Consider the following 72,089-nt stretch of genomic DNA (forward strand, 5'->3'; position numbering starts at 1 on the left):
AGCTCTAATAGCTGATTGGAGGTAATAAACACACACCCTTCACCAGAGTTGCATTTACCACAAGGCAAAAAAGGCATTTGCCTAGGACGGCATTTTTTCGAGGGGGCAGCGGCATTTCTCAGGGCAGGGGCATTTCTCTAGAGGGCAGAGCCGCCCCACAAAAGAAGGGATGGAAGAAAGGACACACACAACATGGGGACCAGCTGGGATCTGAGAGAGGCTGTGGGCTGCTTGGTGGTGTATGCGGAGCCCGACTCTTCCCGTGGATTTCCGGAGCTGTGAAGGTGAGTGTCTTCTCTCTCTTCAGGTTGGGGTGGGTTGCCAATGTATGGGGGGCGGTGGTAGTGGAAGGCTCTCTTTGGTGGGGGGAATAGGGTGGGTTGTTGGTCAATGTCAAGCTCTTATCATGGGGAAGGGGGGTGTTCATCAGTGTCAGGATTTCTCCATGGTGGGGGGAGCCGATTTTTGTGTTGCCTAGGGCAGCATGAAACCTAAATACACCACTGCCCTTCACACAACACACAGGAACAGAGCTGAGGTTGTCACTCTGCTGGAGGTTCCTCCCATGTCACCATTTTTAACTTGGTGTCAGGAAAACTTGTCAGAATTGGTCCTTGCTGATAGCAGAGGAACGAAGCAGCAGACAGAAATGACACTTAGTGTTCTTTATTGAGACAACTACACACTATAGAGGGATATGCTTTGCTTATATTTCAAGTCTGAGGTTTACGACAACTTTAAATATATTTAACAATTAATTATTTTAGAGTTTTAGCTCTGGAAGAGCTGATAATACTGTATGTGTATTAGCAACCCTCTAATACTACCCAAGAATATACTGTAACTATAGGGCTCTAAAAGAATGTAAAATTCTGTGTATATTCAACTAAGAATACAAAAATTACAAAATGATCAGTAAACCTGATTATTTTAGAGAAACTTAACAACAGTATGGAAGATAATTGCTATCAACAATAGATATTTATTTATATATTAGTGAATGATTGCAGAGAAGGAGAGTATGGGGGTTGCAATGACATCTATGCAAAATCGGTTGCATCAGTGGCACAAATAAATGGTACCATGGACAATTGTAAGAAAAATTGTTCAAATCTGGAACAGTTCTGGCACAAGTTCAGGTATGTGTGCTGCAGAATGGCCTTATGGGTTTCCATAGTGCTAATTATGGGTTTCCATAGTGCTAATTATGGGTTTCCATAGTGCTAATTTTGGGGTTCATAGAGTGAATTTAATTGATATGTGTAGGCAAGACAAGGCACTTGCATTTTAGTTCTGCAGCTAATTTATAATGTTTAGATCACTGACAGACATAATCTTAGGCTGGAGTCACACTATCATGTTGGGGTAAAATGGGGTAGTTATTGCAACATGCAGCAACAGGTTACATACAGTTTCCAATGCAGCTGAGCAGTACAGCACAAATACTTACACTGTAGAGTACCACAACACACAGATATGACCCATCTGTGTATTGGGGTGTGCTGCTTGAAAAAAGTATTACAGAAATACTGTTTGTAGTGGGTTAGGGTCCTGTGTGAATAGGGCTTTGTAAATAAGTAGGCCTAGACCTAAAGTAGAACTATTGGAAAACTTTTTTTTTTCCTTTTGGCTAGAGTAAGATGTTAGATGTTCCCATTGTGGAGATTTCCCTTCACTTCCTGTCCCATAGCCAAACAGGAAGTGAGAGGAATTCCTTGGGGACCCCCAGGTCACCAGAACTAGTATCCCCATTGGAAGATTTCCCCTCTCTTACTGTTCTAGCGTCAACCCAAAATTTGGGATTTTCTTTTACCTTCCCTTTTAACCACTTGCCCGCCGCCCTATAGCAGAAATACTGCTACAGGGCGGCAGGGCTGCGCAAAATCACGTATATATATATATATATATATGATTTGCATTACCAGGTAGGGAGCGCGCAAGCTGCCCTGTCTGTGCCACTATTAGCGGTTAGGCATGTCCATCGCCGGGTCCCGGCCTGAGATTCCCCGTTGGCTCCCGGTGATCGCAAAAGCTGACAGGGGAGAGACCTGTGTGTAAACAACACAGGTCTCTCTCCTGCAAGCAAGGACATGCAGTTTGTAAGCAACACAGGTGTCTCTCCTGCAAGCAAGGACATGCTGTTTGTAAGCAACACAGGTGTGTCTCCTGCAAGCAAGGACATGCTGTTTGTAAGCAACACAGGTGTCTCTCCTGCAAACAAGGACATGGTGTTTGTAAGCAACACAGGTCTCTCTCCTGCAAGCAAGCACATGCTGTTTGTAAGCAACACAGGTCTCTCTCCTGCAAGCAAGCACATGCTGTTTGTAAGCAACACAGGTCTCTCTCCTGCAAGCAAGCACATGCTGTTTGTAAGCAACACAGGTCTCTCTCCTGCAAGCAAGCACAGTGTCAGGAATGGACTGGCCAGCAATAGTGGAACTCAGCTGCCTTATGAGCTGCAGTACCAGGGCTGGCCAGCGGGTGCTCCCAGCAATCAGAGACTCAACCTTGCAGCCAGTCAAACACCTGGAACTAATTATACTGGTGTATTTAAGGGACATTCAGACCTGCAGACTCTGCCTTGGTGTTGTGTTTCTCTTGGGCCCTGTATCCTGTTCCTGCTCTCTGTTCTTGTCTGATTCTCTGCTGACCCTGCTCTGATCCCTGGCTTGTCTGACCATTCTCCTCTGCCTGACCCTCTGTACCACGCTGCCCGCTACCTGCTGAACCTGGCCTGTGACCCCGACCATTCTCCGCTTGCTCCCCCTGTACCTACCTGCCCGACTGATATTGACCTGGCCTGCCTGACGACGCTTGCATTGTATGTACTGTTATCTGTGGGTGGTTGGTTTGGTTTGTTTGCACTGTGTTATGTTTTAGTATTGCACTGCGTTTATGTTTGTATGGTTAGTGTTAATAAATTACATTGTTTATAACATATCTGAAGTCTGCGTTTCCCTGCGTCAGTCACACACCTCTGGTCATACCCGGGAGCCTGACACACAGGCTGTTTGTAAGCAACACAGGTGTCTCTTCTGCAAGCAAGGACAGGCTGTTTGTAAGCAACACAGGTGTCTCTCCTGCAAGCAAGCACATGCTGTTTGTAAGCAACACAGGTGTCTCCTGCAAGCAAGGACATGCTGTTTGTAAACAACACAGGTGTCGGAGACCGTCGCGCCGCTGGGCTCGGCGCAGTACACCTCCCTGTACGCGAGCGCCGGGACTTGGCCGACCGCGGCAATCAGGTTCGCGCATGCGCAATAGTGACCGCGGGCGCGCGCCTGGCACCAATGACAGCGCAGGGCGGGATATTTAAACGGCCCTGAGCTGTCATTCAGTGCCTTTTGGTCTTTTGTATCCTGTGAACCTGTGAACCTGTTTGAAGTAAGTTGCTGACCCGGATTGTGCCCTGACCTTGCTGTTTTCTCCTGTTTTGACCCTTGCTTGCCTGACCTCTCTCCTGAATGCCCCCTATTGGATCTGACCTGCTGTTGCTGACCTGGCGCGTGACCCGACTATTCTCTGCCCGCTGCTCTGTACCGCACCGTCCCCATAGTTACCGACCCGGCTTGTATGACCCTGCTCCTGCTCAGCCATCCATCCATCCATCCGTCCCTCTCTACGGGGTCTCCAGACCTCCTCATACCTGGCTCTCTCCCGTGGGAGCCCCTGGCGAATACCCCTACCACTGACGGGTGTCCTCAGTAGTCACGACCTGGTCCTGGGGTACTCCAAGTCCATCCCCACCATCAGGGGCCCTGGTGAACAAGTACCCTGGGGCTTAGACTCCGTGCGCTGGGAACATCCGATCAGTGGAGTGCTAGTGGTACCGCCGGGCGGTCCCTTACAGTACCAAAAGGCCATGACTGAGCCTAGAGGAGGGCCCTCCCCGCTAGAGGAAATTTGCAGGCACCTAGCTAATTTGACGCAGGCCGTAACAGTCCTGCAGGACAGATGCATGCAGCTGGAGAATCGCATCCAGACTGGCTCTATTTCTGACCCTGCCCCACAGGCCCCGGCCCTGGTAGCTCAGGAGCCAGTCTCAGGGGCTTCCGCCCCGCTCCCTATGGCAGAACCCCGAGTACCCCTACCGGAGCGTTTTCACGGGGACCGCACACGCTTCCGGTCATTCCGCGATTCCTGTCTCTTGTTCTTTGAGCTACAACCCCGTACCTTCCTGACCGAAAACGTGAAGGTAGGATTCATTATTTCACTACTACAGAGGGAACCCCAGGATTGGGCCCACCGGCTAAGGGGAAACAATGATCCTCACCTGGGATCGGTCAATAGTTTCTTTGAAGCAATGGCCATCTTGTATGATGACCCACAGCGGGCAGCCTCTGCCGAAGCGACCTTATATGCGCTCCGACAGGGCCGGCGGGCGGCAGAGGAATACGCCTCTGATTTCAGGCGGTGGATGGGGGACACACGCTGGAATGAGTTCGCTCTATTGCACCAGTTCCGTATGGGGCTCTCCGATCCCTTGAAAGATGAGCTGGCCCGGGTGGAGGTTCCCGAGTCTCTAGAAGACCTTATTGCCCTGACAATTAAGATTGACCGAAGACTGCGGGAACGCAGGCTTGAGAGGTCCGGCCAGGGTCGCGGAAATACCTGGGGTCCATTCCTAGGCCCCAGCCCACCAACCTGACAAAGCATCTAGAACCCACCACCAGGAGATGTTCCGGAACCTATGCAGCTAGGTCTGGCACGGCCTAAATTATCCCCGGAGGAACGCCAGCGCAGACGAGCCCAGAACCTCTGCCTTTACTGCGGTGAAGCTGGTCATATGGTGCGATCCTGCCCTCAGAAAATGAGTAAGTGCACCCGTTTTTCTTCCTTGTCTATTAGCAATACCTGCCCTTCGCAATACTTAGTAGTGCCCCTCTCCTTTCAGCTTCCAGGAAAGATCGTGGAGGTGACAGCCATAGTTGATTCGGGGGCATGCAGCTGTTTCCTGGATCTAGAGTTTGCTCACCAACAGGGTATCCCTCTCCAACACAGACAGAAGGGCTTCAACATCTTCTTGGCTGATGGTTCCCAGATAAAATCGGGGGTAGTTAATCAGGAAACTCCCCCCATTGCCACTATCATTGCCAACCAGCACCAGGAGTTCCTCCGCCTGGACGCTATTGCATCACCTCTTTTCCCAGTCATTCTGGGGCTCCCATGGTTACGGGCCCATAACCCCCAGATTGACTGGGAGACCGGGTCAATCTCGTTCCCTTCCCCATACTGTCGGGAACATTGTCGCACTTCGGGCCCCGCAGGGCCCCGAGTTCTCCTTTGCTCCGAAGGAGACTCCGACTTGAAACAGGTTATTCCCGCAGCCTATCATGGGTTCCTGGACGTGTTCAGTAAGCGGGGAGCCGACACTCTGCCCCCCCACCGCCCGTATGACTGTCCAATCGACCTGTTACCAGGCTCTGAAATCCCTTTTGGGCGTATTTTCCCCCTATCTGAGCTTGAATTGGGGGCCCTGAAGGAATATATCGAGGACAGCCTCCAGAAGGGATTCATCCGCCCCTCCACTTCTCCAGCAGGAGCGGGAATCTTCTTCGTGGAGAAAAAAGACAAAACCCTGAGACCTTGTATTGACTACCGGGAGCTGAACAGGGTCACGATCAAAAATCGTTACCCATTGCCATTGGTACCAGAACTGTTTCAGAGCCTAAAGGCTGCGGTTATTTTCACAAAGCTTGATTTAAGGGGGGCCTATAACCTGGTACGCATAAGAGAGGGGGACGAGTGGAAAACAGCTTTCCGTACCCGGTTTGGCCACTTTGAATACTTGGTCATGCCATTTGGGCTGTGCAATGCACCAGCCACCTTCCAACACTTTGTGAACGACATCTTCAGGGATTTTTTGGATGTCTTCGTTATCGTCTACTTGGACGACATACTAATTTTTTCACCCTCTCTAGAGGATCATAGGATACATGTGGCAAAAGTTTTGGGGCGATTGCGGCAGCATGGGTTATATGCTAAGGCGGAGAAATGTTGCTTTGAGCAATCTAGCATCACGTTTCTAGGCCTGATTATCTCCACTGCGGGGGTCGCGATGGACCCCCAGAAGGTCTCTGCAATTTTAGATTGGCCTGAACCCACGGACAAAAAAGGTGTCCAACGGTTTATAGGGTTCACGAACTTTTATCGGAAGTTCATCAAAAACTTCTCGGGTCTGGTCTCCCCCATTACCCAACTAACCAAACTTGGAACCCGGTTCAAATGGACACCAGAGGCTCAAAGAGCTTTCGAAGCTCTGAAAAAGCTGTTTACCTCGGCACCCATCCTGGGCCACCCGGACGCGGCCCTGCCCTACATCTTGGAGGTAGATGCATCGGAGAATGCGGTAGGATCCATCCTGTCTCAGCGGAAAGGCACCAAAGAGTTACTCCATCCCGTAGCATTCTTCTCGAGGAAACTCACCCCAGCAGAGAAGAATTACGATATCGGGGATTGAGAGCTGCTGGCTATCAATGCAGCGCTAGAAGAATGGAGATACCTGCTGGAAGGTGCCTCACACCCTATATTGATTTTCACAGACCACAAGAATCTGGAATATCTGAGGACTGCCAAGCGTCTACGCCCACGGCAGGCAAGATGGGCCCTATTCTTTTCCAGATTCAATTTTCATATTACTTACAGGCCCGGATCTAAAAATATGAAGCCTGACGCGCTATCTCGTATGTTTGAGGACTCCGAAGAAGAACTGGTACCCGACACTATCTTGTCCTCAGGGAACTTCTTGGCTCTCCAGACGGACCTTCGCTCCAAGTTAATAGAAGCATCTACGGCCACACCAACCCCAGTTGGGGTATCCCTCCAGAACAAAGGGGGACTCCTGTGGGAGGAGGATTCTATCGTGGTACCTGAGGAAGTCCGGACCCTGGTTTTGGGGCATTGCCACGATCACCCGCTGGCAGGTCACTTTGGCCCAGTCAAGACTGGAGCTTCTCCGGCGCTCGTTTTGGTGGCCAAACATGGCTAAGGATTGCAAGCGCTACGTGAGATCCTGTACCATCTGCCAGAAGAGCAAACCGTCAAGGAGCAAAGCCTGGGGGCTGTTGCGACCTTTGCCGATTCCCGAACGGCCTTGGCAGAAGATCGCGATGGACTTCATAGTCGAGCTCCCACCGTCACAAGACCACACAGCAATTCTGGTGGTCATTGATCGCCGATCCAAGATGGCTCACTTCGTGCCACTAAGGAAGACTCCGTCAGCAACCGAGACGGCGCGAATATTTATCCGGGAGATCGTTAGACTTCATGGAGTACCCGAGGACATCGTCTCTGATCGAGGGGTCCAGTTTACATCTAAGTTTTGGAGGGCTCTGTGCAAGGCCCTGGACATCAAGTTGTCCCTCTCCTCCGCGTTCCACCCTCAGACCAACGGTCAGACCGAGAGGACGAACCAGACCCTGGAGCAATACTTGCGTTGCTACACGTCTTTCCTGCAGGATGATTGGCTGTCTCTTTTACCCTTGGCGGAGTTCGTTTATAACAACGCAAGCCATTCGGCAACGGGGCAGTCCCCATTCTTTTCGAATTATGGGTTTCACCCTGTCTTTCTCCCTGATTTGGTCTCTGAATGCCCAGTTCCAGCAACGCAGGATGCGTTGACCTTCTTCTCCGTCAATAACAAATTACTCCAGGAAGCCATCGCTCGGGCCCAAGAGGACAATAAGAAGGGGTTTAACAAGAAACGAAGAGGGGATTTGGCGTTGTGGCCTGGGCAGAAGGTGTGGTTGGCCACAACCAACTTAAAGATGCTTTGTCCCTCGAAAAAATTGGGACCTAAATTTGTGGGGCCTTTTCAGGTAAAGCGGATGGTCAACGAAGTGGCATATGAGCTGATCCTTCCGGCCACGTTCAGAATTCATCCAGTCTTCCATGTATCTCTGCTGAAGCCGGTGATCCCAGATGCCTTCCCAGAACGAGAATCCAGACCCCCAGAGGCCATAACGGTCGAAGGACAAGAGGAATTTGAGGTGGAAACAATCCTTAAGTGCCGAAGAAGGGGGGGCCAGACCCAATTCCTAATTAAGTGGAAGGGCTATGGTCCTGAGGATAATTCTTGGGAACCGGCTCATAATGTCCACGCACCTAGACTAGTCCGGGAGTTTCTTCGTGATCACCCGTGGTGGAGAGATCGGGTGGGCATCCGGAGGTTGCCCGTAGGGGGGGGGGCAATGTCGGAGACCGTCGCGCCGCTGGGCTCGGCGCAGGCGCAGTACACCTCCCTGTACGCGAGCGCCGGGACTTGGCCGACCGCGGCAATCAGGTTCGCGCATGCGCAATAGTGACCGCGGGCGCGCGCCTGGCACCAATGACAGCGCAGGGCGGGATATTTAAACGGCCCTGAGCTGTCATTCAGTGCCTTTTGGTCTTTTGTATCCTGTGAACCTGTTTGAAGTAAGTTGCTGACCCGGATTGTGCCCTGACCTTGCTGTTTTCTCCTGTTTTGACCCTTGCTTGCCTGACCTCTCTCCTGAATGCCCCCTATTGGATCTGACCTGCTGTTGCTGACCTGGCGCGTGACCCGACTATTCTCTGCCCGCTGCTCTGTACCGCACCGTCCCCATAGTTACCGACCCGGCTTGTATGACCCTGCTCCTGCTCAGCCATCCATCCATCCATCCGTCCCTCTCTACGGGGTCTCCAGACCTCCTCATACCTGGCTCTCTCCCGTGGGAGCCCCTGGCGAATACCCCTACCACTGACGGGTGTCCTCAGTAGTCACGACCTGGTCCTGGGGTACTCCAAGTCCATCCCCACCATCAGGGGCCCTGGTGAACAAGTACCCTGGGGCTTAGACTCCGTGCGCTGGGAACATCCGATCAGTGGAGTGCTAGTGGTACCGCCGGGCGGTCCCTTACAACAGGTCTCTCTCCTGCAAGCAAGCACATGCTGTTTGTAAGCAACACAGGTTTCTCTCCTGCAAGCAAGCACATGCTGTTTGTAAGCAACACAGGTGTCTCCTGCAAGCAAGGACATGCTGTTTGTAAACAACACAGGTCTCTCTCCTGCAAGCAAAGACATGCTGTTTTGGATTTCTCTGCACAGCAGAGAAATCCAAAACAGCATGTCTCCCAAGTAAAACAGCACACATAGTAAAACACACACAACACACAGTTAACCCTTTGATCACCCTAAATGTTAACCCTTCCTGCCCAGTGTCAGTAGTACAGAGTCAGTGCTTTTTATTAGCACTGATCACTGTATTAGTGTCACTGGAGATGTCAGTGGCAGTTAGCCAGTTCCCACCCAGTGTCAGAATGCCCACCGTAGTCCCGCTATAAGTTGCAGATCGCCGCCATTACTAGTATATATAAAAAAAAATTCCAGTAATTATACTGCCTTTTTTAGAAGCTATAACTTTCACGTAAACCAATTAATTTACACGTATTGGGATTTTTGTTGGCCAAGACATGTAGTAGAATACATTTTGGCCTACATTTATGACGAAATTTGATTTTTTACATTTTTTTATTGAACATGTCTAATAGCAAAAAGTCAAAAATATAGTTTTTTTTTCGAAACTGTACGTGTTTTATTGTTTATGGCGCAAAAAATAAAAAACACAGAGGTGATCAAATACCACCAAAAGAAAACTATATTTGTGGGAAAAAAAGGACATAAATTTAATTTGGGTGCAGCGTTGCATGACCACTCAATTTTCAGTTAAAGTAATGCAGCGCCGTATCGCAAGAGATGATCTGGTCAGGAAGGGGGGTAGATCCTCAGGAGGGCAAGTGGTTAATGATGATGGTAAACAGGAAAAAATAGAGAATGAATTGCATTAACGGGGGGGGGGGGGGGGCACAGTCAGCAATAAAAGCTGACAGTTCTAATCCATCTCCACTCTGTCCAAAGCTAAAGAAAGTTTTGCCTATACTTTAAAGTAGTATCAAATGCTCAACCTTTGTTACAATTAACACATTAAAACATCCCGTTAAACATTTCCCTGTACATAATTAGCTTTATATGTGTGTACAAACACTTACTGAGCTATCTGCACATCACCGCTGAAGCCAGGTCTCAGAGAGCCACTTCCCAGAACTTACCAGGTAGAGGAGTGCATGCCCTGGGTCTCTCACATGCATTATTTAGAAGTTCAGGGAAGAGCAGAAGAATAATTTTTCACCCAGCTATAACTTTCTATAGATGCATGTAGCATCTGTAGGTGCTAGTCGGGAGATTCATAGGATCATGTAAGGTAGAGGAGCCACCCTTATTCTGGATATCCTGGCCAGCTCTAGGGGGCCATCTGGTAGAGTGGAAAACTTGACAAGATCAAGGAGCATTATACCCTGTAAGGTATGTCAGCAGCATTTGAAAAAGAAGAAATGAAAATGTATCCTTTAAAGTGTTACTAAACCCAGGACCCTGCATTCACTATATCTGGTCTCCCATAGTACATACAACATGGAAATGAAATGATTTTAGTAAATATAAACTGCTAAATACCTTTTCTCATCAGCAGTTAGAGCAGTCTTGTGACTTAAGCAGAGCACTAGTTAAAGTTTGTAGTATGAGATTTCTTTCTGCTCTAGGAGGATGCAAAATCCCTGACCTTCTGTCTGGACAGTGCTGATTGGCCCTTTGCTGATCACATGCATTCTCCCAAGGAAACAAAAACCTCTCTAGCAATACACACTAAACTGAGCATGTGCATGTGGCTATAGGTTCAGTCTGTCTTATAAGGTGGACATCTGAACAAGAGGAGGGGCAGATAAAAAAGGATCAAACGGCCTTTTTACACAATGCAAAGGATTAACTCCTTAGGTTCTACAGTGAGTATATCAAGCATGTTTTACTGCATATATAGACTGATTTCACTGTTGTGGGTCTAGTAACACTTTAAAGTATTATCTATGGCCAAGTGTAAAATCACATATTAATTTTTACATTGAGTTTCAATTATTTATGTTGCTACTCCTATTATTTCTAAGCCTACTCTAAATGATCTTGACATTTGTAAAATGTACTTTGTGAAGGTCCCCAATCATTTACTTCCTAGAATTCTGTGACACGTATTCACTATGCCCTATGCAAAGGCACTGCTGTGTCACACATTTCACAGAGCCAGCCTTCTGAACTGAAGAGGCGCTGAGAGGAGGAGTTTGATGAGGCGGAGTCAGTACAGCAATCACTGCTTGCAAGGAGCAAGGTACCATGGGATATGTAGTCCTTAGAATTTTTGAATGTAAATAGCAGCGGAGACGCTGCAAAGCATGCTGGGAATCCAGGAAGTTGTGGAAAGAGATGGCCAGCAGGCAGGCAACACTCATAACATGAAAGGAGAATTTTCAAGTAAGCTTATTTGTGTTGTCGAATATAACTATTGTTTGGAATGTTATTACAATGCTGATTTCATAAAATAAATGTGTTTGCTGTGATTATAGTTTTCTTTTAAAGTGGAAGTTGGACTAAACCTATTTAATCCTAAATCTGCTCCCACCCCCGTTCTAACTCCTATTCTAATTACCCTGTAGAAGAAAGGTGCATATACTTATCTATTCTCAGGGTGCTCCAGTCTGGTCACGTGATCGGCTCCCAGTGTTGTCAGCTTTGCCACTCTGCGTCTCCCCATTCAGCACTTATGTGACGCAAGCATGTCAGCATTTCCCTTACAAGAGCGTTATCAGCCAGGTACCAAAAGTCAACAATAGCTACTGTGCCTCAGAAGTTTCTCTATTCACCATGTACATTGGAGAAGTATGAGCGGTGCTAGTCCCCACCCACCGCCTAGGAGGGATGAAACTGTGATTAGGCTTTGGTGCTCATGTGATTACAATTAAGAATGAAAAATAAAGATATTTATATTTATACAGTGCATCCAGAAAGTATTCACAGCAATTAAGTTTTGCCACATTTTGTTATGTTACAGCCTCATTCCAAAATGGAGTAAATTCATTATTTTCCTCAATATCCTACAAACAATACCCCATAATGACAATGTGAAAGAAGTTCATTTTGAAATCTTTGCAATTTATTAAAAATAAAAAATTAATAAACCACGTAAGTATTCACAGCCTTTGCCATGGCACTCAACATTGAGCTCTGGTGTATCCTGTTCCCACTGATTATCCTTGAGATGTTTCCACAACTTGATTGAGTCCACCTGTGGGAAATTCAGTTGATTGGACATGATTAGGAAAGGCATAAACCTGTCTATATACGGTCCCATAGTTAACAGTGCATGTCAGAGCACAAACCAAGCCATGAAGTCCAAGGAATTGTCCTTAGACCTCAGAGACAGGATTTTATCAAGGCACAGATCTAGGGAAGGGAACAGAAAAAATTTCTGAGCACAGTGAGCAGAATGAGCAGAGTGGCCTCTATCATCCGTAAATGAAAGAAGTTTGGAACCACCAGGAGCGGACTGCCTGGCCAAAATGAGCGATCGAGGGAGAAGGGCCTTAGCCAGCGAGGTAACCAAGCACCTGATGGTCACTCTTAAGAGCTCCAGCGTTTATCTGTGGAGAGAGGAGAACCTTCCAGAACAACCATCTCTACAGCTCTCCACCAATCAGACCTGTATGGTAGAGTGGCCAGACAGATGTCACTCCTCAGTAAAAGGCAAATGGCAGCCCGCTTTGCCAAAATACACCTGAGGGACTCTCAGACCATGAGAAAAAAACTCTTTGGTCTGATGAAACAAAGATTGAACTCCTTGGCCTGAATGCTAAGCGTCATGTCTGGAGGAAACCAGGCACTGCTCACTACCTCGGCAATACCATCCCTACAGTGAAGCATGGTGGCAGCAGCATCATGCTGTGGGGATGTTTTTCAGTGGCAGGAACTGGGAGACTAGTCAGGATCAAAGCAAAGATGAATGCAGAAATGTACAGAGACATCCTTGATGAAAACGTGTTCCAGAGCACTCAGGACCTTAGACTGGGGCGACAGTTCATCATTCACCAGGACAACGACCCTAAGCACATAGCCCACATAGCAAAGGAGTGGCTTCGGGCCAAATCTGTGAATGTCCTGGAGTGGCCCAGCCAGAGCCCAGACTTGAACCCAATTGAACATCTCTGGAGAGATCTGAAAATGGCTGTGCACCGACGCTCCCCATCAAACCTGATGAAGCTTGAGAGGTACTGCAAAGAAGAATGGGAGAAATTGCCCAAAAATAGGTGTGCCAAGCTTTAGCATCATACTCAAAACAAATTGAGGCTGGAATTGGTGCTAAAGGTGCTTCAACAAAGTATTGAGCAAAGGCTGTGACTACTTATGTACATGTGTTTTTTTTATTTTTAATAAATTGCAAAGATTCAAAACGAACTTCTTTCACGTTGTCATTATGGGGAATTGTTTGTAGAATGTTGAGGGGAAAAAATTAATTTAATCCATTTTGGAATAAGGCTGTAACATAACAAAATGTGGCAAAAGTTAAGCGATGTGAATACTTTCTGGATGAACTGTATAGTTAATACAAGCTTAAATAACTGAGTAGTATTATCTTTTGATAAATACATTTATCGAACAGATAGAACAAAACACTTTCAATGGTAAAATTAACAGACCAACTGGGATTTACATGAACATCAAATTGTCATCTTCTTAAGGTGATATGCAATCTCCTCTTTTCCTGTAAAAGGCGAGTATAATTCCACCCCTTTTATTTGTCAATCCTTATCAGCCCTTTGATAGGTGGTCTCTCTGATTAAAAGAGACACTCAGGAGACTCGACCTACACAACAAATGTTAACATCATCTCTGGATCTATTGATTATTCCTTCTTATGTTTTAAATATATGTATTTTAATTCACCTAAGGATATTTAGGATCACATTGATCATTTACATTAAAGATGAATTCCAGGTAGGGATATTTTATATATTGTTACATGTAACGATGTAACAATTTATAAAATATGTAACTATGAATATATCATACCTGGCCGATCCCCCTGGAAGCTGGTAATCATTGAAGTAGACACTGCTACGTGTGTGTAACAGTGTGAATGTGGCTTAACACATTGATAAGATTGTTTATATCATGCTGATTTATTTTAATTGTTTACTACAATACATTAAAAATAATATATTATTTTATAATTATATGTTTGTGTATTATACCTGGTTTATGCCCCTGGAAGCTGGTAATCACTGATGTTTTTTTTTCTAATAACTGAAATCTTTTCCCTTTAACTTCTAGCTTGTGGTGATTACAGTGCATTCGACTAATTAGTGCAGACAGTCTGTTCAAAGCTGCCTTTTTCAGCATCTCCTTGCAACATTAAAGTGATTCTAAAGGTTAATTTTTTTTGAGAAAATAACATTATATGATGTCTATACTTACCTGCTGTGTGGAGTGGTTTTGCACAGAGCAGCCTGGAACCTCCTCTGCTCAGGTCCCCCGCTGGCTCTCCTGGCCCCTCCCTCCTGTCGGGTGCCCCCACAGCAAGCAGCTTGCTATGGAGCACCCTCTGTTCCATGTGTCCATTCACACACGGAGCCCTGGCATGTCCCCACCCCCTCTATCTCCTCATTGGCTGACTGGTTGTGATTGACAGCAGCAGGAGCCAATGACTCCTGCTTGCTGTCTCAGCCAATGAAGAAGCAGAGACCTGGGACAGCCGAGGCTGCCGTGCACATCGTTGGATTGCGATGGGGCTCAGGCAAGTATTGAGGGGGCTGGGGGCTTTGCTGCACACAGAAGTTTTTTTACCTTCATGCATAGAATGCATGAAGGAAAAAACCTACAGCTTTTACAACCACTTTAAATTAAAAAAAACTATATATACTGTGTCCTCCATACACTGCACACCCTCGCCTCAAGTGTATTGCAACTCCTTGCTGCATCCCTATACACCAAATATGTCAAAATCATCAGAGCTATAGCCCTTAGACATGGTTTGGTAAAGATTTGACCAGTACCAAGACAGTATATAAATATGACCTGGTAGAATAGGCTGAAATGTGACAACACAAACAAGGCAGGTATTTAGCTAATTTTAAATTCAGGTGTATCATCTCGGACACTTCAAGCAGAACTTAACTGTATCTGAGCACCACAAAGTGAAACCGCTATTTAAATTCAATAATTTATTTTCCTGAGAAATCATGGACATCTTGAATAAGGGCAGATGATTCATGTAGCAATTACTTCCTGGAAACTTTCTGCCCTTAACTAAGGCATGAAAGCTCATGGGATGTACAATATGAGCCTAGGCCAGAAACCAGAAAGCAACTGAAGAAAAATAAAAAAAATGTTTAAAATAAGTAAATGTAATATACCTTCCTATCTGTTTACTAAGGCTAGTAGCATAAGGATTAAAAATAGTTAAAGCTGATTGAGAGAGATTAGTTCCACTTTAAAGTGAATGCATCTGCAGCTAACATGATTGAATTTAAGGATTCAAGCCTTTCAGTAATCATTATTTATATTATTATCATTTTTATTACTCAATATTATTATTATTTTCAACAATTTTTTTTGTGCAAATGACTTCAGGGGTCATGGTGCTCGAAAGACAGCTCTTAGAGCTAGAGGAGAGTGTGGGATTTTTCATCTGCAAAATAAAAGATGTTAATTAACACCCTCCTGCCACATGGAACTTTTTGGGAAGATGTCAGCCTGCAGACTGGAAATGTGAAGGGTTACATTTTGTCAGTCTCACACACCGCTGAGGACTCCTATTGGATGTAATATTTCTCTGCATCATCAATGTGGTGCTTTATAGCAGCCAAGAGTTTACCAACAAATTTAGGAAATACAGATCACACCAAATGGTAGTAATTTTATATTGTCTGAAGACTAGAGTTTATGAATCAGAATTCCTTTTTAAATAATAAAAAAAAACAAAACTGTTGTTAGCTAGGCTAAGATGCTTGACAGAAAAATGAGGCGTAAACATTGGTATTATTTAAAGGCACTTTCATAAAAATATCTATGTGTTAGACTTCTTGTTAAACCGGCATAACATAACATTAGATGCATCCTTTCACCGTACGGAACGAGCCTGTAACAGAGAGGGAAGAAATGTATTAGATTGAATGGGACATTGTCAGTCAATATTGCCTGGGAGAGTGCTGACAAACAAGGCTGCACCTGTATGCTGGCGGAGTCGCACAGATTTTGTCCAGATAGTCCCTTGAGTGCTTTGTTCACCCAGCTGTCACGGTGCTTTGGATACAGGTGGAAGAATGGACTTTGCCATCTATAAAAGAAAAGTGTAATAGCAGAAACCAGCTTCCTCTTTAACTCCCTGGGGATGAGTGTTATTGTATTGCTATATAATAGAGTGCATGAGTGGCAGATTAATGAATACTATATATGAGCCTGGACTATCAGTATACATGTGATTAAGCAGCATACTACAGTACTTAATGGCATTTATGCCTTTTTCATTGGGAGGATTAAAGCCAACATTTTCAGTTAATCTGCACAAAAGCAGGAACTCAATTTAAGATGTTTTAAAATCAAACACAGTATGTATAGAATGTTTTAATAAATGCAAATACAGAATTTGCATATAAAGAGTAGCACTGGAAAAAGGCAAAAATATACAGTATAGACCAGGGCTCAAAATTTCAAGTCCTGAGCTACTAGCCAGGCCTTAAGAGTTATTCGCTATCAGTTGCCCCAGCCAACCTCTACCCTGCTACACCCCTAATTCAGTACCTAAACACGCCCTTGTAAATGATCTCATGAAATGACACTGTTAAATGTTTATGCAGAATAAAGTTACAAAAATAAATATTAACAACTTTAACCACTTCGCTTCGGCGCCTCCCGGTCCTTTAAGAATTTCAGAAGCCGGGAGGCAGGCGGGGTTTTAGGGTCATGTGACCGCCATGATTTGCCGTCACGGCAGTCATATGATCGGAAAAGGTCCTGATCGAAAGGGGAGATCAGAACCTTTCTGTGAGTCACGGACATATATGCTGGGAGTGCGCAGGGCGCAAAACTGTTGTATCAATTACAGATATAAAAATAAGGTAACATTAATGGACATATGTTAAGAAATATATGGCTACTCCACCTGCTGCATTTATTAGAAATCTAGAGTTAATGCAGTCTAACTTTTTAATGAGAGATTGTAGAATTTTTTTTAAATCAACACTACATATCTGATCTGCTTTACAGTGAAAGGGAATAGTGAGGAATTGTTTTTCCATGGGCAAGAGGTGGGAAATCATTACAATAGCCAAGGTCAGTGGTCAGGATTATGCAGTGTATAGCACAGTTTACAAGGTGCAGCAACCATAAGTATGTAATATTTAGGGAGACTTTTTGGTTGTAGGAGGCAAGATTTGTTTGTTGATCTTTTTTCCCTTGGAACTCGGTACACAGAGGGGTTGATTTACTAAAGGCGAATAGACTGTGCTCTTTGCAAATTGCAGTTGCTCCAGAACTTAGTAAATGGGCAGAAGATCTGCTGACTTCCATCAACCAATCATGTACAAGCAAAAAATGCTTTTATTTTCCTTGCATGTGATTGGATATTCTTTGCAAAGTGAAGCCTCACTGCATTTACTAAGCTCTGGAGCAACTGCACTTTGCAATGCGCACAGTCTAATTGCCTTTACTAAATCAACTCCAGAGCGTACACATTTCGGAGCAAAACACTCAGTGCAAGGCTAATAGGCAAGCTACAGTATATAAAAAAGGGCCTGGGGATTTGGGAACTGCCATGTGCGATATTTAACAAAGCAAAAAAGTTTTTAAAATTAATAAATATATATACAATGCAGAAGGGAGTGGGTCCTTCTAATGCAACCTTAAGGACAACATAGTAAAACAAATTACAAATAAACAAATACATTACAAAACTTCATTTATTTTTGCTAATATCCAGTTCAGCTCCAGAACAAGTTTTTTTAGTTTTTGCATACATGGAGTAATCTAAATTTTTGGCAATAAAATTACCTAAACCCCAAGAACATTATATATTTTCTGAAAGCAGAGGCCCTGTAGAATAAAAAAGGTAATAGTTGTACATTTTTATGTCACAAGATATTTTGCAACTGTTTATTAAACGCAAAATTTCAGGAAAAACTATAACAAAATGAATTTTAGTGCAAAAGTACACAATAGAATATCCATTTTTGGTTAAAATATAAAAGATGAGGTTGCATTGATTAAACAGATACCCACTATTCCATGTCTTAAAATTGTGTGCGCCCACGATATCGCCAAAAACGATGGTGCCCAAAAATCACCATAGGTGACGCTTTTAAAAACATTTACAGCTCATCAGTTTTACAGCTTATCAATCAACTAGGAGTTCTAGAATTATTGTTCTCACGCTGACGTTCACGGCAATACAGTATGTCGCACGTGTGGTGTAACTGCTGTTTACATACTTGTGCACTCTCTTTGCTTGCATTTGCGCAGGTGTTTGGAGCAATGGGGGTAATGACAACTTAAAAAAAAAAAATTAATATACTTTATTACAATATTAATTTTTTTAACCTTTTTCTTTTTTTTTACTTATTGTTACTTGATTGCTATCACAAGGGGTAAATAAACCCCTATGTGATAGCATTGGGCAGGTGACAGGTACTCTTTATGGAGACTTTAGGGGTCTAATAGACCCAAATGTCTCCCCTGCCCTTCATACCATTTAACCAAGCACAGATCGGTTTGGTACTGGGTCTATGACTTAGTAGTAGGTAGTAGTAACAACAGATGTAAAATTATTTTAAAAGCACTTAAAGTGTATGTAAACCCAAGAACAAAAATATAATAATAATATTCAGTTCTTAGATATGCTGACTGCATTTGTTTTGTTCACACTTCTCTTAATTTTCATCTTGCCATTAATACGCTTTCTGTCCTATGGTATTAACCGTAACCAGTAACATTGTCACCCTAGGACAGAGAATTTGTTAGGGCTACATGGCACCTCCTTCTCTTCTCTATAAAAAAGGAGGTGTACTGTAGTCCACCAAGAAATCATGGAACAATGCTAACTGGTAACAGGCCAGAGGTAGAGAGGACAGGAAGTTATAAGCTCACAAGATTTCTGGCTGGATGAACTGCTATTTTTTTTATTGCACTCATCAAACATATATAATAAAATGCTTTCAGTGGCATATTTAAAGGACAAACCTGTTACATGTTCCACTCGTACTTAGGGTGGAACATGTAACACATGCCATTGCCAGCTCCTGCCTCCTTTCCACCTGAACCCCCATTCCCAGTGACAAGGGGTGGGGGATCCTCTCCCTGCATCCACTGTCAGAATTTAAGAACAGAGTGGCCATGCATGGCTCCGCCCACACGACCACATCATTCTTTCACAGAGTTCCATGAATGAATGAACTACAAGTACCTTTGGCCACAGCAGCTGATGGCTTGTAGTTCTCAGGGAACTGTGAGGGCGTTGGTGAGCGCTGTCATAGTTCATTGATTCTTCCTGCAATTCCTGCAAATCCATGGCATTGCACCCACAATCTACTGATCACAGGTGCACTGCCTTACAGGCTGCAGAGTAAAAAATAATATATGCCCATTTTTTAACCTGCAGAAAGATGTGTGTTTATTATTTTTTTTTATTAGTGAAGTTAACCTTTAACAGACCAAAAGGGAGAAAATAAGAAACATTTCGTTTATAAACACTTAAAAAAACAAAAGGGAACTTTATGATGAACCATTGCACCACCAGGTTGAGGACATGTCTACATTTTCTGTAGCAAAGGACAGCAAGCAGGTTAGTGCCATTGTCACACACAATCATGCCCGGCTGAAAATGATGTGGGTTTATCTGACTCTCTGGGCATTGATAACAGCAACCATCTCTGGCATAGTATGGCTCTGTCCCCCAATCTTATGAGCTGCAAAACAGCATGGCAGTGATAGACTGAACATGCATACGCTCTGGCCAATTGGGGAGACTGCTGGTTCTGAAGAGTCAGACGTTGCCCTGTCACTAACTTACAAGACACATGGTGGCATCACCAACTTCAACAATGTGCCCTGTCCTACATTTTTCCCAGCCACCAGCAGATTGACCCAGTGTGCTGTGAAGGATATGTAGCATCTCTGCCCATGCTTACTGCATATGTTCGTGATTATGTGTACATTTCCGCTGATAGCATGGTCAAGCCACAAAGACACGGTACATTTCACATGCTTGTGTAGGGCAGATATGGTCTTTTGGGCAAAATAATGGCTGCTGGTAACCTGCCACTGTGGTGTAGCACAGGCCATAAACTCATGGAAGGGGGTGATTTCATGAGCTGAAATCAGCTGGAAGCAGTTTCCCCAGGCTGGCATTAAGACACTAGCCATGGGGGGTGATTTACGGGCATTGGTACAGGCCCCTTGATGACGTTGGTGTGACGAAACCGGTTGGGTGTAGCCTACTTGATGTGGACGTTAGAGAGCCTTGCTGGTCTGTGCTGTATGGGAGAGATCTGCGGTGAGCGTTAACTGTATCTCAACCCCTTTTTTGCGATTGAAGCTGGTGTCTGTTGGACACCTTGTTTAGTGTACTGCATGCTCTCATGGAGGTATGAGAAAGAGTGGAGACGTTCATCATAAGAGCTTGGGCTGCAAAGTTGTTTGGCTGTGATTATTATTAGAGATGAGCGAATCGAAGTATCCGAAGTGGAATTCGAGTCGAATATCGGAAAAATTTCGATTCGTGCCGAATCCGAAAAACAGCCTAATTCGGACGCGCGAATCGAAATTTTTCCGAAAATGGCGGCTGACATGTGCGGCGACGGAGCGGGGATGTCGGGGAAGGCGCGCAGACAAGGCGCGCTGCCCCATAATGCATTCCTCAACGACATGTGATCGCATCAGCCAATCAGCAGCCAGCCAGCCAGCACTGTGTAATGGTCGAGGTATATATAGCGGCCATTTTGGAAATCTTCATTTGCCTGCAGTCATTGAACAGAGGCAGACCGCTCTGTACTAGGGACAGGGACAGAGTTAGGGCCACAGAAACGAGAATTGGGGACAGAGAGAAGTTACTTAGGGACAGAGAACCATTACTCAGGGACACAGACTTGTTAATGAGGGCCACAGAATCGTTATTTAGGGACAAAGAAACGCTAGTTAGGGCCACAGAATTCATACTCAGGGACAGACAGAATTGTTACTCAGTGCCAGAGAATTGTTACTTAGGGCCACAGAAACGTTATTAGGGCCACAGAATTTTTACTCAGGGACAGACAGAATTGTTACTGAGTGCCAGAGAATTGTTACTCAGGGACAGACAGAATTGTTACTGAGTGCCAGAGAATTCTTAGGGCCACAGAATTCATTCTCAGGGACAGACAGAATTGTTACTCAGGGACAGACAGAATTGTTACTGAGTGCCAGAGAATTGTTACTCAGGGACAGACAGAATTGTTACTGAGTGCCAGAGAATTGTTACTCAGGGACAGACAGAATTGTTACTGAGTGCCAGAGAATTGTTACTCGCACAGACACAAAATTGTTACTTGCACAGACACAGAATTGTTACTCGCACAGACACAGAATTGTTACTCAGGGCCACAGAATTCATACTCAGGGATAGACAGAATTGTTACTGAGTGCCAGAGAATTGTTACTCAGGGACAGACAGAATTGTTACTGAGTGCCAGAGAATTGTTACTCAGGGACAGACAGAATTGTTACTGAGTGCCAGAGAATTGTTACTCGCACAGACACAAAATTGTTACTTGCACAGACACAGAATTGTTACTCGCACAGACACAGAATTGTTACTCAGGGCCACAGAATTCATACTCAGGGATAGACAGAATTGTTACTGAGTGCCAGAGAATTGTTACTCAGGGACAGACAGAATTGTTACTGAGTGCCAGAGAATTGTTACTCAGGGACAGACAGAATTGTTACTGAGTGCCAGAGAATTGTTACTCGCACAGACACAAAATTGTTACTTGCACAGACACAGAATTGTTACTCGCACAGACACAGAATTGTTACTCAGGGCCACAGAATTCATACTCAGGGACAGACAGAATTGTTACTGAGTGCCAGAGAATTGTTACTCAGGGACAGACAGAATTGTTACTGAGTGCCAGAGAATTGTTACTCAGGGACAGACAGAATTGTTACTGAGTGCCAGAGAATTGTTACTCGCACAGACACAAAATTGTTACTTGCACAGACACAGAATTGTTACTCGCACAGACACAGAATTGTTACTCAGGGCCACAGAATTCATACTCAGGGATAGACAGAATTGTTACTGAGTGCCAGAGAATTGTTACTCAGGGACAGACAGAATTGTTACTGAGTGCCAGAGAATTGTTACTCAGGGACAGACAGAATTGTTACTGAGTGCCAGAGAATTGTTACTCGCACAGACACAAAATTGTTACTTGCACAGACACAGAATTGTTACTCGCACAGACACAGAATTGTTACTCAGGGCCACAGAATTCATACTCAGGGACAGACAGAATTGTTACTGAGTGCCAGAGAATTGTTACTCAGGGACAGACAGAATTGTTACTGAGTGCCAGAGAATTGTTACTCGCACAGACACAAAATTGTTACTTGCACAGACACAGAATTGTTACTCGCACAGACACAGAATTGTTACTCAGGGCCACAGAATTCATACTCAGGGACAGACAGAATTGTTACTGAGTGCCAGAGAATTGTTACTCAGGGACAGACAGAATTGTTACTGAGTGCCAGAGAATTGTTACTCGCACAGACACAAAATTGTTACTTGCACAGACACAGAATTGTTACTCGCACAGACACAGAATTGTTACTCGCACAGACACATAATTGTTACTCAGGGCCACAGAATTCATACTCAGGGACAGACAGAATTGTTACTGAGTGCCAGAGAATTGTTACTCAGGGACACCTAATCGTTGAATTAAATAGTATGTCAGACAACATGCAGAGGAGTGGCAGAGGAGGCAATGTTTTAGGAGCGAGCAGACGTGGCAGCAGAGGAAGGGGTCGAGGCAGCAGTATTCGCAGCCAGAGGCCAGTGCTCCCGGTGTCATCCAGCGGTCGTGTCTCCACCGACAACCCTGCCGTCATTGATTGGTTGGCTCGGTCGTCTTCCTCTTCCCAGGTCACCTCTGACACCTACAGCCAACGGTCGGTGGGTACGTCAGACACAACCGTTAGTTGGCATGGCCCGGGACCAAGCCCACTGAAATCACGTGTCCTCTACCTGCCCCTGTCCTTTGCTGTTCCCTCACCAAGCGAAGTATCGCATGCTGTGGGCTCAGCCCCACTGTACAGTGAGGAAGAGCTAACAGAGGGCGGTCAGGAACGGGGGGAGACATCGGCCTTTTCAGCAGCCAAGCGAACAAGTACTGGCGAGGAGAGTGGCTCGGTAGCCGGTCTAGAGACAGGTCTGTCTCCTGACCCAGACGCAGCCGAGGGGGCTAGTAGTGAGGCGGAGACCCTACTTGATGATGAGGAGGTTGATCGCACTTGGCAGCCTCGTCGTCATCAGGCAATTTCTTCCGCATCATCAGGAGAAGAGGGTGGCAGCTTGGCAGCGAGCAAAACAGTCGGTGGGTTGCCCAGGAGACAGCAGCAGGGTCGCATCAGTGTCAGTGGAGCCAAACGTCCACGGAGTAGAGCACCAGCTCCACTGCAGCCTACCACCACGGCCAGTAGTGGTGCCGTTGCGCACGGAGGAAGTAGCAGTCAGCCAGTGAAGAGTAGCGGGGGCAAAGTTTCCTACTCGGTGGTGTGGCAATTTTTCCTCAAGCCGCCCGAGGAAGTAAACGTAGCCGTATGTCGACTATGTGGCCAGAAATGCAAGCGTGGCCAGGGGGCCCATGTTGGGACTACAGCGTTGCGTCAGCATATGCAGCGTCACCATTCGGTGGCCTGGGAAAACCGTGATAAACATACGGCGGTTCTGCCTGCCCCAGCCCCCGCTCCATCACCCGCTCCGTTACTTGCTCCGTCACCCGACGTCGTCAATCGCCCTCTATCAGCCAGTCAAGGCTCCAACACCTCTGCTGAGGGGAGTTGTCGCTCGTTGGCATCTTCCGCTCGTTCAGATGCTCCTTCTCCTGCTACTCCTCTTCTCGGATTCCGTCAACAGTCTTTCTTGGAATCCGTATCCAAGAGACAACAGTTTGCGAGCACGCACCCGACGGTGCAAAAGCTGAACGTCCTCCTGTCCAAGTTGCTGGTGCTGCAGTCCCTCCCTTTCCAACTGGTGGACTCAGCACCTTTCCGAGAAATGATGGCTTGTGCCGCGCCGCGGTGGAGAGTGCCAAGCCGTCATTTCTTTGCCCAAAAGGCAGTGCCAGCCCTGCATTCACATGTAGAAGAGATGGTGGGCCAGTCTTTGAGCATGTCGGTCTCTGCCAAAGTGCACGGCAGCGCCGACGTGTGGAGCTGTAACTACGGTCAGGGACAGTACATGTCATTTACGGCCCACTGGGTGAACGTGGTGCCGGCACAGCCGCACCAGCAACTTGGACAGGTCACGACGCTTTTGCCTCCACGTTTGCACGTCCTTGGTCCAGCAAGCATGTCCGCCTCTACCACCTCTTTTTCCGCCGTGTCCTCAGCCGCCACCCCCGTGCCAAGTCCCATTACCCGACCGGCATATCACATGTGCAGGGCGCAACGGTGTCACGCTGTGCTGCACCTGGTATGCCTTGGCGAACGTAGTCACACAGGGGAGGAACTGCTGAGTGTAATGAACAGAGAAATCGACAGATGGCTGTCTCCGCGCAAACTAAAAATCGGAACCATGTTGACTGACAACGGAAAGAACATGGTGTCTGCTCTGCGTCAAGGAAGGTTGTGCCATGCGCCATGCATGGCTCACGTGTTCAATCTGGTTGTCAAGCGGTTCCTAAAATCCACCATCCCACTGCAAGACATCCTTAAAATGTCACGTAAACTGTGCATGCATTTCAGCCATTCCTACACCGCAAAGAACACCCTCATTGAGCTGCAGCGGCAGAACGGAATTCCACAGCATCGCCTGATCTGCGACGTTGCAACAAGGTGGAATTCAACCCTACACATGTTAGACCGCCTTTACGAGCAGCGAAAGGCCATCACCGATTTCCTGATGTTACAAGCGGATAAAGGTACTCCCCTGTGTAACTTAGATGTCAGCCATTGGCAGCTCATGCGTGACACCTGCCGCTTGCTCAGGCCCTTTGAGGAGGCCACGCTATTCGTGAGTCGGCAGGACTATGGGATGAACGACGTCATTCCTCTGTTGCACGTCCTGGAACAAATGCTGTTAACAATGGCTGGTCAGGGTGCGGTAGACGTGGCGCACAGATCTCAACGCCACATGACCCCTGTGGGGGCAGGACAGGAAGAAGAGGAGGAGGTAGAGGAGGACATTTGTGCTCAGGAATTATTGAGTGAAATGGGTGGTTTTTCCACTCAGCGGACAGGAGTGGAGGAGCAGGAGCATCTGGTAGAGGAGGAGGAGGAGGAGACAGAGGACCCAGACGCACCGTGGCAGTATGCTGTGGAGATGGAGGCAGGGAGTCCCTCGCATTCCTTGGCACAAATGGCCCATAGCATGCTCGGTTGCTTGCGTAGCGACAGCCGAATAATAACCATCAGACAGAGGGATGACTTTTGGCTGTCCACCTTGTTGGACCCTCGCTACCGGTCCAAAATGGTGGCCTTTTTCACACCTGCTGAGAGGGAGGCCAAAATTACGTACTATAAAAACCACCTATGTAGTCAGTTGGTCTCTGCCTTTGTGCGCCAACGTCCATCCTCAGACACTGTGGGCCCTGTGCGCTCGCGTTCCGCTGGCATGGCAGCAGGGGAGGGGTGGGGTGGTAGGAGCAGTGGCAGCTCCACCAGCAGTGGCTGCCTCAGTCTGCAGTCGATGATGAGTAGCTTTCTTCACCAGCGCAGTGAGGAAACTACTAACCAGCCGCAGCAGCAGCAGCAGCATCAGGTGGACCTGGAGCAGGAGCTCAAACAACAGGCTTGGGCCTACTTGGACAGCACCCTGCCAACCGAGGTAGACAATCCCCTTGACTACTGGGCAACGAAACTTGACCTTTGGCCCCAACTAGCTGAATTTGCCCTTGAAAGGCTGTCATGCCCGGCCAGTAGCGTGGCATCGGAGCGCGTGTTTAGTGCGGCAGGAGGTATTGTAACTCCGCGGAGGACACGACTGTCCACCCAAAGTGTGGAGAGACTCACGTTTGTGAAAATGAATCAGGCGTGGATTAGTCTGGATTTCAAACCACCAGTTCCTGACACAACTGACTAAATCCGCCATGAATCATGCCTCAAACATGTGCCACTTTCAGGTCTCCTCACACTGCTGGTGTGTTTAATTTTTTGACATAGGGTGCTGGCAGATTACGGGCCTCCTATAGCTGCTGCCAGGCCCCTAATCTGCCATGGGCCCCTATATACCGCCTCCTCATGCTGCTGCCAAGTCCAGAGTCTGTCATGGGTCCCTGTATGGCCTCCCATTGCTGCTGTCTCCATCGCCACACTCTGCTGCCATGTGCCACTTTCAGGTCTCTTCACACTGCTGGTGTGTTTAATTTTTTGACATAGGGTGCAGGCAGATTACGGGCCTCACATAGCTGCTGCCAGGCCCCTAATCTGCCATGGGCCCCTATATACCGCCTCCTCATGCTGCTGCCAAGTCTAGAGTCTGTCATGGGTCCCTGTACGGCCTCCCATTGCTGCTGTCTCCATCGCCACACTCTGCTGCCATGTGCCACTTTCAGGTCTCTTCACACTGCTGGTGTGTTAAATTTTTTGACATAGGGTGCAGGCAGATTACGGGCCTCACATAGCTGCTGCCAGGCCCCTAATCTGCCATGGGCCCCTATATACCGCCTCCTCATGCTGCTGCCAAGTCCAGAGTCTCTCATGGGTCCCTGTACGGCCTCCCATTGCTGCTGTCTCCATCGCCACACTCTGCTGCCATGTGCCACTTTCAGGTCTCTTCACACTGCTGGTGTGTTTAATTTTTTGACATAGGGTGCAGGCAGATTACGGGCCTCACATAGCTGCTGCCAGGCCCCTAATCTGCCATGGGCCCCTATATACCGCCTCCTCATGCTGCTGCCAAGTCTAGAGTCTCTCATGGGTCCCTGTACGGCCTCCCATTGCTGCTGTCTCCATCGCCACACTCTGCTGCCATGTGCCACTTTCAGGTCTCTTCACACTGCTGGTGTGTTAAATTTTTTGACATAGGGTGCAGGCAGATTACGGGCCTCACATAGCTGCTGCCAGGCCCCTAATCTGCCATGGGCCCCTATATACCGCCTCCTCATGCTGCTGCCAAGTCCAGAGTCTGTCATGGGTCCCTGTATGGCCTCCCATTGCTGCTGTCTCCATCGCCACACTCTGCTGCCATGTGCCACTTTCAGGTCTCTTCACACTGCTGGTGTGTTAAATTTTTTGACATAGGGTGCAGGCAGATTACGGGCCTCACATAGCTGCTGCCAGGCCCCTAATCTGCCATGGGCCCCTATATACCGCCTCCTCATGCTGCTGCCAAGTCTAGAGTCTGTCATGGGTCCCTGTACGGCCTCCCATTGCTGCTGTCTCCATCGCCACACTCTGCTGCCATGTGCCACTTTCAGGTCTCCTCACACTGCTGGTGTGTAGAATTTTTTGACATAGGGTGCTGGCAGATTATGGGCCTCCTATAGCTGCTGCCAGGCCCCTAATCTGCCATAGGCCCCTATATACCGCCTCCTCATGCTGCTGCCAGGTCCAGAGTCTCTCATGGGTCCCTGTACGGCCTCCCATTGCTGCTGTCTCCATCGCCACACTCTGCCATGTGCCACTTTCAGGTCTCCTCACACACTGCTGGTGTGTAGAATTTTTTGACATAGGGTGCTGGCAGATTATGGGCCTCCTATAGCTGCTGCCAGGCCCCTAATCTGCCATAGGCCCCTATATACCGCTTCCTCATGCTGCTGCCAGGTCCAGAGTCTCTCATGGGTCCCTGTACGGCCTCCCATTGCTGCTGTCTCCATCGCCACACTCTGCCATGTGCCACTTTCAGGTCTCCTCACACACTGCTGGTGTGTAGAATTTTTTGACATAGGGTGCTGGCAGATTATGGGCCTCCTATAGCTGCTGCCAGGCCCCTAATCTGCCATAGGCCCCTATATACCGCTTCCTCATGCTGCTGCCAGGTCCAGAGTCTCTCATGGGTCCCTGTACGGCCTCCCATTGCTGCTGTCTCCATCGCCACACTCTGCCATGTGCCACTTTCAGGTCTCCTCACACACTGCTGGTGTGTTAAATTTTTTGACATAGGGTGCAGGCAGATTACGGGCCTCACATAGCTGCTGCCAGGCCCCTAATCTGCCATGGGCCCCTATATACCGCCTCCTCATGCTGCTGCCAAGTCTAGAGTCTCTCATGGGTCCCTGTACGGCCTCCCATTGCTGCTGTCTCCATCGCCACACTCTGCTGCCATGTGCCACTTTCAGGTCTCTTCACACTGCTGGTGTGTTAAATTTTTTGACATAGGGTGCAGGCAGATTACGGGCCTCACATAGCTGCTGCCAGGCCCCTAATCTGCCATGGGCCCCTATATACCGCCTCCTCATGCTGCTGCCAAGTCCAGAGTCTGTCATGGGTCCCTGTATGGCCTCCCATTGCTGCTGTCTCCATCGCCACACTCTGCTGCCATGTGCCACTTTCAGGTCTCTTCACACTGCTGGTGTGTTAAATTTTTTGACATAGGGTGCAGGCAGATTACGGGCCTCACATAGCTGCTGCCAGGCCCCTAATCTGCCATGGGCCCCTATATACCGCCTCCTCATGCTGCTGCCAAGTCTAGAGTCTCTCATGGGTCCCTGTACGGCCTCCCATTGCTGCTGTCTCCATCGCCACACTCTGCTGCCATGTGCCACTTTCAGGTCTCTTCACACTGCTGGTGTGTTAAATTTTTTGACATAGGGTGCAGGCAGATTACGGGCCTCACATAGCTGCTGCCAGGCCCCTAATCTGCCATGGGCCCCTATATACCGCCTCCTCATGCTGCTGCCAAGTCCAGAGTCTGTCATGGGTCCCTGTATGGCCTCCCATTGCTGCTGTCTCCATCGCCACACTCTGCTGCCATGTGCCACTTTCAGGTCTCTTCACACTGCTGGTGTGTTAAATTTTTTGACATAGGGTGCAGGCAGATTACGGGCCTCACATAGCTGCTGCCAGGCCCCTAATCTGCCATGGGCCCCTATATACCGCCTCCTCATGCTGCTGCCAAGTCTAGAGTCTCTCATGGGTCCCTGTACGGCCTCCCATTGCTGCTGTCTCCATCGCCACACTCTGCTGCCATGTGCCACTTTCAGGTCTCTTCACACTGCTGGTGTGTTAAATTTTTTGACATAGGGTGCAGGCAGATTACGGGCCTCACATAGCTGCTGCCAGGCCCCTAATCTGCCATGGGCCCCTATATACCGCCTCCTCATGCTGCTGCCAAGTCCAGAGTCTGTCATGGGTCCCTGTATGGCCTCCCATTGCTGCTGTCTCCATCGCCACACTCTGCTGCCATGTGCCACTTTCAGGTCTCTTCACACTGCTGGTGTGTTAAATTTTTTGACATAGGGTGCAGGCAGATTACGGGCCTCACATAGCTGCTGCCAGGCCCCTAATCTGCCATGGGCCCCTATATACCGCCTCCTCATGCTGCTGCCAAGTCTAGAGTCTGTCATGGGTCCCTGTACGGCCTCCCATTGCTGCTGTCTCCATCGCCACACTCTGCTGCCATGTGCCACTTTCAGGTCTCCTCACACTGCTGGTGTGTAGAATTTTTTGACATAGGGTGCTGGCAGATTATGGGCCTCCTATAGCTGCTGCCAGGCCCCTAATCTGCCATAGGCCCCTATATACCGCCTCCTCATGCTGCTGCCAGGTCCAGAGTCTCTCATGGGTCCCTGTACGGCCTCCCATTGCTGCTGTCTCCATCGCCACACTCTGCCATGTGCCACTTTCAGGTCTCCTCACACACTGCTGGTGTGTAGAATTTTTTGACATAGGGTGCTGGCAGATTATGGGCCTCCTATAGCTGCTGCCAGGCCCCTAATCTGCCATAGGCCCCTATATACCGCTTCCTCATGCTGCTGCCAGGTCCAGAGTCTCTCATGGGTCCCTGTACGGCCTCCCATTGCTGCTGTCTCCATCGCCACACTCTGCCATGTGCCACTTTCAGGTCTCCTCACACACTGCTGGTGTGTTAAATTTTTTGACATAGGGTGCAGGCAGATTACGGGCCTCACATAGCTGCTGCCAGGCCCCTAATCTGCCATGGGCCCCTATATACCGCCTCCTCATGCTGCTGCCAAGTCTAGAGTCTCTCATGGGTCCCTGTACGGCCTCCCATTGCTGCTGTCTCCATCGCCACACTCTGCTGCCATGTGCCACTTTCAGGTCTCTTCACACTGCTGGTGTGTTAAATTTTTTGACATAGGGTGCAGGCAGATTACGGGCCTCACATAGCTGCTGCCAGGCCCCTAATCTGCCATGGGCCCCTATATACCGCCTCCTCATGCTGCTGCCAAGTCCAGAGTCTGTCATGGGTCCCTGTATGGCCTCCCATTGCTGCTGTCTCCATCGCCACACTCTGCTGCCATGTGCCACTTTCAGGTCTCTTCACACTGCTGGTGTGTTAAATTTTTTGACATAGGGTGCAGGCAGATTACGGGCCTCACATAGCTGCTGCCAGGCCCCTAATCTGCCATGGGCCCCTATATACCGCCTCCTCATGCTGCTGCCAAGTCTAGAGTCTCTCATGGGTCCCTGTACGGCCTCCCATTGCTGCTGTCTCCATCGCCACACTCTGCTGCCATGTGCCACTTTCAGGTCTCTTCACACTGCTGGTGTGTTAAATTTTTTGACATAGGGTGCAGGCAGATTACGGGCCTCACATAGCTGCTGCCAGACATGTAATCTGCCATGGGCCCCCGTACCGACTCCTCATGCTGTGACGTTGCAACAAGGTGGAATTCAACCCTACATATGTTAGACCGCCTTTACGAACAGCTAAAGGCCATCACAGATTTCCTGATGTTAAAAGCGGATAAAGGTACTCCCTGTGTAACTTAGATGTCAGCCATTGGCAGCTCATGTGTGACACCTGCGCTTGCTCAGGCCCTTTGAGGAGGCCACGCTATTCGTGAGTCGGCAGGACTATGGGATGAATGAGGTCAAATCGGCCATGGGCCCCCGTACCGCCTGTTCACGCTGATGCTGGTCCCACAGTGTGACCTGGGTCCCTGTACGGCCTTCCATTGCTTCCACTCTGCCATGTGCCACTTTGAAATCTCCTCACACTCCTGCGGTTGTCCATTTTGTCATAGGTTGCTGGCAGATTACAGGCCTTCCATAGGTGCCACCAAGCCCCATATCGGCCATGGGCCCCCGTACCGCCTGGTCACGCTGCTGCTGGGCCCATAGTGTGACCTGGGTCCCTGTACCGCCTCCCATTGCTCCCACTCTGCCATGTGCCACTTTCAGGTCTCCTCACGCTCCTGCTGGTTTCCATTTTGTCATAGGTTGCTGTATGGCCTCCCATTGCTGCTGCCTCCACCGCCACACTGTGGCTCCAAACACTGGTTTTGGCCCCGTGACTGGCCAAAGGAGTGAAGTGTGCAGTGATTCTAAGATCGACGGCACTCATCTGCATGTCATACTGACAGACAGTATTATTTCTCTTCCCCAGCAGACTCCAAGGGCATTTAAATTAAAGGTACAGTGTTCTGCACTAATATTAAGTCTCTCTGAAGCCTAGAAACACCCTTTTTTAAGTTAAATTCACAGCGAATTTATTCGACTCGAATCGAATATTGTCCACGAATTCGCCGAATCAGTCGAATCGAATTTTTCATTTCTTCGCTCATCTCTAATTATTATTATCTGGAAGTATCTGAAACATCACCATATCTATTTGAACATGGGGTTCATTGCTCCCAGAGCACAAGCGCTGTTGCTGGTTTATAATCTGACCAGCCATTAGCTCTGGTGAGTTCATTTAATCTCCTTTGGTGGTGGATTTCTCACAATTGGTTCAAGTCACTGAAGATATATATATTTTTTTGGACACTAATTTATGTTTGGACACTATAATTTATTTAAAACACTAATGTTTTTTAGATGATGATATACACTTTTGTATAAGTTTGTTATTAGCGCACACCTTTTAATTTGGATTATTGTTGCCAAAATTTATTTTGGGTGGGATATGCTGCTGACACTTTGGTGTTTTTTGTAAGTGGCGCTTTTTTCTTTTTTAATTTGGTATTTATGACATACTGACACTATTTCTGCCTTTGTGAGCTTCTTTTTCCATGCATATGGGATTTTCATCTTGATGTTTCTGTTAGTGATCCAGATTCATAAATGAGGACATCAGCCTGGAGTGGACTATACAAAAGTGCTTTCAGACCATTAAAGCAAAGCTCTGGGCTCCCACCCAAAAAAAAGTTAAAAATCAGCTGACTTTTAATATAAGGGCATTTACCTGTCAGGGGTCCAGCAATGTTCTCACCTGAGCCGATTCTTTTCTTTAAGGGAAACTAGAAGAGTGTTTTGCGGCTTCATAGCCGGTTTCCTACTGCGCATTGTCACATCCTGGTCTTTTGGGGAGAAAGAATGCAATGTGAGGGGCTACTGTGGCTAACACCTATACACATGCATGGTACTAAGCATACATGAACATGAAAATAAAAAATTATTCTAGGTTAACACAGTAAAATACTATATAAAGGCACTGATATGAATAAAATTAGGGGTTCTGGTTTTTGGCAAACTGAGTCAGAATGAGGGGACAAGTATCAACACAATACCAGTACTTGCCTGCTTTGCTTGGAGAAGTCTGCAATATTGTGTATGAGCCATTTGCATCCATTATAGGTATCATGATGATACTGTAGACATGTGAGACCTTGAGCTAATAGCTAATTGACTTATGTTGTTACATCAGCTTTTCAACACCTATATTCCCATCAGAAATCTGGATGAATGGATGGAAAGTTAGAGTTAAAACAAAAACTGTATTAAAAAAGTATGTTAATAATACACTGTATTTTAATTTATGGTTACTTTAAAACTTTCGTTGAAGTTGAACTTTTGTCTGGTATCGAAAAAAGTCCTCTTTTCTTAATATCTGCATTTAAAGTGTTACTAAACCTAGGACCCTGCATTCCCCATATCTGGTCTCCCACAGTACACAGAACATGGAAATTATGGTAATTATTTTAGTAAATATAAACTGCTAAGTACCTTTTCTCCTCAGCAGTTAGAGCAGTCTTGTGACTTCTATCAGTGTCCAGCTGAGCACTGGTTACAGCTTGTAGGAGGAGTTTTCTTTCTGCTCTAGGAAGATGCAGAACCCCTGACCTCTGTCTGGACAGAGCTGATTGGCCCTGTGATGATCACATGCATCCTCCCAAGAAAAATAAAAAAACTCTCTAGCAATATACACCAAACTGAGCATGTGTAGAGTGTCCCTGAGGCTCTGTTCTATCAGGAGATGAAATAGGGAACGTGGAAGAAGGGGAGGATCAGAGAAGACAGGATCAAACAGCCTTTTTACACAATGCAGAGGATTAACCCCTTAGGTTCCACAGTGAGTATAACAAGCGTGCTTTACTGCATATACAGACTGATTTTACTGATGTTAGTTTTGTAACACTTTAGGCAAAAGTAAAAATGTAATTATGTAACATGGCTTCCAAGCGGCAAATTAAATCCTGGGCTCTTGTATTAAGAACCTTAAAGCAGCAAATTATATGAAAAAAGGGTGATGGCCATGTCTAATGTATTTAGTAGGCATTACATTTTATCCTGTTATCTTTATTGTTCATGGTTTACAGCATCTATTCAGTTTTGAAAGAGCCTATCAGAGAGTTTTGTCAATGCAGAATATTTTGTAGTCATCTTATTACCGATCAGGATTTTATGCATGTTCTATTACTGTCATGTATTCAGATTATGTAGTAAACAATTTACACTTGGTAAATTGCTGCAAGGACTGACATAAAAGAGAGCTGTGCTCATTTCCAAACAACTAAACAGTCAATACAGTGTAAGGATTTAATTGCTGAACTTCTGCATATTGTCCTGCCTGGAACAACTGCCAGATCTGTATTATTCCACTTCATTTAATCTGACATGGAATATTAGCTACTCTAACCCTGCTATAAGACAACCATTCATGCCTTGTGTTACTTGTAATACTCTGACTTTCTGCAGATACATACTGTATGTCATATAGCAATGAGAATATTTATTGAATGTGGTTAGCACTTCCGCCTTGTAGGTAGGTTTGTTTGAATCCCAACTATGATACTATCTGCATGAAGTGTGTATGTTCCCCCTTTGCTTGTGTGGGTTTCCTCCAGGTACTCCAGTTTCCTCCCACATTCCAAAGACATTCTTGCAGGTTGGCTCTAATATGTGTCTGTTCTGAATGGACATGAGTTAGGGACCTTAGATTGTAAGCTCTTTGAGAGCAGGGACTGATGTGAATATGCAATATATATACTGTATGTGTTGTGTTAACTATCAGTGCTGTTCAAATACCTGTAATAAATAAATGTAATGTGTGACCAGTTCTTTGTGAAGTCTATAAGACAAGCTACTTTTGCTTTGGTGGAGAGTGCAGAGAGAAATGGAGTTTATATTGATGTATTTGAAAACCCAATTGCTACAACCCTTTAATGCCCTGTAAAGCAGAAGTGATTTGAGCGGCTGTACAGCCACTCGATCACTTCTGCAGGTGGTGGCATCAGCTGCATTACACAGAGAGAGAGGAACTGACATCTGACATGAAAACGACAAAAGTGGCCAGGAAAGCTAATCAGATTGATCTGTGTCTGATCGGTTGCATTGGAGGCAAGAGAAGAGATATGGGGTCTAATAGGCCCTAGATCTCTCAGTAAAAAGTACCTATCACTGTATATTGCTATCACAAGGGATGTTTATTTACATGCCTTGTGAAAAACAATGAATGCATACATCCCACCATTTTGAGATGGAAATTAGGGACACCTATAAGCAAAAGTGTGTAGGCATAGGACACCCCCCCCCGCCACACCCTCTTAAAGGAGTATTATACAAAAAGAATTATTAGTGCTTTTTTTTAACCACTACTATTCTTTTATACTGGTGTTTGAAATGATGCAGCAATTTAGAACTCGGATGAAAGGTTTAGCACTGTGAAACTTTTTGAAAGATAAAAGACCAAAATGAAGGACAAATGAGGAGGAAAGAGGGACAGAGAGACTTTTTGGCAGGGTGTAAGGACAAGTCTGACCATTGCAGGAGAGCAGGCTGAGTTCCCAGTACAGCTAGAGAACTGACTACACTGTGTTCTCATGCAGGAAAGCAAAGGGAATGCAGGGTCACCAGGTATTTCACACAAAGGAAGCAATACAAAGAGAACAGGATACTTTTTCATACATGTACTTTTTCATCACAATTACATGGTACAGCAGGTACATATCAGGAATATGAAATGTTGGGTTTACATACTCTTTACTCTTGAAACACCTGAAAAATAAAAAGCCTTGCTTCGGCTTCAGTACTTTATGATTCACTAAACAGGAATTCTAAAAATATGGAATTCTTACTTCTCTCTAATGTTTATTTTCTGCACATTTGTTCTAGGTCTAAAGCCAGCCCCAACTAAGAAACTAGCAATTTCAAAAGTAGGTAAAGGAGGAAACCTCCATTTTTATTTTATGGCAGGTGTGCTTCAAAAGATGAGGATAAACCAGAAATGTACTCTATGTTAGTTATGGGCTTTTAGGGTGCACTGAAAAAGTGTATTTGTTTTTACTAGTAAATATGGCAATTTTTTTTTTTTAATTCTGAGTAGGGTTGGGCTTGATGTTTGAGTCGAACAGAAGTTAAATTTGAACATCGACTGTTTGTGTGTTCAAACAGTAAGGGCGTTTGGCGGGCTGTTCGCCCTGTGACCTGGAAGTGCATTGTAATTGACCAAAGCAATGCACCTGGCCACAGGTCAAGTGCAATGCTTTGGCCAATCAGAGCGCATGATGACATCGCAAGGGAGCAGGGGTGACCCCGCCCCCTTATTATCTCAGTATTTAAGAACTATCAGGCCAGATTAGCTCTCAGACGGCGAGAGCCAGCGTCTGATCTGGGGGACATTTTTTTTATTTTTGTTTTTAATAAATGTCTTCTGTCATTTTTTACACTACACTTTTTTTTGTGACCGAGTAGTGCTACCATGTACCCCATTCTCATTCACATAGGGTGGCCAGGATCTGGGAGCCACCTTGTTAAAGAGAGCTTCCAGATTCCAATAAGCCCCCCCGCCTGCAGACCCCCACAACCACTGGCCATGGTTGTGGGGAAGAGGCCCTTGTCTCCATCAACATGGGCAAAAGGTGTTTTGTAAGGGAGTTCCCCTGCCCCAAAGCACCTGTCCCATGTTGAGGGCATGTGGCCTGGTATGGTTCGGGGGGTGGGCACTCGCTTGTGCCCCCCCTTTCCTGACCTGCTGGGCTGCATGCTTGCTTGGATAAGGGCCTGCTATGGATTTTGGGGGTACCCACACACCATTTTTTAACAAATTTTGGCATGGGGGTTCCCGTCAAAATACATACCAGATACAAAGGGCTTGGTAATGGATGGGGGGATGACCACATGCCATTTAAAAAAAAAACTATTTATTGCCAGGCAATCCCGGGAATTCTTTTTACATTCAGTCGTCAGCTGACAACTGAAACGTTAAAATATAACTCATGCGGTACTTTAGTAGCTGTACGGTATTTTACTGCATATTCTGTTGTGGTAAGATACCGCTTAATGAATTGTCCATGTTTGAAGTTCGTGGTCGAAGGTTCGAATGTTCAACCGCAAACCAAACAGGTGGGTGTTTGGCCCATCACTAATTCTGAGCACTGTATCCCTAATTACTCAAACAAAATGTTTAATAAAAATTCTTCATACTTCACTTTTTCTAATGCAGAGAAGGTACTTGGTAGAACTGTTGGAGGCTTCCTTATCCTGTTCTCAAAACATAAAACATAAATTATCTGATCTGTTGTCAATGTTTCTCTCTACCTGGTAAATTTACAACTAACAGTATACTGTATTATCTCTTTAAAAGGCAAGGTTGCCTTCCCACTTGCATACTTTAAAATTTACTGGAATCACTCCTTTCAACAACCCATTTATAGATTGGATCATTGGCGCAAAAATTATCAAAACATTAAAATCGTCAAATACAGTAACTTATTAACCAATTAACCCAAGTAGGTGCTAATGATCGTGAATTTCATATGTAGATGAAACACAGTTATTAACTGAAATAGATACAGGAGGCCTTAAACTGGGCGAGGAACAACCAAACTCTGCTACTAAGATGAAGTTGTGGAAGACAGTTTCACATCACAGGTCATACACCATAGCAAGACTGAGCACAGGAACAAGACACAAGGTAGTTATACGCATCAGCAAGGTCTTTTCCAGGGAAAGATTTCAAAGCTGACTGGGGTTTCAGCTCAAGCTCTTTTGAAGAAGCAAAACAAAAGGGAAACATTGAGGATTGTAGATGCAGTGGTCAGCCAAGGAAATTTAATGCAGCAGATGAAAGCCACATCAACCTGCTTCCCTTCAACATCAGAAGGTGCCAACAGTGCCATTAGGACAGAACTGATGGAAACCAGTGGGACCCTGGTATAGCAATCTACTGTCTGGAATAGTCTGGCCAGAAGTGGTCTTCATGGAAGAATTTGGGTAAAAACCCCATACTTCTGATGTAGGAAAAAGGCAAGGGAATCAACTATGAATGAAAACATAGGAACTGGGGTGCAGAAAAATGGCAGCAGGTGCTCTGGACTGTTGAGTCAAAATGTGAAATATTTGGCTGTAGCAAGAGACAGTTTGCAAAGGGCTGCAGAGCAGTACAATAATAAGTGTGGCATTGTGGCATGGGGGCTGTATTTCTGCAAATGGAGTTGGAGCTTTGGTCAAAATCAATGGTGTTCTCAATGCTGGGAAATACAGGCAGATACTTATCCATCATGCCATACCACAAGGGAGACATGTGATTGGCCCCAAATTCATTCTGCAGCAGGACAATGACCTCTAACATACAGCCAATATCATAAGAACGATCTTCAACATACAGAAGAACAAGGAGTCCTGTAAGTGATAGTTTGGCCCAAACAGAGCCCTCATCTCAACATCATTGAGTCTGTCTGGTATTACATGAAGAAACAGAAGGATTTGAGGCAGCCTACATCCACAGAAGATACCTGGTTACCAGAGATCTGGTTAGTTCTCCAAGTTGTTTGGAACAACCTACCTGCCAAGTTCTTTCAAAAACTGTGCAAGTGTACCTAGAAAATTGATGCTGTTTTGAAGGCAAATGTGTTCACACCAAATATTGATTTGATTTGGGTTTCTCTACTGTTCATTTACTTTCCATTTTGATAAAAATAAACTGTTAACACTTCTATTGCTGAAAGCATTCCAAATTTGCAGCATTTTTTCACACCTTCCTAAAACATTTGTACTGTAATGTATATTTTTCTTTTAGAAACTGGAGACATCCTTAAGTATTGATGCAAGAACTTCTAAAAAAGGATTAATTCCTGGTTTTTAAAATGAATCTTTGTAAATCCGATATTTTGTTTTTAGAACTGGTACAACCAGTAAGCTTGTTCTACAATCTTTCTGGAAACCTTTACCTTAAATTATCTTGATATATATTTAACCTCATACATCTCCAACCTGCAAAAGACAAAGTACCTACTTAACATAATTTCTCCTGGCTTGATCAGCTAGTCAGATATCACTTGGATAAGTCTAATAAATAGCTTACAAATTATTGATAACTCAAAGTATAGTGTTAATTTTATGTTTAATCTGTTTTTATTATTATTAACGTAAATAAAAAAGTACATACAGTATATATTGAAACACATCCAATACAGAGTGTTGCTGTATTAGGCAAAGACATATGTTGCCTAAGCAAGATAAGATGAATATATCACAAGGTATACTAAGAGGAATGATAACAAATAGCAACATATCTGAATCACATAGATCAACATGCCCAGCATCCAAAGGCATTAAGGCCAGACAGGAAGGGTGTTGTAAGATAAGACTTGACATTGAGACCCATTGATATAGAGAAGGGTGAACACCAGTGATAGTGGGATACACGGCTGCTCAATAACAAACCTGCCACTACACTCTGGGCATGCAGAATCCAAAGTAGCAACCTGAATTATAATATTAATTAAATGATGAACATGAAACTCAAACCAAAAGAAAGGAATACAGTAGATAGAGAAAGAAGAAAAGGACAAGATAAAAAGGAGGCGGGGGAGGGGGCGTAAGGTAGAAGGGAAGGGAATTTAGCACCATCAGACATGATTTAAACCAGCGGTACCAGCTAGGACCAATTTACTTTGTCAAAAACGGATATGAGTGCATCAAAATATGTAGCAAAGTCTGAAGAGTATATAGCGTTCTTTTTAAACATGTTACCTACAGTGCTAGATAATTTAAAATAATTTCAAAAGATACTTTCATATCTGGAATCTTTAATATTTATGATTTGCTTAAAGGCCACAAAAAAGCAATGTCAACCCTTATCTGGCCTGAGTTCGATTGAGTTTAATGATGTTATATTTTATAAGAATTAAGGACAAGGATTGGTATGTCTATTTAAAATAATAACTGCATGCCATTTTTGCCTTGATAGATTCCCAATATAGGATGCTTTACTTACAGATGTCTTATTTTTATCTTCTAATGCTCTCTCCCACAACCTTATATACCTTACTGATGTCTTAAAGAAACAGAGGTCATAGTGTAACCAATCCCAGTTCATAATAACATTTAAAAAAAACTCAGATACCATTAATTGTGTGATTTCCCTGTCCATGGTAGAGCAGAAATTTCATCTTGTAGTGCCCTATTTTGTCTTAAACTGTCAGGGCAGGAACGCTGGAATGGGCAGGCAGGCCTATGGTACGGTCACGCTGCGACTGACGACAGCCACTACCCACAGACCAGAGTCCCTCAGGGTGCGGAGTATAAGCCCGGGATGGACTTGACGCAGCCTGAGACCAGGTCGCAGCCCCCGAGTGACCCCAGCTGCGATAACGACTGCCACCAATGGCGTACAGCTGGTGGGAGCTAGATGGGAACACGAGTAGAGTAGTCAGACAAGCCGGGTCAATAACAACGGAGCAGACAGTACTAGACGGTAGGCAAAGAATACTCAGGTCACGGGCCGGGTTCAGCAACGGGAGGTCAGGTAAAGGGTTAACGCAGAGAGTAGTCTTGTCCAAGCCGAGTCGGTTACCAGGAGAGCAATGGGAACAACACAAGAGCTTGCAACAGGGCAACATACAGGACACAAGTGCAGCGCACACTTGCAGACAGGAGGTTTAAATGTGCTCAACCACACCCTTCTGAGGAGGAGCCGCAGAAGCCTGAATGCATAAAGGTTCCCACCATGCTTTGCAGAAAACCAAGATGGATGCCAGCTCATGGAGATGCACAAGCTCTGAAGAAAGGTAGGACCTTGACATAAACCCAGCCTGTATTACTTTCAACATGCAGTCTTTGGGCTTGACCTCAATCAGCACTTACTCCAGCCCCAATTCCCTATGTCTAGGTCAAGTGGAATATGGGATGGAAGAAAACAGCAGGAAGAAACGAGTTTCTGCACCTGGAGTCTATAGTATATACTACTGTAAATTTGACCATGAAGGCATTGGGTAGGTTAGATGCTATTAAATGTACCATCTACCATTATTCCAATAGGCTGCTGATCAAAAACAAAAGATTCTATATTTACCTTATGTCTCGTGTTATATTAGAAAGGTTGACACTTAAATTTAAAATTCTTAGCCAAATGGAATGAAACACTAGCCAATATTGTTAAAAACAGGGTGGTCAGACTCTTTGGAATATCGGTTATGTAAGTCAGTGAAGTGTGACCACCCATCCTGTATGCTTGTTCCAGCTCAGTGAAGATAGTGAAGCTAGAATCAGTGCACAAATAGTTCTGTGACTTGGATGTGTGGTTTCAGTAATTATCTCCTAAATACAGGTGACAAATGTCCTACATATTTCAGATTCATTCTTCAAACAAGACTATCAACCTTTGTGGTCCACTATGTCCAACCTCACTTTAAATGTGTTTTGGTGTATCATTGTAGCCTTCTGCAATATTGAGCTGTGTTTCCTGTGTTTTTCAAATACTCTATTTCTGTTATGTATGGCATCATTTTTACACATGATATTGTAATACTTTAAAACTTTAGGAACAAAAAATTTCCTTAAAAAATCTCAGTGCATATGAAAGTTAAAATTTCTACAAGACGCCGATTAGAGGAGATCTTTCACTGTTTCCCGGACTTTATGCTCTAAATCAGGTTAAACATCAACAAATAATGTATAATAGGATAAGGAGGTGTGGAAAATCAATGCACCACATCAGACATACAGATAAAAATACTGCTTTATTACAAATAATTCTTGCTAAAATTGCAGTACTCAGTATTGAATAAATAGCACGTTTCAGCATAAAGATCTATTGATGAGCAATATAGTTATTTGGACATCCATTTTATCAGCTTAGATAGATTTTTTAACACAGAACAATTCATCCAACACGTTTCCCAGTACAAGTTCCACTTTTTCAAGGATGCATGTGCAGATAGTAAGATTGTTAGAAATTCTGTATATAGCCCTACAGAACAGATAGTGCACAGTCCACATGTGCTTTTCTGCTGCTTCACTGCAACCAGGAAACAGGAAACTTTATTTTTAGAGACAAGACAGAATTTATCATAGATGCAGCTACAGAATCAGAATTGTAAAAACTGCCACCTACTGGTTGACAAATCTGCAGTATATGTACTGAATATGTACATAAAATGTATTTCCTCTTTTGCAGCCAAAATGGGATAACACTTACGGTATATTTGTTGCATGTCCCCATTCACATATCATGACTTAAAAATATTTAAAAATTGCAGCTTACCTTTTTTAGATACTTTTGGATGCAAGGAAAAAGTCTACTAGTCCTCTTCGCTTATGACAGGGTTTCTTAAAAATAGTCAGTTTTTAATAATTTAGTTAAAACTTTATCTCAAAAGTTAAAACAAAAAATGTACACGTAACTACTTAAATAATCCTCATGTACATGGATGTTTACTCAAGCATACAATCCCATGAGAGTTGTGCGTTTGGTGAGCTAAACCGCATGTGCAGGTAAACTCTGATGCAGAAGCAACTGGCATTTACACGAGTACGGTCGCATACAGCCATTTACTTACGAGCGCAGAAAAACTTTTATGTGCATGAGGCTTTAATGTGTTAGTCATTTATGTAAAATCGAAATCTACCTGTGTATCTAGCACTACCCTTTTCAGAGAATGCTGCTGTCAAATGGTGGCTCCATTGTTCCTCTATAGACAGAGGAACCACCCTAAGACAGGACGTGTGCTACTGGCCAGTTGACCAGGTGAATATAATGGGGAAAAAAAACGAAAGAAAGAAAACAAATGTTGCCACTACATCTGTGGATTGGTAAACTGCAATATATTATGTTTTTGGGTTTAGATATGATTTAATGAAACACAATACATCTTAATTTGAAAATCATTGAATTACACAAGTCCATTTACCATTCATATCAATATGTAAATATGTTTACAATTGGCTTTGTAATAATTACCTTGTGCCTGGTGACTGAGATGGTTTGACTGTTTTTTTTTTACTTTTTTTTTACTACTAGTATGAGTTGATGACTAGTGTTTCTACACAACTTTATCATAACTGTCTGTCGCAAGCAAATTGGGTGTTTCAGTTTGTCAGACCTGTCATAATAAATTAATTACAGGATGTTGCTGAAATGGCAGCAGCATCTTGCACAGTTTAATATAGCTCAGTTTCCCCACTTCTATATATGTGTGGTTAGATAAATCCTCGGAAAATTTACAGCTGCTAGCTACTAGTTCATATACACACTGTCTGTGACACTGCCATAATCTACATAGATGTTACTGATACTCTTTATTCGGGAGGAAATGTCTACACTGATATGGATGTGCTACTTTTAATTGTTGGTCAAGAAATAACACACACTTTGTTAGTATATTCAAATATAAAACAGATAAAAGTTAGGTCTTATAATTAAAAATTATTGCCTGTAGCATAGTGCTGCTATATTCAGGGATAACACATATTATACTTAAGGATGCAACTGCTAACCTTTGGGGGACCTACTAAAGTGTGACCTGAACCTTAGGTTCTGCAAAATTTATCAAGACATTTGTCAGGATCAGGGGCGGACTGACCATTTGGAAACTCGGGCACTGCCCAAGGGCCCGGGGTCAGTAGGGGGCCCCATGAGATGCCCCTGGTACCTTTTTCATAGGCTTTTTTGAGTTTGGGCAAGGACACAGGGGCCCCATGATCCCCTATTGCCCGGGGGCCTCATGAGTTGTCAGTCCGCCCCTGGTCAGGATAGTTGTTACCTGTCACAGAAAAGGCTTCTACCCAATAGTGGAGGAGACCAATGACCATTGGAAATAGTAAATCTGTCACTAGATTTTCAAAGAAGAATGAGACATTGGAATCAATTAAAAAAGTTAATGAACAAGATTTAGGGATTCATTGTTATGATATGTATGCTTCATGGGCACCCATAAATGTTGGATGTCCAAAACAGAAGTACTTACCTAGCTGATCATGCACTGATGTTCGTGGGTGTAACCACCTCAGCTCCAGAAAATTTACCTCCCTTCGTGACCAGACCTTTTTCTTGGCTATACAGCTCTGCATTATTTTAACTGACAATTGCACTCTCATGCAATGCTGTACATAAATGAAAATAATATAATTTTCTTCCCCACAAATAGAGATTACTTTTGGTTGTATTTGATCACCTCTGGGTTTTTTATTTTTTGTGCTATAAACAAAAACAAAATGACATTTAAAAAAAACAAAAAAAAAATATTTTTACTTTCTGCTATAAAACATATCCAATCAAAAATTTAAAAAATCTAATTACTTCATAAATTTAAGCCAAAATGTATTCTGCTACATATTTTTGGTTAAAAAAATCCCATTAAGTTTTATACTAGTAACAGCGGTGATCAGCAACTTATAGCAGGACTGCGATACTGCGGTGGACAGTTGGACACTAACTGACACTTTGTGGGAACCAGTGACACTAATACAGTGATCACTGTATTAATGACACTGGCTGGGAAGGGGTTATACATCTAGGGTGATCAAATGGTTAACTGTGTGCCTAGCTATGTGTTTTGTGTACACAGTAAGGTGCTTTCACTAGGCAATCTGATACATTTTCTTTCCCTGCTTTGCAGGGAAGAAAATCTAGCAGATCGCTGCTGACAGGAGTGTCCTGTCACTCTCCTCAACAATCAACGGGTGCCAGCACTCATCTGTTGCCTGGCACCTGTTGATCAGCTCCTGCTGTGTCTAATCATAGCAACAGCAGCACTCCGGTGGCACATGTGCGCCCCCTACAGCAGAAGTGCAAAATCACATTTATATACTTGATTTTGCACAGAATGTCCGTCCCTGCAGCAGTAAATCTGCTATAGGGCGGACGGCACGTGGATAAGGTGCAGTCCTACTTTGCTGTTTACCATGGATATTCAGATAAAACTCTGTATAAAGCAACATATGTATAGGTATTACACTCTTCAATCCCTTATTAGTACCATTCTCCCCATGTATGATGTTTTTTTTTTTACAATTTCCTTTAATGATAGCAGTGCACACAGACCAAAAAAGTTTTTATTACAATATCATTTTAGGCATGCTGTGGCTAAGTACATTTGACCAAGGGAATGGGCATTCAATAGCAAACCATATTTGTTAGTTCATTCTGGAATACTTACTCAGTAGCCTGAGCACATGCATCCTTGGGCAATGTAAGTGTTTAAGAAATCCCATAAAGATACAGTTTGTAATACTGTAAAAAAAATCAGGCCTACTCCGATCTCTTTTAATTTACGGTGTGCAAGTAAGCACTAAAATGCTGGTGCCATTTATTTCAATTAGACAGTTTTGAAGAATGGGCTTTCCATTTAGATCTGCCTGTCAGTTTCTCAAATGAACCTTATTGGCAGCTTCATGTATATCTGTTGGCGGGTGGATATAAACAGACATGTGCCCACTTACATCTCTTTACTTCAGTTTCTATCTAGGTTTCCATTTTTCTGGACCTAAGTATCTTTGATATGAGATAGCCTATTGTAAACAGACACAATTTCATTTATATCTGGCCACCCAGAGATCACACACAGTTATGGAAAGGTCTACAAGAAAAGGGTTTTGTCCTACCCTACCAAATTCAGCAAAAAGTTTACTGTATCTCTTCTGGGATATTTCAAGGACAAATATGATACATTTCATTTTATTGGAAAACTGTACTGAGAGGACTATGAAGACAGACATTTTCTATTCTTTTTTTCTAAAAACGCTATGCTGTTATGCTGATCCAATGTCTTTAGAACTTCTTGAGTAAATACAGGTGTAACTCGAAAAATTAGAATATTGTGCAAAAGTTCATTTATTTCAGTAATGCAACTTACAAGGTGAAACTAATATATGATATAGACTCATTACATGCAAAGCAAGATAGTTCAGGCCGTGATTTGTCATAATTGTGATGATTATGGCTTACAGCTCATGAAAACCCCAAATTCACAAGCTCAGAAAATTAGAATATTGTGAAAAAGGTGCAATATTCTAGGCTCAAAGTGTCCCACTCTAATCAGCTAATTAAGCCATAACACCTGCAAAGGGTTCCTGAGCCTTTAAATGGTCTCTCAGTCTGGTTCAGTAGGAATCACAATCATGGGAAAGCCTGCTGACCTGACAGTTGTGCAGAAAATCATCACTGACACCCTCCATAAGGAGGGAAAGCCTCAAAAGGTAATTGCAAAAGAAGTTGGATGTTCCCAAAGTGCTGTATCAAAGCACATTAATAGAAAGTTATGTGGAAGGGAAAAGTGTGGAAGAAAAAGGTGCACAAGCAGCAGGGATGACTGCATCCTTGAGAGGATTGTCAGGAAAAGGCCATTCAAAAGTGTTGGGGACTTTCACAAGGAGTGGACTGAGGCTGGATTCAGTGCATCAAGAGCCACCACACACAGACGGATCCTGGACATGGGCTTCAAATGTCGTATTTCTCTTGCCAAGCCGCTCCTGAACAATAAACAATGTTAGAAGCGTCTTACCTGGGCTAAAGAAAAACAGACGTGGCCTGTTGCTCAGTGGTCCAAAGTCCTCTTTTCTGATGAGAGCAACTTTTGCATCTCATTTGGAAACCAAGGACCCAGAGTATGGAGGAAGAATGCAGAGGCACACACTGCAAGATGCTTGAAGTCCAGTGTGAAGTTTCCACAGTCTGTGTTGATTTGGGGAGCCATGTCATATGCTGGTGTTGGTCCACTGTGCTTCATTAAGTCCAGGGTCAATGCAGCCATCTACCAGGAGATTTTGGAGCACTTCATGCTTCCTTCCACAGACGAGCTTTATGGGGATGCTGACTTCATTTTCCAGCAGGACTTGGCACCTGCCCACTGCCAAAAGCACCAAAACCTGGTTCAATAACCGTGGGATTACTGTGCTTGATTGGCCAGCAAACTCGCCTGACCTGAACCCCACAGAGAATCTATGGGGCATTGCCAAGAGAAAGATGAGAGACATGAGACCGAACAATGCAGAAGAGCTGAAGGCCGCTATTGAAGCATCCTGGTCTTCCATAACACCTCAGCAGTGCCACAGGCTGATAGCTTCCATGCCACGCCGCATTGAGGCAGTAATTGCTGCAAAAGGGACCCAAACCAAGTACTGAGTACATATGCATGCTTATACTTTTCAGAGGTCCGAAATTGTTCTATGTACAATCCTTGTTTTATTGATTGCATGTAATATTCAAATTTTCTAAGATTGTGGATTTGGGGTTTTCATGAGCTGTAAGCCATAATCATCACAATTATGACAAATCACGGCTTAAACTATCTTGCTTTGCATGTAATGAGTCTCTCTCATATATTAGTTTCACCTTTTAAGTTGCATTACTGAAATAAATGAACTTTTGCACGATATTCTAATTTTTCGAGTTTCACCTGTATAAGCACCATACAATGTGCTTATATACAAAGACTCAAGCATTACCAGGTCACTGTGCTCTCTTTCAGGTTCATTGAGTAAATATAACCATATAATATGTATATACCAACTATACAATTTAAAAACAAATAATACATCCCATATATTATATATCTGAATTATATTACATATATATAATTTTTTATAGACGTAAGTGATTGCTTGGAAAATATAGGATAAATATAGGTAGTACTGGAAAATAAATATAGACTCTTTAAAGATGCTTAAAATAAGGGCGTTACTAGATGCACATTGATGGTGAGAAAGGAGCTTTGTAGTTTATTAAACTTGAGGAACACTAATATACATTATGTACCTATAGACACAACACTGTGTCTGCCATATGATGGTTCACGAAAACTGTGAAGCCATCTTGTAGGATCCCACCAAGAGAGCATACAGTATGTACTTATTCCCTATGCAAACATACCAACATCATTTTTATCTTGGGGAAACATAGAGATGGTTCACCAATATCAATTATTTCCCTGAGATCAGTCAGTTTGGAAGTAGCCCATAAACATACACATTTTCCATGAATAGACCCATATTGCTCATAGTAGGTGATGATCATTTTACGTCTGTGGGTAATAAACACTGCTCCACATTAACAATGAAAGAAAAAATGCATTTCATATAAGTAAGACTTCCTCATCCTTGTTTGCTGATTTTTACTAGGTAACCAAGAAACAAAATAGCTTTCAAGCTAAACTTGTAAGTTTCCAGAAGGGTCAAATGCACTAATTAAACTATGTCACAGAGACTTGAATTCTTCCTCCTGAAACCCTCTCATATTCTGTGATGTAGCTAACAACTAACATAGAGAATTCTAGAATTTCACAACATCTCTGGTTTTGTTTGCACACAACTTGATTAATCTGATTATGTTGCTCTTATTGGTTTCAAACATGTCCTACTTGGAGGAGTAAAAACTCTACCCAATAATAAAGAAAAAATTAAAGCACGGGACATAAGCGTGTTTGGTTACTGCATATCGCAATTCAGAACTTGTTTGCATTCAATAATACCTTTTCATTAAAGCACCGGAAAAAAAAAAAGTTGTCATTGCTGAAGTTGTCATTGCTGTAGCTGTTTTCTTCCCCACACTCCTCACAATAGTAAACTTCTGGTGCCACAAGGGTTGTTACAGGCACTGGACCTACCATAGGCATTCATCAACAGTGCCAACTTTGCCCGCCCTTTCTGCCTCCTCTCCCATTCATAGAAGCTACACTACAGCTTCCATCAATTTTCCATGAAAAGCACTATGGAATGAAAGGTCCACCTGCTCCATTCCAAGAATGCTTCATTCCTCCATTCATAGAGAACTTTTTGTAAAGGTAGCTATGGTACAGCTTCTATGAGTGGAGAAGGGCGGAAAGGGCGTGCATAGTCGGCATGCTTAGTGAGTGCCTACCACAGGTCCAGTGTCTGTATTAGTATGACTCATGACTATAAACTAAAATAAGATTTAGCTTTCAATACATTTGGGGAACTTTGAAAATCTTCCCTATGTTTCATGCAGTTGATGTATGCTCTTAAGGCTATAATACAGTGCATCCAGAAAGTATTCACAGTGCTTACCTTTTGACACATTTTGTTATGTTACAGTCTTATTCCAAAATGGGTTAAATTAACTTTTTTCCTCAACATTCTACAAACAATTCCCCATAATGACAATGTATTCACAGCCTTTGCCATGACACTCAAAATAGAGCTCTGGTGCATCCTGTTCTTACTGATCATCCTTGAGATGTATCCACAACTTGATTGGAGTCCACTTGTGGGAAATTCAGTTGATTGGACATGATTAGGAAAGGCATAAACCTGTCTATATAAGGTCCCACAGTTAACAGTGCATGTCAGAGCACAAACCAAGCCATGAAGTCCAAGGAATTGTCCATAGACCTCCGAGACAGGATTGTATCAAGGCACAGATCTGGGGAAGGGTACAGAAAATTTTCTGCAGCATTGAAGGTCCCAATGAGCACAGTGGCCTCCATCATCTGTAAATGGAAGAAGCTTGGAACCACCAGGAATCTTCCTAGAGCGGGCTGTCTGGCCAAAATGAGCGATCGAGGGAGAAGGGCCTTAGCCAGCGAGGTAACCAAGCACCCGATGGTCACTCTCACAGAGCTCCAGCGTTTCTCTGTGGAAAGAGTAGAATCTTCCAGAAGGACAACCATTTCTGCAGCACTCCACCAATCAGGAGGAAACCAGGCACCGCTCACCACCTGGCCAATACCATCCCTACAGTGAAGCATGGGGGTGGCAGCATCATGCTGTGGGGATGTTTTTCAGCGGTAGGAACTGGGAGACTAGTCAGGATTGAAGGAAAGATGAATGCAGCAATGTACATCCTTGATGAAAACTTGTTCCAGAGCACTCTGGACCTTAGACTGGGGCAACGGTTCATCTTTCAACAGGACAACGACCCTAAGCACACAGCCCACATAACAAAGGAGTGGCTAAGGGCCAACTCTGTGAATGTCCTGGAGTGGCCCAGCCAGAGCCCAGACTTGAACCCTATTGAACATCTCTGGAGAGATCTGAAAATGACTGTGCGCCGACGCTCTCCATTCAACCTGATGGAGCTTGAGAGGTACTGCAAAGAAGAATGGGAGAAATTGCCCAAAAATAGGTGTGCCAAGCTTGTAGCATCATACTCAAAATGACTTGAGGCTGTAATGGTGCAAAAGGTGCTTCAACAAAGTATTGAGCAAAGGCTGTGAATACTTATGTCCATGTGGGTTTTTTTGTTTTTTATTTTTAATAAATTGTAAAGATTTCAAAACGAACTTCTTTCACATTGTCATTATGGGGTATTGTTTCTAGAATGATGAGGAAAAAAATTAATTTAATCCATTTTGGAATAAGGCTGTAACATAACAAAATGTGGCAAAAGTTAAGTGCTGTGAATACTTTCTGGATGCACTGTATATCTCCCATTCCCATCTACCACTGTATTATGAGTTGAATCCTGTAGCTGTAGCATTCTTTAATAAACAGATCATGGGGCTTCTTATAACCCTGGCCACAATATTCATGCTCAGTACACACAGAGTTAATTAACACATAATAAGGCTGATTTACTAAAGTAGTTGAGAATGCACAGTACATAAAAAGTTTCACTTTACTTATCCAATCATGTGAAAATCAAATTCCTGTTTACTTATTTCCTTTCCTTTTCAATAAGTTTTTTATTGGGTTTGGCAATGTTATAATATTACAATTCAAGGTCAGGTTGCACAAGGTCAAGTTGTTCAGAGTGTAGGATAGAAGTGGGGAAAGAACAAAAAGAGGGCGCACAGGCCTACTGCATTACCATAAAAAATGTTTAGTAAAAAATAATAAAGTAGGTGTTGTACTCACAAACGACAATATAGTCAAGGCACATCATAAAAGAACAGCTGGATCAACACCGCGCTGAGTAACAGTCCGCAATAGGGAGTTTAGACATCCAAAAGGTTGACGCGTTTCGAGGACTTGCCTCTTCCTCAGAGCCACTGAGGAAGTGGCTCTGAGGAAGAGGCAAGTCCTCGAAACGCATCAGCCTTTTGGATGTCTAAACTCCCTATTTCGGACTGTTACTCAGCGCGGTGTTGATCCAGCTGTTCTTTTATGATGTGCCTTGACTATATTGTCATTTGTGAGTACAACACCTACTTTATTATTTTTTATTAAACATTTTTTATGGTAATGCACTAGGCCTGTGCGCCCTCTTTTTGTTCTTTCCCCATTCAGTATATTTGGATTCCCCCGGTCCATTTGAGGGTAGCAAGGTGTGCATGTTCCAGGACATTCTTAATGTGGTTGTAGCATCGAGTCCATCCCCAAGCGCAGGAGCATTTGTGTTTGCTGGTTCTTTGTAGGATAGAAGTGTAGGATAGGAAACAAACATATGTCACGTGTACCAAGCAAAGTGACAGTCATGTTAGCATGTGATTATGCATAGGGTGCTAAAAATAGGTAGTGAAAAATCAACGTACCATAATCTAGACCTCGTTATACTTAAAGTGTAAATAAAGGCCAAACTTTTTTTTGTTTTTGTTTTGGATATAGTGTGATTATGTTGTATAACATCTCTCAGTTTTCATTGCTGTCTGTGCCATTGTTTGGGAGATTCACCTTCTCTGCTTGTCCTGTTTACCCTTATCATTCAATGTAAAAATAAAAGAAAATCCCAAATTTTGGGTTGACAGCCAAACAGTAATAGAGGGGAAATCTTCCAATGGGCACACTAGTTCTGGTGACCCTGGTCCCTCACTTTTGGGGCATTTCCTTGTTTGGCTATGGGACAGGAAGTGAAGAGAAATCTCCCCTATGGGATATAAATGGCAAAAAAAGCTGACATGGGTTGTAACCCTCCCTTACTGAAAAAATGAAAATAAAAATGTTTCCTTTAGTTACACTTTAAATGTTATCTCTGGGGAAAAGAAAAAAAATCTCCTTTGCAGTGGGGCTGCTTCCACACTGCAGGGGTTAAAGATTTGTTTAGGTCCAGGGTACTGCAGAAAGCTATTTTACTAACCCACCACTTCGCTCCCCTGACACCTGGTGCTTGCCTCTTCCCCACACCTTGGCAGTAAATTGCCCCTTAATGTCCTCATGTTGAGTTCAAGGCTATGGATCCTGCATTGTACTCAATGATGTCAGAGGACCAGAGACCACCGGAGCATGGGGGAGAAAAGGCTGTGGGCACTTGTCTAGAAGCTTAGAGGTTGCCTGTGGGAGCGGATGATTGGGTAAGCAGAACTGCTTTTTGTGGTACCCTAGACCTGAACAAGCATAAAATCCTTGCAGTGTGGAAGCAGCACCACTGCAATGGAGAATTTTTGTTTTCCTCGGAGTTCAGCTGCAACCTGTTTACTTATTTCATCTGCACGATTGGATGATTGTAGTGAATATTCTTGCAATTTATTGTGTGAAAATTCTCAAATAGTTTAGTAAATCAGCCTTATCTGCAAGTTCAGAGGGTCCAGATGACAGCCAGTTGTATGGGGTTACAGTAGGCATGAAGACTATCTTGAGTCAACACAAAATAAACATAGTGGACTGTAAAGGTTTAGCCCATTCCCTATGGATCCTATGGTGCAGAGATAAGGGATGTGGTTTAGAGGAGATACACTCTCACAAATATAGTCATGCATAAGTGATTCATGAGAAACCAAATGCATTTCAAAAACTATTTTTTCCTAAGTGTAACCTAATGTAGTTGGATCAGCAGCTAAAAAAAACTATCTGACAGTGCCAAATGTTGGACCCTTCTGACAACTTCTCATAATGCTAAAGCTTGCCCACCTCTTTCTGGCTCATGCACATTCCTATTGGCTGGTAAATCAGCCCATCAGTGTGATGAACCAATAGGAATGTAAGGAGGACCTAGTGGCAAACACTGACTCTATTCTTAGAAGTGTCAGTTTGTCTCTCAAAACAGCCCAGTACTGGGCCAAATGTGAAGACTTTTTGAAGTGACTGCACCACCTTATATCTAAACCAATATTTCGGTTTTTTAGTTCAGAGGTCCAGAGAATGTCTTTAAAAGACATTTTGCTGCTGTGCTGAGCTTTTTAAATAAATTATTGTTATTACATTTTCATTATAGGATATATTTATCTCTATACACATTTCCAAAAAAGGTCCACATGCACCACAGTGTCCCCAATGCATTAAAACAAATGTTCACCTCTTTAGCTGCTGATAGCATTGTCTTCCCTAATCTGTCCTGCATATGGTAGGATGCATCCAGTGCTGGATGCAAAGCCGCAGATCATCCTCAAACAAGCACAGCTCCCACCCACAAATGCTCAGTCTGCTCTCTTTCTCTCCTCTTATTATTTTTGTGAGAGTAAAGGAGAGTGGACTGCACATGTGTGGGTGCGGAGGGAGTCCAGGAGTGCTTGTTTGTGGATTTCCCACTCTTTGTGGGTCCTGCCATCAGAATTAATTGGGGAGGACAATGGTGTCAGCAGCTGAAAAGGTTGGCATCTGTTTGGAGAATAGAGCATGGCATTTTATTGTATTGGGGACACTGGTGCATGGGGAACTTTTTGGGAAATGTGTGTAAATGTGTGTAGGTCTTATACTTGCAGAAATATAACACGTAAAATTACTAACCTCCCTCTGAAAATGCTAGTTGTGCCACTTCCGTATTTACAGCTAGCGCTCCCAGTGAAACTTCCTACGAGGTTAATGAAAGAATTGCAAGCCAGATTTCTCACATTTATATGGGCTGGAAAACAAGCAAGGCTAAAGAGATTAATACTATCTATTCCCATGACAAAAGAGGGAATTGGGTTCCCTGGCCCAATAAGGTGACCCATCTAACTAGAGTAGTCAACTGGTGTATGGAAAGTGACATAAAATCCTGGATTCAAGTGGAACAAGCACTCCTTGATCCCCCACTAGCAGAGCTCCCCAGATTCCTGATTGGTCAGCCCCATCATCTGTTAAACAACGTCCACTCATAGGGGCCACTCTTGAGGTAACAAGGACAATTTTTTGACCCACATCTCTTTCACTTTACCCTAGTTCTTTGCTTCCCATTCTGGGAGCAGCAGACTGTCCACATAGCAAGGACGATCACGATTTTCAATTTCCTGCCCTTATCCAACAGGGGATCTTCCAAGTGCATTTCTCCATCAGTAATCGTCAAATCACAAATCTGGACCTAGAGAGCAGATTTTTGACTACTCTAGATTTTCTATGCCAAGCTCAGTTGGGAGCTTGCCTTCTCAATCTACCAATAGACTTTAAAAAGGTGAGGAAGCTTTCCTCATTTGAACAAACTTGTTTAGACAGAACCCCAGTAAGGCATACTTTATTACTGTTTTATGCTTCGTTGGTAGAGATGGGATCCTCACAGGAGCTCCCTTTCATACAGAGTTGGGAGGCAGACCTAAAAACACCTTGTTGCAACCTCAAAAAAAGAGAAGATCATTATTTTTGAACATAAATCTTCCATAGTGTGGATAGTGTGTATATTTCAAGTCGTAAGGTATTCCCCATGTGGGATAGCCATTCTTTCAATGAAGGAGGATCGGTTGACTTCCAGTGTCTTAAGATTAATTTACGGGCCTGGAAATGCACCTTAGCTATGGTTTGTTTAGGTATTTCTTCAGCTTGGATATCACAAAGAATGCCTAATAAACATTGTTTGAGGTCTACACATACATGAACCTGAAGGACATGGTTAATAGTGGCTATAACCCACTTCAAGTGGATATACAATTTCCATAAAAGATGTATTAAATCACTGTGATCCCTACTACAGCATGTACAAGTTGGGTTTTCTCTCATTCCCATATGGAATAGTCTCATGGGTGTCTAGTGTACCCTCAAAAGTAAGTACAACTGTGAAAGCAACAAAGAAAACTGTTGGACTACTAATAGATCCTTCATCCTTTGCTCTTCCTCAAAATCACCCACATCGTTTTCCCAATGGGAGAATACTCTAAAAGGACAATTCTTAAGGAAAATATTCAATAGCATGGAGTAACACTGATATAAATCCTTTATAGGACTCCACCTCATACCTCATGTAGGTAAATATAGGGGTAGGCGATTACACCTAAAGGTCCACCCCCTGTTGCTCTTGAACCGCATTCTAAAGCTGTAAGTAGTAAAACTGCATTGATTGAGGAAGACAAAATGTCCTTTGGAGCTCTCAAAAAGGCTTTTGGAAAAAATATGATGGAAATGGGTTATACCATGATGTTTCCATTTAGCACTATATTGTAGCACTGCTAGCTCTGAGTAGTGGACATGCTCCCAATTAGGGATAAACTGTGTAAACCCCATAACCTGTTGTAGCTAACTAGCCTTGTTCCAAGTTTTTGCATAAGGGCATACGTAGGGAAGAATTTGAGTTACTAAAAAGTAAAGCTTCCAGACCAAACGCTATCTCCTCTGTACTCACAGTGAAACCTAGCAATCTAGTGGAGGGATCCAAACTGTTCATCTCTGCTGAAGCAGCTATATGTTGTAGTTGTGCAGCTAGGTAGTGCAGCCAAGGGTTAGACAATGCCAGTCCCTTAACATCCTTGGGCCGCTGAATCTGCTCCAACTTTACCCTTGGATTCTTAGACTGCTAGAGGAAGGACCTAAAAATGGAGTCGATAATCTGAAACATTTTTAAAGGGTGAGTTATGGAGGAAATATAATAATTGGAGCATGAGAATAATTTTTATGAGGTTAGTCTGGCCAACTATTGACAATACAATAATTATGCTTCAACAGGCACACTTGACTCCCACTGAATTGTGTAATGCTAATGTGACACCTTAACACATAGATGTTCATAGCCTTCTTAACAATATTGAACCATGAGAGGCTGCTTTCTTTTTGATCCTTTCACCTCTGTCTTCTCTATTAGAACATATAGTGACCATCAGCTTTGCTGTCTTGGTAACTCAATTCATATATTAAATTATATATATACTGTAAGCAATGTAATTAATTTGGAAACAGCGTATAAGGGTTAGAACCTATGTAAGGTTTTTCTGGATGGCTGTCTCCCAACTGGGGAGATTCACAATTGTGTCTGTCTGTCAATGAGACAGACAGTGGTAGGAAAAAATCTAAACTTTTGATATATCGAATAGGGGAAATCTTCCATTGGGGCATTTGTCCCAATAAGAACTGTCTTACAAAGTTCCCCTTTTTTAAGAGATTTGCTCTTTTTTTCTGATGTGTCTATGGGGCAGAAAGTGAACAATAGTATTGCCAATGGGCCCCAGAGAGAGGGAGAAAAAAAATTGTTAGGGGTATTACTGATTCCCTAATCAAAAACAAACAAAAATGGATTTAGATATACTTTAATTTTTAGCATTTGGAAATTTTTTTTTTTTCAAAACATTTTTTACTAAAAAGTGATTTTAACATTTTTAACAAGAGACTCATATTAGTACATTGAGTAGTATAGTACAGAAAAACAGTAACAAAAATGTATGGGTTTCACATTGAAGAAAATACATTTTTTTCATCTGCCAAGACCCCCTCAGGAAAGGCCAGTCTAGTTGATGTGTGTGGCGTAGGCTGTATATCAAAGTCTGCTATGGAGAAGCTGTGTATTTATCTGGATAGGAGAGTGTGACCTGAAGGGATGGAGTCTATATAGGAGTTATAAGAAAGGGTACATGGGAGAGGAAAGAACTAGCAGAGATACCTGGTAGTGTAGGTGGTGATTATTTCATACATGCTGTTGAAAAATCCAAATGATGGTGCTGGCAGGTGATGCAATTCACTTGTGCCTAGTTAAAGCTGAAATATGTCTTGGTGGAGTTGACCTTAAAAGCATCCTACGTACAATTATGGGGAAAAAAATCATCTCTATCCCCATAACCACCCTCTGCAGTTCCTTTGTTTTATTTCACATGTTACCGTTTATTGTATTGTTGACAAAAATTAAATTTTTTATATGTTGTGCTGTAGTTCTTCAAACAAACTGTAAAGTATATTGGTAACAGAATGTAAGCACCACATCCAGGTTTAGAAAAATGGTTCAACTGCTATTTACTGGTGACTTGCACATCTTCTGAATGCCCTGGTCTGTGCAGGCTGGGCAGTGGTTTCATTCTTCTAGCAGCCAGCATCCCTGCTATACTACATATGCGCCAAAGCCTCGCCATAGACAGCAATATCTGGATCTAGAAGACAGCCATGGTGAAAACATTAATAACATTTGAATATTATTTTTATATATGTGATTTTGATGATGAAGGTAAAAAGGAGATATGGAAACTATAGTTGTCCTTTAAATAAGAGGTACAAAATATGCCCATAAGAAGTGTGACATTAAGCATTACAATAAGTTTTTCCATAGATGCAAAGGAGTCATTTGAAAGAAAATGACAGAGTTACAAATATCATCTTGGCATCGGGGAATAGTAGGTTAGGGATGTCTGTAAGTTAGACTTAATCAAACAGCATTTCCCATTCAGGAAAGAATGGAATTAGTGGTTTACAGGGAATTGTATAATGCACACCTAAGGAAAGGATTTTTGTAGCCTTGGGAGTACATGTACAAACAACTAGCATGAAAACAATAGTCTTCACTCTGGCCCTTTCCCGCCTCTGACAAAGTATCTCCTATTCACCTTAACAATTAGAGCAGAAGGATGCAGTGAATGGAATGCCTCATTATTAACTGTGCATCCCATGCCGGCTAGTTCTTCTTATATAGCTGTCTACTTTTGCTTGTGTTGGACTATTGTTAAACCTAAGTGGTCATGACATTCATTTCTGAGATAGACAATTGGAGCCAGGCGGCAGATTTAGTCTGCTGGTCAACAGGACCTTTCGATTGTCATGTCTTTCTGGTCTTTCCTCATTAGTCCCAGTATGACTCTGATCCTCCCCTCTTTGTCATCCTAATTAACCCATTGGATGCTTACAAAAAGATGCCATGATGCTTTGGAAACACAAGATAAATCCTACTGTGTCTTTTTATCCTGAACTAAATAACTAATACACTGATATCTGTGAGAGCAGGCACTGGTAAAAACCAAAGTTCATGTGTGCCTTCCTACCCTACGTTTTTCTGCGATGACAATTAAATGCTTTCCATCCTTAACAACTGTATGCAAATATTCTTTTACAGCTATAAATGTCTCTTACCGTAACCACAATTCATACCTGCTGGATTGTGTAGTCTGTTTATGAGAATTTAACAATATGAGGCTATGTACAAATATATGCACTACAAAGCTGCATGAATTGGTATAAGTCAATTAAAGAGATAAAACAAAATAGTGACAGTGGTTATACTATATATGCATAACTGTAGGTATTTCTATTCATTGCACATGAACAGGTTTGAGATCCAATAACTATCTCATACTGTATGTACATGTATTTTGGGTATGCAAATGGAGCATAACAATTATTTCCCAGGCTTTGTTGGCCCTTTGTACCCCTAATATTTCCCTTCCCAGCACCTGTAATGATAAAAATACAAAGAACAGACTACCTTAGCACATTAAGAATATATATAAACTCTGCATGTGGTTCTCTCGTTAGGCAGGGTGGTAGTTTACAGGGTTTAGCATACTGATTCTATTCTCTGATTTCATTTAAGCATTTTAAAGGCATGTACAGAGAAGCAACCTGATCTGTGCATGTTTGAAGATGCATAATGCATCTGATGTTGGGTCCTTACAACCTATAAGTGGCACAACAGCCACAATGCTTTGGCAGTCGATACACCACTGTAGAGAAGAGAGAACCCCTGCAAAGAATTTAGCACCTTAACCTCCCTGGCGGTATGATTATTTCAGATTTTTGGTGCTGAAAGAGGTACCATTTTTTTGCATGGAAATATGTTTTTTTTTATTGTAGGGCTGTAATTTTTAGGAATAACTCACTGAAATCTGTCCGAACAAGAGTCTAGTAAACATCCCGGGTATGATAAAATTTGAAACACTAAATCATAAATTATAATTTAATAAATAATCATAAAAATAATAATATAATAATAATAAATTTAATTTAATAATATAATCAAACCAAAAACACTTAAATTTGAAATATAGCACCAAGTTCGCACATCACTGAGCAAAGTCGCAAAATCATTTTCAGTGTCTGATGACGAATTTCCCCACGAATCATTATCACTCAATTCTGCAAGTAGTTCTGATTTACTATCGCTGTTCTCTAGCTGGTCTAAAACCGCTTTTGACCTAAAGTGACGCTTTTTGGACACCATGGACATTTCTCAGTTTCCAGGCAATAAGAACAGTAAAAATGTAGGCAGGGCACAGGACAAAGCACTCGGGACAAAATGTATGTGAAATGGTTTGATACAGTAATGGAATACTATGTGATTTTAGTGAATGTCACTTTTTGTCATTTTTGAATTTCCCGCCGTTCCGTCCCCCGTACGTCCCGACGCTCACAGGGGACGGAACCCAGAAGACGGATGCCGGCATCCGCCGGATTACATTGTCGGGGACACTGCAGGAGGGACATCGTGGGAGCGCAGGACAAGGTAAGTGATACAGGGATCGTGGAGCAGCGCCGCATGGTATTCCCGAGTGTAGCTCGGGGTTACCGCTTGTGGTACTGAAACTTTACCCCAAGCTACACTCGGGAATACCGCCAGGGAGGTTAACTGTTATGGGTATTTTGAAAGAATATTTTTTAAACTCACTGGCAGTATTGAGTCATGTTTAATCACTTTAGATAATTTCACCAAAAATAAATTATTTAGAATTGGTCGATACTTTTATCGTTACTTTATAAACTATACTTATTTCTATGCAATACATAGATCTGTTATTCTAATATTCATTTAATTATCTATTTGCCCCTCTGTCTCCTGTGTTCTAGAAGATTACCTACTGCTGTCAGAGGAATCAACAAACTGGAGAAGACAAGTACAGCATTATAATAAATGAAGGCAATGTCCTCCATAATGGTTGACATTTTTAGGATTTTGTATTTTCATTTTAAAGTTGTATTATTTTGTAATTGTATTAGTAACAAATAGATCAGCACTGGGGTTATAACCATATACAAAGCCAGAACACCATAACTATACGAGGTGGTATCAAAAAGTTTATAGACTAGTTTTGTAACACGCCAACAGATGGCAGAACAAGGGAGCACCGACCGTCATAAGTCAGTGTGCCAAAAGACATCATCCTGTGTACATCGGGAGCTGTGCAACTGGTGCTATTCTGATCACGTGCATCAGCACATCTGCTATTTCATCATGGAAATGTTAGAACAAAAAGCAAATGTGAAATTGTGCATGAAACTAGGCAAATCGCTGGATCTCCACAACGTTGTTTGAGCTGGATCAGCATTTTCAGGGGTTGAGCTCGTTGAAGGTCTTTCTGATTTCTTGTCGTCTCCCAGTGATGTGCTTCTGCTCTTGAAATGCACGTGCCACTTAAAACACCTTGAACGACTCATTGCAGCAACGCTGTAAACTTGCTGAATCATGTCAAACGTCTCTGTGGCAGATTTCCAGTTTCACACAGAATTTCACGTTTGCTCTTTGTTGTAACTTGCTGTCCATGATGAAATAGCAGGCATGGTAACGCACGTGGTAAGAATAACACCAGTTACACAACTCCCGACTATGTCGTTTATCACACTGACTTATGAAGGTCGGTGTTCCCTGTGACTGTGCATGCAAGCTTTTGCTGTCATCTATCGGTGTGTTAAAAAAGTAGTTTCAAAACTTTCTGATACACAACTGCATACATTTTATACATTTGGGCAATATATACAACAAGGAAAATAAGAGGTAAAGTAATTTATGCACACTATTGTACATATAAGTACCTAACAGTGACAAGTCTTATGAGAAATTTTAATGAGGTGACCCATATGATTTTAAAGGAAATGGACAATCAAAGATGTTGAAAAGGTCACAGGAACTAGTAAAAGGACTAGGACTATTGCGTCAAGTCAAGAATTAAGCTAATAGAAAAACAGTATATGTAGTAGAATGTCAAACCAATGATGTTTAACCACTTGCCTACTGGGCACTTTTACCCCCTTCCTGCCCAGGCCAATTTTCAGCTTTCAACGCTGTCGCACTTTGAATGACAATAGCGCGGTCATGCAACACTGTACCCATATGAATTTTTATAATTTGTTTCACAGATATAGAGCTTTCTTTTGGTGGTATGTAATCACCGCTGGGTGTTTTATTTTGTGTACTATAAACAAAAAAAAGAGCAAACAATTTGAAAATAAAGTTTTTCTTTGTTTCTATTATAAAATTTTGCAAACAGGTAATTTTTCTTCATCACTGTGTTGATGAGGCTGCACTGATAGGCAGCACTGATGGACACTGATGAGGTATCAGGGATAGGCAGCACTGATAGGCTGCACTGATGAGGTGGCACTGATGGGCTTTGTACGAGGAGGCACTGATGATGCTGCACTGACATGCAGCAATGATGGTCACTGATAGGTGGCACTGATGGGCACTGATGGGCAACACTGACGGGCAGCGCTTACTGATGGCACTGACGGATGCAACTGCTTGTACAGCACTGATGGGTGGCATTGCTGGGCACTGATGAGTGGCACTGCAGGGCACTGATCATCAGTGCCCTGATGATCAGTGCCGATCTGCTCTGTGACAGCGTGAGGAAAGTGCCGCCAATAACCGGCAACTGTATTTACTCCGTGATCTGCTGTGTCATTGGACACAGCTGATCATGTAGTAAAAGGCTGCTGTGATTGGCCTTTTTCCTCACCATGTGATGAGCTGTGTCCATAGGACACACACAGCGATCACAATGATTGCTGGGTGTGCGACACTAGGGGCACGTGGGAGGGCGTATTCTGGGAGGACGTCATATGATGCCCTCCCAGAACTGGACAACCGCGATGCAGCCGTCATTTGGCTATAGTGCGGTTAGCAAGTGATTAACTTCTCAAAGCTACATTGCATTTGAGCACCACCAAAAACACTATTTAATTAATTTTTAATATTCAAAGCAAACTCACCCATCCTTGACATAGTCAAGCTTTATTTTGCTGAGAAATCACTTTGAAAAACACATCCTAGCATTTCTGGCTGTGGCCATTTTGAGTAAGGGCAGATGATTCATGTATCTTTAACTTCCTGGAATTCATTTGTCCTCAAGCATGCAGGCAGTAGTGTGTGCTTAGCTGATAAAAACCTCTTCTTCCCTCTTGAAGACTGTTGGGATGTATGACATAATTTGCCAAACCAGAAAGTAACTGAAAAAAAAAAAAAAAAAAAGTTTAAAACAAGTAAATATGATATACTTTCCTACTATTTAATAATGCTAGCAGCATAGGGATTACAATAGTCAATGTTGACTAAGTGAAGTTCTGCTTTAAAATAAAAGACAGGAGTGATGGTATTTCGTCTACCTATTTGTCTAAGTTATTATCACAAGATTATACAGTATGTTTTATATATTTTAAATGTGCACAAAGAACATATGTGATGGGGAGAGTTATATACAGATTACCAGAGCACTAGGGTTTAAAAGATGGCATGTGTCATAAAATTCCGGTTGGCAGACTGATTGAGGAATCTGTATATGTGCATGGTTCCCCCCAGTGCCTTGTGCTAAGGGGTGCAGCCAGCAATGTGCCTGCATGCAGGTGTGGGCACGCCTGGCATTAGCACTGGTAGCCAATAGTCTATTTAAGGATTTACCTGACTCTTGACCATTGTTGACTGGTCTTCTGCTGTTCCTCTTTTTACTGATCTGCCTTGTGCTTGTAAAAGATCTACTGCTATTGACTTACCTTACCTCCAAGCTGCTCTTGAAATGTCCTATGCCATTATCAAACTCAGGCCTTTTCTTCCTTTTACTGACTTCAGCTGATCTTGATCCTGATTGCGATTTGGTACTTTGCTGTCCACTCATTAACAACTGCCCAGTGATCCTGCTAGTGTCCCTGGTTTTGCACCTCACTGGCTGCCCACTGATAATTTCAGCCTTCCTGAGTATCATGCTCTGTCTTCAACGGGGTACCCTGATGCTGGCCTGTGGGTGGTTTCTCCCCTACTAGCCATCATGCTGTGGATCTGGGGCTCAATTTTAACCTCCACCAGTGACTTTTATTTTTGTTTATCTGACAACCATATCACAGACAAGTGTCTATACCAGGGGCAGACTGACAACTCATGAGGCCCCCGGGCAATAGAGGATCATGGGGCCCCTGTGTCCTTGCCCAAACTTAAAAAAGCCTATGAAAAAGGTACCAGGGGCATCTCATGGGCCCCCCTACCAACCCCGGGCCCTCGGGCAGTGCCCGAGTTTCCAAATGGTCAGTGCGCCCCTGGTCTATACACATTGTTGTCTACACAAATTGCAGGTTCCTCTGTGCTGACCCTGCAAGTTCCAGTCAATCAACTTGTCCAGGCACCTCTGCACCACAGGTTATTCTAGTAGGTGAGCTTGGGCTGGAAAAGAAAGAGGCAGTCCTCATCTTGGTTTTCTTCTAATTTTAGAAAAGAGTCAACTCTGACTTTAAAGGGGAATATAGCACTTTTATTTTTTTAAATATACATAGAAAAGAAAGCATGGGTTTTAATGTAATGAAGGGCAAAAAGAGACAGAGATTCAGACACATTGAGGCCCTGAGGCCAGTAATAAAGAAATATGAAGAACTTGCCATTTAGAAAAGCCTTGCATTCTAAAATCAGTTTAGAAAATCAACCTGCTAAAACAATATACTGTAGGCTCACAGCAATAGATTCCAAATGCAAATACCACACTTAGAATCAACTCCAGACCTTTCACCTGCTTAACTGATGAAAAAATAACAAAGGAGTAGCCCACTTTTGGCCCCTTGAAAAAGGGGAGATGGCTACTCTTAAGAGCTGTAATTCCTAAACCCTTCCTCCAATTTGGATGTCCATGCCCTCAAATTAAGCCTGAGAGTGTGCACTTTCAGCCCATATCCATTATATAACTATAGCTTGAATATGTTTTGGTACACACCTGAAAAAAACTAAAATTGTTCCTGTGTCCAAATATATATGGACCTAACTGTATATATTTCTTATTTCCATACAGTGCATAACGTATTTGGGTGGTTTTCACTCTGACACGCCACTGAAAAATATTTTTCAACATGATCTGAAAGATACACTTGATCGGTGTCCATTTTGATCATAGGCTCAGTTCAACGTATAGGGGTGGTCCCAATAACAGACTGTCTTAAAGTTTCTCTAGAGCTCTTTATTAAAGCTGTCACTAGAGTCTTCTAATTTTTCCCTATCTCTTTCCCTCTGCCTCTCTCTTACACATTAACTTAGCCTCAACCTGCAGTTGAAGTGAAGAGTTGTACATGCAAGGCAGCATGGGGTGCCTGCGGGGAGGAGAAAACAATACAATTATTTGACATATATGGTCTCATCCACATTTGCTTTCCTCTAATCCTTACTGCCATGGAGTAAACCCAATGGGAGAACAACTTATCCTTTTAACTTGGGCTCAGCCATTCCTTAGTATGTCCTCCAAAGGGTTTGTTATTTTACCAATAGAACAACACATTATTATTATTATTATCATTATACAGGATTTACACAGAGCCAACAGTTTACACATAAATCTTACAGCTTTTTAACCTGCGTCACTATTACTGTATTAAAGATTTTTAACAGCATAAAAATTTAATTCAAAATACAATTGTAATTACTGGAATGTAATAGTTTAACAGTGCAAGATTTTGAAATTTAATTGATATGCTTGTCAGACGTGATACAATACTGAATGTGAACACTGCACACCACAAAACAAGCAATCCATAATTTACACAATGGTATTTAAAAATGGAGAAAATATTCAAGCAAACAAGTCTTTTGTCTTTCTCCCACACCTAATGACAAATTCTGTTTTGCTCACTATGCCCAACTGGTTCCACCAAAAACATGCTATGTTGTGGGGGATGCAGCTGATGCCTTTGACAAACATGCTCACAGCTGCTCTTTAACAGTCACGGGTTAGTGACTAGTTAATGTGGCTTTTTAAACAGTGACATTTGTATGAATACCAAATCAAAATATCATGTCTAGTACGCATGTGAAAAGGATGAAACAGCCAACAGGTTGTTTAAATGGAGCAATATGTGTGGTAAATACTGCAATATAAAATAACAAAGTCTATAATATACCTGGAACAAATATTATAGTAATTAAATATACACACTCTTCTTCTGGGTCAGAATAATTTTACAGTTATGTATACACAATAAACTTCATGCCAAAAATTGGTAAGGAAAACTGTGAAAAATCGGTATTATTATATCCCATGCAGAGTAACAAAATGCATTTTTCTTTACCCAATTTATGTTCGGTTTAAATCCATACCAATACTGTTGGTGAGTCAGAAAAGCATAACTATAGGTTTTGTACTTATTTTCGTGGCGTATATTTTTGGTTATACAAAAATTGGTAAGGCCTATGGAAAATATTTTCAGTTTAGCTTTTGTGCATGTCGCTGCTTGTGACTTCTTCATTAAAGCAGAACTCCAGGCAAAACAAAATAAAAAATATGTTATTTAATATTGTTGCACAAATATAGTTTACATACAGTATCTCACAAACCTTCCTTTATTTTGTAATTCTCTGCCTCAGACTACTGAGAGAACAGTTGGGTGTGTGGGTGACAATCATTTAGAATGCCTGCCATATTTGAATACCAAATTGTCACCCTTCCCGTGAAGCCATAATGGACTTCAGAATGAATCATGGAATTGATGACGTTTTATACCTTATCATTTGTTTTCACAATGGACATCTAATAGCAAGATTTTATTGGTCAATCCTCTTTCACAATTGGCTTTTATTAAAGCTACCAAGAGCTGTTATTGACAATGTTATATTATCTTATCTTAAAATCTCTTTTTCCTGTCACCCTTTTCTGTGTTCTGGAAGAGAGAAGAATGACTGCTTCAGATAAGCCACAGAAGAAGTCCTTTAGCCTGTTAATGCTTGGCTAAAAAAAAACAATGCAGCATATGGGACCCTTAAGGATAATCCTGTCCCGGGAAAGGATTCCACCAAGCCTTGCTGGAGGTAGGCTTGCCTTGCCTGGTACTTGCTGCCATTCGGGCCTTGGATGGGCGATCTGGAGGCCTGAAGTTAGGAGGAGTGACCCTGGTTCTACAATATGCTGACTGAGGGGAGCTCTCTGCCAAAGATCTGTCTGGTATCCCTGGAAAGAGTCACTTGGAAGATTGGAAGGAAGTTGCCATTGTGCCATTGTGTCCTTGGACTTGAATCTTCTCCTGCACTTGATCCGGTCACATCATCGACACCTGAAAACTTTCAAGACACACAGATGTTTGCGGTGGGACCGTCCACTTCACTTCCCTAAAGTGCCCATCTGGAGGACTCAGGACCCTGGTGGTGATACCTGGTAGCTGTTTCGGATGACCTTACTTCTGTGGAGCCGGGATGGTGATCTGGGTGCAATCTGATCTGGGATCTGATGATCATTCTATGGCCTGGTGACGCAGGATTACATATTGCGTATATTAAACGCACATCTGGTGAGTGCGTTTTTCACCTATTTGTGTGGTTCACACTTATCATCACACCTTGGATCAGGACGTCCACTCACCTGGAATTAGGATCTCTCCATAATCCGCACTATTATATTGAACTTTTGTATTTATGGATCACCATCAGAGTGATATCACGCATGGGCATATAGTGTGTGTATAAACTGTGTTCTATTATTAAGCGCTGCACCATTTTATTTGATATATACGTTTGATTGGAGGTTTTTGTTTGGTTACCTTTTTGGTGTATCAGCTGCTCAGTAGCGTTGTTGTGTATACATATTTATACACCTTTTCATCTAAGTCGCGCTCACTATAACATCTTTTACTACATATATTTATAATTACATGCATTGTTAATATACTTTTATTTATGTGTAATTACATTTATAGGTAGGAAGCATTATCTGTTTAAGCTGGAAGAGGATGGGGAAAGAGGGGTTTTTCATTAGTTTGTTTAGATTTTGTTGTCTTGGTATATACACTGTATATATACAGTATATATATACTGTATATATAGTAACAGTAGGCAGGTGAAATCACCTGGTTGCGTCCTGGATGGACGATATATTTGACCAAGGTATAGACTCTATGTGGATTTGTTCCACTAGGGGGAAGTGCTGAGTCCTGCAGCACTGAGGTAATGAGCCCAGCTGAAGGTAGTGGGCTCATTAAGGCCATTATAAAACTTCCCAGTCTGCTTAGGGAGTTGCTCCAACCTGGAACCAGATCTGTGCCTGAACTGGCTGGGGAGCAACATACTATCTGAGTGCAGTGAGACAAAAGCCTGTGTGGCTAGCCTCCAACTAACAGGGACTAGGTAAAGCATCAGGCTGTACCTGGTGGATAGCTAGGGAAGTGATTTGTACAGTAAGTAGCCAAGTTGGCCAGGATTTGATTTGATGTTTCTTTTTGGTTTGACATTTTCCTGTAAATATTGTAAATAAACAGCACCCTTTTGTTTTTTCACCTCCACTGTTGTGGTGCTGTGCCTGTGTTTTTGTGTTGTGCACCCATTCAGGGGGTCACACACACCCGCTGCCGAGTGAACCCTGTTACAATATATATATATATATATACCCATTAGAGGATGTAATACATGTTATCCCGGAGATTTGATGTTCCTGTGCAATGGCGTCACTGTTCATTGAAGTTAGAATACTGGAATTAAGTTAGTAGGTTTAGGTCGATTGTCCCTTAGTCATGGACCCCAGTAATGTGGCGTGGATTAATTAGAATTTATGGATCTGCAACAAAATGGCACCAGTGGTCTATATAACTGAGTATAGTGTTGTGTGGTCTAATCTTGATCCCTTTGAGAAAGTCGCGTGACGAGTGATGAAACGCGTCAAGCAGGGCTTTGGATGACGATTCTTCCCCGAGCTAGTGGTGTTAGCGGTGTTCACGAAGTGAGGCTACTGTAACCATTGCAGATTGTCCATTGCACAGGTCCACGGATCTTGGGCATATACTGCATATAAAGGCTGATTTTATTTGGTGCGATTGGGCACCTGTCACATGTAAATGCACAATTTATTTTGGTATAGACATATTAAAATGTTTTAAAGTTTACTCACTATGTAAAGTCTTATTTATGAGGAGATGTGATGGATGGAGTATAAATCCACAGAAACTGGGAATGGTAACTGGGGTCCATCAAGTTGAAATTCAGTGTCCACATTGGGATGAAAAGCACAGTTAGACCAAACATAATAATAAGGTCACACTGCTGTATGTGAGCAGACATCTGGTGGTCTTTATGGTTTGGAGAACTTGGTGTTTATATAAGGAAAGAAGGATGGAATCACTGCAATGAAGACAAATGAATTTGTTTACACATTTTTGTGATTTACATTTTTGTTATTTATTATTTATGTTGTAGCGCTGCACTATCGCTGTATTTGAACACCAGAATGGTGACTTTTAAGAGTAATGTGATTAATCTACTTTCAAAATGTTTGTTAACTTCTCATTTGAAATAAAGTTGAAGTTCATTTTACATTAAAAGCAAGACTTTACTTGACATTGCATTATTGTGCAAAGTTATTCACTATGGGATACAGTGTATCGAGGGGCATGTAGAGTGGAGTAAGGACTCTGGTGTTGCTTGAGATGGCCTACTGATTGTCAACCTTTGTTCATCGTGGTGATGATGGACAATGACTTTAACTCTCACTGTCTCTGCATTTGGTGACTTGGGACTTCCGATTTTAGTGTCTAGCAATTAGAGTTCATCAGTGAGGGCCATGCTCTGTAGAAATTATCTTAAATTGGGTTTAATTTCCAATGTGTCTGTGCCTGTTCCTGAAAACAGAAGTGGTTTATCTAGAGCATGGAGCTCCTCTGTAACATACCTGGTGGTGGAGCCTGATGTGGAAAGAGGGTGTCCTCTTACTACTCCTGTTCGGGAGTAACGAGCTGGGAGGGGCACGAGTGCCTGACAGGTCTGCGTTGACAGCTGGCAGGTGAAGACCCGGAAGACCAGGATGCAGGTAGCAGGATGCAGGTGCAGCAGCAGAGAGGTGTAGCTGAGATCCAGATGACTATGGCAGCTGGTAGCTAGAGGTAGTCACAGGCAGGAGAGGTAGCATAGGCAGGCTGGGTCAGGATCAATCAGACGGATCAGGCACAGAAGAATAGGCAAGTGGATAGTCAAAGGGAGAGCTGGGTCGGTGCAGCTGGAGTTCAGTCGTAGTCAGTCAAGCAGGTAGATCACAGTAGTCAGGATGCAGATACAGGACGCAGTAGAGCAGAAGGCACCATTCTGTTTTCAGCAGGGGCTTAAATAGCCCGCCTGTGCACGTCAGTGTGTGCACGTGTTCGCAATGCGAACCGGCACGGCCATCGGGGACCCGGCGTTGTCGCACAGATGTGCGCAGATGTGAAGTTCTTCTTCCCTGACATCCTCTTTACACTGTGCCTGGTTCAAAAAGGTAGACATGCATACTATGCTCGGTCTCTGACCTCTAAATGTGTTGCCTCAAATTTAAAGAATAGCACCCCTAGTTACCAAGGCTTTGCAAAGGGGGCATGCCTCCAAAATGCATTGCCTTGGTTACCAGGAACTTAGAGAGAGATACGTACACACAAAGCAGACCCCCAAAATGAGCTCCAGCATGAAGGTGCAGCTTCATTCATTACAGCCACTAGGCTGACAGCTTTGCACAACCTTGCTCAGCACAGAATTCCTGCAGCTTTTGCCATTCACCACAGTTCTGGCTTACACACTGACTTGCATGGCTGTCCAACACTGTGCCAGTGAGTCATTTTTATGTAGCTTATATTGATTGTATAAATCTCTCTCTTCTTTTCTCTTTGACTAAACAAAAGGCTTTTTCCCCACATGTCACAAACCTTGAAATGCCTCACAATATGTAGGTGAGAAACCTAGCTGACACATATGCATCCACCAGTCCTGTCAGTCAATGCTTCACTTACACCCCCCCCCCAGACCTCTTGGAAGGAGCACATTTGGTCAACATACAGTAGACACATGACAGTACATCAGTATTCCCTTCCTGATCCCCTGGCCTGTGTAATAAATTATGATTAAAGTCTTGCAGAGCCAGAAATAAGCTTGTAACCCTCGCATCATTCCAATCGTTACGAGCCATCTAAGGTAGTGGAGCATGGTCTACAATCAATTGGTACAGTCTGCCCAAAAAGTAATACCTCATTGATTCTAGTGACTACTTTATGGCCAGACATTGCCTTTCCACTACTGAATTGTTTCTGTCTGGGACAGAAATGCTCCAAGGTCAACTTTATAAGTGTAACAAGCGTGCACACAGTAAAGGACGCAGCCTCCATTTTGTTAAGAAATCTACATTTTGTCCCCTCATTCTCCCCCCCTTGCTCTCTGTTCATACACATTGACATATGGCCTGTGTGTTAAAAAGTGTCACAGGCCGGAGCACAGCAGGGAACCCCAGCGCTATAAAACATTTCTGAGTGAAATGCCCAGTTGTCCACCAGAGCTGTACAATTTAGCACCTCGTAAAAAGATAATGCAGCCTTCCTAGGCATTCCAGAGAAGCAGGAAACCAGATAACCTTTTTAAAGATCCATTTTTCCCCTATGTCTCATATCTTGGAATATGAGAGACTTACTGTACATAAAAACCAAGCATATCGTCAGATTGGCCAAGAGGAGGCGAACAGTTTGATAGGTTACTCTTCGTGGTTGGAATACATAGAAAAGCAGAAAAGTAGATCTCGTGAACCATTCAAATATGTATTTCATATCTACCCGCTCCTCAGAGGCAGCTGCATAATAATCTATCCGCGGGTGGAATGTCACTTGTGCATAGGAAAAGTTATGAGCAAAATGAGTTATGAGAGATTTTGGCTATAGTTTAGGCCTCCGCCCGATGATCCCTCCATAAATGGGGCATTGGTCCTTGACTTCAGAGACACCCCCTGCTAGGGAACTACAAAATGGGCTGTCAGGCCTAAGAGAGTAAGTTGAAGAATTCTCCCATTTAACATCAATACCACCTGGGGAGACCCGTACCCTTTCGCTATGAAACTTGATCTGCTAACCCAGGACTTTGGCAAGTACTTTAACCTCTCTCTGTTATCTCTTTGCTGTGCTGTTGTTCTCTGTATATTTATATATATATTGGTTACATCTTTTCCTGTAAATATTTTTATTGCACCCTTTTTGACTTTCAGTAATAAATCTTTCCTTTTGAAAGTGTTGAACTGTTTCTATAGCTCTTAATTGCAATTTACGAATTCCTGCTTCTAAAAAGAGCGCTACTGTGTTTGTTTAACCCTCTGTATAACTGGCCTGCAGTGACCGTGTTAGGCAGGTGATTATCTCAACCATTATAGTGTTATTGCTGGTAAAGCCGAGTTTCCTCTTTCTCTGTACAAAAAGGAAGTGGTGGCAGTGTGGAGGGTTAATTGCGTAATTAACCTGACCCAGTAACAATCGCTCAGGCTGCCGGTACATAGATTGTGGTCCAATTCGCTAGAAAATCGTTGTGCAGGGTGCAGCTGGGTGTGGCATTGTTACGCACGTGACATCGTGGTTTTAGATTGGCTAGTCCTTCGGTCATGCATTGGGTGAGAAGGGCTGGGGTCTGACACCGCGGTCGTCACATATTGGTGACAGCGATCGTGGGATCGTCGCATATTGGTGACAGCGATCCCACGTCCGTCACAATAAGCATCTGTTTATACAAGAAAGTATTGACTGAAATTGGGTTGGTAACATTATACTGCCTTCTGCTACTGAAAAGCTGTCTCTGCCGCTTTATTCCATTTCATTCTGGTGGACATACTCCCCTTGGTGAGATCAATAATTGGAACTGCTATAGTAGCAAAAGTAGGCAGAAAACTTCCAGTAGTACCCTACAATCCCTAGAAAGGCTCTAAGCTGTTTTTTTCACACTGGCTGGAACCAACATTTAATTGCTTCATTCTTGTCCATTATAGGCTTTATGATCCCCTCTATAATACTATTGGTCACATATCAAGCTCTTCCAGGCCTGATGTGCATTTCTTTAAATTGGCTATTAACTAGCCTTATGAATGAAATGTAAAACTGCCTGGACCTTCTGTAGGTGGGGATCCCAGCCAAGACTAAAAATTACATCATCTAGATATATCAAAACGTATGTTTTTTGGTGCTTAAGAATACAGTTCATCATTATTTGGAAGGAGGTTAGGGTCCCATGTAAGTCAAAAGGTAGAACCAATACTGGTACAGACCATCGGGATTCACAAAAGCTGTCCTTTCTTGTGCCCTGTCTGGTAAGAGAACCTGCCAATACTCTTTAGTAAGACAAAATGTGATAATGTACCTAGAGGGACACAACCTTTCTATCAACTCTTTTACCCAGGGCATGAGATAAGCAAGAAATCTGTAGATTTATTTAGTTTCCGGAAGTTGTTGCGGAACCTTATGCTGCTATCTGGCTTAGGCATGAGCACCATGGGATTTGAACACTCGCTTTTTAGATTTTTTCTATG

The sequence above is a fragment of the Staurois parvus genome, unplaced genomic scaffold (genome assembly GCF_062004578.1).
Source record: "Staurois parvus isolate SC_StPar_1 unplaced genomic scaffold, SC_StPar_1.0 ptg000165l, whole genome shotgun sequence".
Taxonomy (NCBI): Eukaryota; Metazoa; Chordata; class Amphibia; order Anura; family Ranidae; genus Staurois; species Staurois parvus.